Raw genomic sequence first — 72,089 nt, forward strand, 5'->3', positions numbered from 1 at the left:
GCCATCTCTGAGGTCTAGATCCCAGTCCCTGGTGAGGGACTCTTCCTTGGCACTAGAGCTGTATTTCAGCTCTAGGGCTAGTGGCTGCTCCCTGTATCTGCTCTTCCTGCATTGTTTAGACTCTCCAAATCTTATTGGCCAATTCCCCATTACGCCAATCTCCTATTAACAATTGTTTATGTTAATTTTTTAATTTAAATTGTTATGTGGTTTCTATGTCCTGATAGGACTCTGTGGGCAGAATTTTGAGCAGTACACTTGGTTGTCCACTAGTGTGAATGAGAGATGGTTGGAAGTATGGATCTACATAGATTTATGGGCAGTTACCAATGGTTTGGCTGGACGGTCAGGGAATTGGAAGAAATATGATTAGAAGATTAGTGACAAGCAAGTCTAGGGAAGAGGTATGTGGGTAGACTGCTCTCATCCACAGACGGACATAAACTGAAGATGTTTGTGTCCCCTGTGGCTGTCCAAAGGGAATCCACTGTGGAGGAGGTTAATCATCAGGTAGACAAAATGACGTGCTCTGGAGGCATTGGTCAGCCTCTTTCCCAGCCACCCCGGTGCTTGTTTAAGAGACCCATGAATAAAGGAGCCATGGTGGCAGGGATGGAGGCTATGCAAGGGCTTAGCATGAACTCCTCAACACAGTGACTGTCCTGGTTAATACTATGGTTGGATGCCTAGTCTGCCTAGAGCAGAGACCAACACTGAGCCCCTGATATGACACCATTCCCTGGAGTAATTAGCCAGCTGCCTGATTATATTGGACCTCTTCTATCACGAATGAGGCAGATATTTGTCATCCCTGGAATAGACACATTTTTCTAGGTATCGATTTGCTTTCTCTGCATGTAGTGCATCTACAGCACCATTATCCATAATTCACCACGGCATTCTCCATAGCATTGCTTCTAATCAAGTAACCCATTTCTCAGCAAAGAAGTACAGCAGTTGGCTAGTGCCCATCCCATGGAACTAACTGGTCTTACCATGTTCCCCACTAACTAGAAGTGACTGGGCAAATTGGGAGGTGCAATGACTAACTGAAGACTCAGTTGCAGTACCTTTTGTGAGACAACATTCTGAAAGAATGGGGTTCTGTCTTACAGGACATAGTGTACACTTTGAATCAAGAACCATAATACGGTACTGTCTTTCCATAGCCAAAATACACAGGTCTAGGAATCAAAGGGTATAAGTGGGAGTTGCCTCTCTTACTATTATGCCAAATAATCCATGCTCAGGAACCTTGCTTCCTGTTCAGGTATCCTGGATCTCTGCTGGCTGGTAGGTTTTACTCCCCCAGTGGGGAACACTTCAAGCAGGAGCTGCAACTGTGATTTCATTAAGTTGAAAGATGAGAACTTGCCACTTTGGATTTCTTATGCCACTGAATCAACAAAAAGGAGTTAACTCTACTCGCTGAATGATTGATCCTGATTACCAAAGGGTAATTGGGTTGTAACTACACATTGGAGGAAAGGAAGACTCTGGAACCCAAGGGATTCTCTGGGGTGCCTCTTAGTACTTCCATGTCCCGTAGTAGGTGTCAACCAAAAGCTACAGCAACCAAAGAAACAGGCAGGGTGAAGGAGGACTCAGGCTGTTTGGAAATCAAGGTTTCAGTCACTCCACTGGATAAAGAACCCCAGCCAGCTGAGGTCCTGACTGAGCATGGGGAAAGTACAGAATGCTTAGTGGAGGAAGAAGCCATATATATCGATTATGACCTCAAGACCAAGTATAGAAAACAAGACTGTAGTAGCTTTGCATGTTTTCTCTTGTTTATTTTACGTATATGTTTATTTGTAGCTGCTAACTAATTTCTTCTCTCTCCTTTCCATTTTTTCTTTCTATGCAAGTTGCTGGAGGTTAACTGTACAATTTAGTCTTTAGAGAATGGGTTATTCAGTGGGTTTGTGATGGATCCAGGAGTAATTAGTACAGCTACAGTGGTAGATGCAATGACTGTTAGGACACTGGATCTCTTCATTTTGGGATAGTACGAGAAATTCTTCACTTGAAATGAGGATAGTTGTATCTTATGAGGTAGAAATATAGCATTGCTTGTTTGTTACATAGAAGTTCAAATGTGTGCTGAAGTGTGCATGTGGAAACTGAGTAGCCAAAGGCATTGACTGTGCTAAGATCAAATCTCTTGCTCTCAGCTCTAAACTTGCCCTTCTTGGCCAGCTCTGTTGGAATGGAGGCAGGCTCTGTAAATGTTTCTTCTTTGCCAGCTGGCACAATATTAGGTCTGATCAAGTAGAGAACCCTGACAGGACATAGAGGAGGAAGATATTTCCTCTTTCTGATTCCAATGTTTCTCCCTTGCCAGGCTCTTGAAGAGTATGCTTTCTCCAGCACTCTACCTGCAGAGGTTGGCTTCTTGAGCTCCTGGTTCCTGTAAGCATGCTGTAGCCAGAAGTGCCTAGTGGCCAGGATCTTCTTCTGACATCTTCTCTGGCAGTGTCACCCTGGAATGCTACCAGCAAGGCACCTCTACATGAACAGTCTTCCTGACATCCTCCCAGTAACTCTGGAGCGAGTTCTGAGGTGTGGCACTTTCCTGTGGATGGCACTCAAGAGCAGATAAATTGAATACATTGGTACAAAGTCCCACCATTATGAGTGAAATGGAATAAAAAATTATAGGAATGAAGAGCTAGTGCAACTGTGGAAACTGGTGAAGTCAATGGAAAGCTGTTTTCTCTGCATCTCATGGTGGGCCTGAAGTTGCTGTAGGTCACAGAGCTGGTGGTCAGGAAGAAAAGCCAGACGTGAAGTGGGGGAATAAGGACAAATGAATCTACATGTGATGGTTAATTGTCTATGTCAGCTTGGCTATGCTACAGAAGCCAGTTATTTAATCAGACCGTAATCTAGATGTGGTTAGCATCTATAATCAGTTGACTAAGTAAAGGAGATTGCCCTCCATACTGTGGGTGGGCCCCATCTAATCAGCTTGAAGGCCATAAGAGCAAAAACTGAGGTTTCCCAGAAAAGAAGACGTTCTGCCTCAAGACAGCAGTATCCAATCCTGTCTGAGTTTCCACTTGACCCACATAGACTGCAAGAGCCCAGCCTACCCTGCTCCTGCATGTATTCCTGCAGCACTGAGCACAGGGCTTGGCCCAGAGTGTATGCTCGATAAATATTTCCTGTCTGGAAATGACAACCAGCTGTCGGAGTCGGTGTGAACAGAGCTCTGCCTGGGGGCAGGGGCGGAAGCTGAGGGACTGGGGAGGGCCTTTCCTGTCCTTAGATCCTATGACAGTGAGTGGGACGCTCTCCAGATTGAGAATAGGTTGTTGGGAGACAAAGTGGGAAGGGAATCTGAGATCTATAAAGTAGAAATGAAAATTTAGGAGGAGTGCTGAAAGAGATGCAGCTTGAGGGAGAGATTCTGAAACTTCAGCTTTGCTGGAGTGCTTGCTGCAGGTGAGGACTTAACGTTGGCTGTTCCGATGTGCTTCACATATATTAACTCGTATCACCCTCCCATCTGCCCCGTGAGACAAGTGTTATTATCATCCCGTCTCACAGATGGGAGAAGGGAGGAACAAAGAGGGCAAGTAGCTGGAAAAGGATACATTTCGCCTCGTGGGTCTTCCTTCTCCAAGCATGTCCCCTCAAGCAAAGGGAAGTGGCCCCTTTATCTATCATGTATAATTCCAGTCCAGAATCCCACTTGTATTTTTCGGAGTTTGCCAAGAAAATCCCATGAGGCTAACTGGGTTTCCTGTCATCTCCGGGACCCATGGTATGCCTCTGCCTCAGCCCCGGTGGTCCTCAGTGTGGGGACAGATATCTGTGCAAATCTTTTCACTCAGAGCTGCAGAAGGGGCTTTGTGGCCACATGTGTGATTCATAAAGTTTGCATTTTCCACAGACCTTGGTTTCCAGAGCATTTTGGCCTGAGCATTACAAGCTTTCAAGAATTTCAGCCGAGAAATGCTGAACTGAGATTGCTTAGCTCTATACAGCCTTCCCATGGCTGTGAAGTTTGGCACTGGTGTTCCGTTATTGCTCCGGGATTGGATTTGGAGTTTTATTTTATTAATATTCTTTTCTGCAAGGATTTAGAGGGGAGGGGACCTGGACCAACACGAGTTTCTTCAGGTTCATTGTTATTCCCCACTGACATCCACGTTTGGCCTCTCTCTCTGATTTCTGACCCCGTTCACCACGTTGACTCACATCTTCTGTGTCCTGCGTGCTGCTCTTTGTGCAGCGCATGGTAGTAAGATTGTGACTGTAGGTGAGGGAATGTGTTTATAGTCTATAAATTTTCAACCACCACATTATTTAGGTTTAAGAACTATGTTTACATTAATTTTTTTCTAAATCAAAATCATCTTGACTTCAAGGCCAGGCGTGGTGTTGTAGGATTTGATCGTGGTCCTTTGGGGCTCATGTCCTATCTGTCCTTACCTTGGGCTGTGAAAGCTCTCAGGGCCACATGGGCCAGTATCCTCAGGGAAGGTGTGCTTGTCCACAGCCTACACTGCCACCTTGTCCAAGTCCATGAGGTCCAGGGAGGGCAGCATTGCTACTTCTGTGCCCAGCATGGACACCAGATTGTTGCTAAGCCTGAGAGCACTGGGTCCTGGGTCTTGCCTCCCCACAAAACTGTTTCTATGGGAGGTCTGCTATCTTCACACCATGTTCCTAGCACATTCAACCTTGCTAGTCATGGAAGCCCTGGGCCACCATCTTCTTCTAGTCCTGATGACTAACCTGTTATGAGTTGTGTTGGGTCCCCTCCAAAATAGATATATTGAAATCCATTACCTCAGAATGTCATCTATTTTGGACATTGGGTCATTGCAAATGTAATTAGTTAAATTAAGATGAGGTTATACTGGGGTTGGGTGGACCCCAAATCATGACATCGTTATGAGAAGAGAAGAAGAGACACAGGGACACATGGGAGAAAGCCATGTGATGACAAAGACAGAGACAGAGATTGGACTTATGCAGCTGCAAGCCGAGGAACACCAAGGATTGCCATTACCAGCAAACCGCCAGAAGCTAGGAAGAGGCAAGGAGGATTCCCTACAGGTTTCAGAGGGAGCTTGGTCCTGCTGACAACTTGATTTCAGACTTCTAGCCTCCAGAACAGTGGGACAAGACATTTCTGTTGTTTCAGGACACCCAGTTTGTGGCACTTTGTTACAACAGCTCTGAGAAAGTAGTACACCCTCCATTTCAGGGTCAGCAACTTTCTTGTCCCTCAAACACGTGTCCACACTGCACCCTCCAGCATAGTCCAGCATAACCCCTCTTCAGTGGGTATGTGGACTCATTCTGGTGCTGGATGCCCTTTTCAGAGGGTGGGGGTTGCAAAGATGATGCTGAGACCAGTCACTTTTCTTCTGTTGATCAACCCTGTTATTTATATCACTGTTGAGTTCTAAGCAAAGTTGCATTGTATGGGCAGGTGATCAGGGTCGGTTAAATTTGGGGCCAACATCCATATACATGAATTTTCCTTTCAACTTATTCTTCCATTGTAGAGACCAAGCGGAGACCCAGGTTTAATCAAAGGTATTTCTCAGAATGCTAATGGAGCAGGGCTGTCTGTGAGAAATGTTAAGACTTGTAAAAGTCAAGTGTTTATGAAATGCAAACTCTTTCGTATTTTTATGGTGCATGGCTACCATAGTCAGGGCATGAGCTGTGAGATAAAGAAAACCACCAGTCTGCTTCCTTGTCCTTTGTGTATGGCAAGAAGGGTGTTGGGATGTTATTCCACCTAGCCTTGGGCTCTGTGGGTACTGGGTGTGTATCTCTGAGTTTTAGCCTTTCTCTCCTTGGAGCTCTTTCCAGAACGTCTCAGTCTTGCATTTCTCATCCATGATCACTCAACCACCCCTGGCCTTAGGGCTCCAGTCTGGTCACCCTTCTTGGTCTTCAGCAACTTGATTCTTACCCTGACCTTGGAGAGAGGCAGCTTTCCAACTGACTTCAGTTTATACGGACTTATGCCTGGGCTGCATGTCTGTCCCTGCTCTGTGAACTGGGGTGAACATGGGGAGGGCACAGGCTGAGAAGAGAGGGGATTCTAGGGCTCTGGAGAAAGAAGAATTTCTCCAGAATGGCCAATGGGTTGTTAAGTTATAGTTAAAGAGTGAAGCCACAAGCAAGAGAAGCAGGATTGAGCCTCAGCTCTTGAGCAGATGTGAACCAGGGGCCACGTACTAAGAATTGTAATAAACAAACCAGATGGAAAGCCCTGCCCTCCTGTGTTTACAGTCAAATGGATTGCAACAAGAGAATAAGCAGGGAGATGAGGTGAGAGGTCCTCTGCTGGGAGGATTAGAACCACACTGGGAAGTGGAGCACTTTGGGTCAGGACAAGTGACTCAGGACAGAGGCTGCACCATGCCTGATGCTGGTGGCATGTTTTCATGGAGGACTGGCATCAGGCCATTGGGGTGGAGTCTGTTTCCTCTGTTAAGACTAGATGGTGGGTGTGGTAGATCTCATTGGGAGCATATGGACCAGTCTTCTGGATATTTCCAGTGAAAGGGATGGGATTAATACACTCTGCAGCTAAATAGCCTCCTCCAATGAGATCTGAAGGAAAAGGAGACATATAAATAGAAAGAGAAGGGGCAGATAGAAGAAAGGCTGGCATTGGCCTTCTGGCTGCAATTCCACAAACACCACAGTCCCCCGCATGGCAGAGTAGTGCCTCCCCTGGGTGCCTAGGGGCACACAGGCCCGTCGAGTTGCCACCCAGCCTGAGAGCCATGTGGTGGCTTCCTGGGCCTCACATGTGGTTTCTGCACTGGGATGTCTGCTACAGTCCAGGTGCTGGCTTCTGGCAGTGGTCAGCATGGGAAACACACATCCCAGATGGTGTGCAAATTGACTGAGAGGTTTCAGTCCCCAGGTGGGCTCTCTCCATCCTCATCTTGCAGCCCAGCAGGCCCTACTGTGCTCTGAATGAAGAGCTGCCGGCTGTGTGTCTGGTCTGGACTCTCGGGAGGAGTGTCCGCAACACCTACCGGTCAGCTTCTGCCGTAAGCCGGCAGCCGCAGCCAACAGCCAGCTGCAGGAACACATTAGCCTGATGAACCAACCTCCGGGGAAGCCCTCTCTTCACTTGAGAACTATTTAGCCTTTTACAAGAACGCCTAATTCAAGTGACTGAACCAACCATTGGCTTCAATCAGAAGTAGGCGATATACAACACACATCACACACACACACACACGTGCTTCGGAGTTGACCATTGGCCTTTTTTTTTTCTTTTTTTGGCAGACTGTTAATTGCAGTATCTCTTTCTGCAATCTAAGACACTGTGTGAAGGGCAGGATTCTGCTCTGGCTCTTCACTCTTAAAAGTCAACTTGAGCCGAGAGGCTCTTCTCATCCTGCTGCAAGCTGGGAATGTTTCCCCCACTTCAGAGGCCTCATGTTTTGTTCTTTTGCATCAATACTGCTTTATGAGATTATTTCCTTCTAAATGACTCACAGACAGGCTGTGTTTGTGGGAGGCATGCACATGTGTATGTGTGTGTGTGTGTGTGTGTGTGTGTGTGTGTGTATGCTGTAGCTGGGATTCTGGAACTAAGGAGGATTGTGTGTTGAAATAAATGATTTTGGTATTTAGCTATACTTATATTGGTCACCTCTTCATACTCCCCAGGACTTTAATTGTGCATATTTTAATCAGAACACACTTCTGGTCCATATGCATAAAATGTAACTTTGGCTCATTCAGCTAGGTCATAAGCTTGAAAATTTTAGCTATAGAGAAGGCATTTTTTTTTCAATTAAAAACTTTTTGAGATTCACACACAGTTGTAAGAAATAATTCAGAGAGAGCCTCTGCATACTTAACCCAGTTTCCCCCAATGATAACATCTTGCAGACCATAGTAAAATATCACAACCAGGGTCCTGACAATGACATAATTGAGCTCTGGAACAGTTCCATCACCACAGCGGCTTCCACCCTCCACTCCCACCCGGCTCCATCCCTCGCCCCTGGCAACCACTGCTCTGGCTGCAATTTCCGTAACTATGAAAGATGTGGCTTTTTTTTTTTTCAGGTCAATCCAGTGAAGTTGACTTTATGCCCCACTAGCATCCTAAGCCCTCTGCCATTTGACTGGACAGAAATTTAAAGAGGCCTCTCCTCACGCTCTTTACACAATCAGCAGTGTGCTGTAGTGACTCGTAGTGTGGGCTCTACAGGTGGAATCAGACAGAAATCACTAGCCGAGTGACCTATGATGAGTTACTTAACCTTCATACGCAAAATGGGGATAATAATGACAGGACCAGGGAGTTGTTGAAGGATTAACTGAGTTAACAGATCCGAGTACTGAGGGCCGTGCTTCTCCAGCTTTAATGCCGCACCAGTCACTGGAGCCTGAGAGTCTGCATTCTAACAAGCTCCCGGGCAATGTTCCTGCTGCTGGTCCTCAGACCACTTTGTAGCTCGGACTCAGAAGAGTGCCTGATACAGAGTAAGCACTTAAGGGTCGTTGGCTATGTTTTTCCAGATGAGTCTGAAGCTATGTTGGAGAGAACCCAGAGCAGTGAGTCTGAGTTTCTAGGCTCAGAGCCTGGAATGCCCCTAGCTTTGCCAGTCTCAGGGCCAGGCTGAGTGACCCTCAAGAATGAGGCTGATGGCCAGCCTTAACAGAAATGGGTGAGAGAGTGTGGCTATGCCCCTGGCCTCGAATCCCTGTCTCCATACTGTTTCCTGTAGGAAGAGGCACGCCCCAGGTGTCACTTCTCTCTCTTACTTGCTTGCTCTGCCTCCAGAAACACAGCTCCTGCAGGCAGCGCCTTCTTCACCTGGGCTGGCAGATGTTGGGGGGAGGGTGGGGTGTGAGAGAAGCGAGACCACCTGTGCCCAGGTGGCTGCGATCAGCTCTTAGCTGCCAGAGGTTGGGAGCGGGAATGATAGCTATGCCCGGGAGAGGTCCTACAATGAATCCTCAGGTGGCCATGGTTACCAGCCCTTAGTTGGCAGCCTTGGGGAAGGCGAGCAGGCTGGGATTTTTCTGTCCAGGGCAAGATGGGATGCCATCTTCTTGGCATTAAATCACACAAGGGACACAGACTGGCTGTAGAAATACAAATAGCACATCAGTCCGTAAAGGTAAAAAGTGCCACTCTCCTTTCCTTCCCTACCTACATGCTCCTCTCAAGAAATAACCACTATCAACTGATTGGTGTGCGTCTTCTCAATGCTATTTCTATGGACACACAAATTTGGATTAACAGAGAAACAATAATGATCACACTACACACGTTGTCTCACAGCTTCATCTTGCTCTTTTCACTTCAGAATCAATCCTGGCCCTTTCTTCCATATTAACACGGAGACCTGCCTCATTCTTTACAGCTACAAGCAACAAGACGGATATGCCCCACTGATGAACATTTAGTGTCTCTCTACATTTTCACCTTCACAGGTGGCACTTCACAGGACAGATGCCTGAAAGTGGAGTTGCTAGAGCAAAGGGCTAGTGCCTTAAAATTTTTGGTATCTTTGCCCTCCCCAAAGATCGTGCCCTCCACTCTTTACTGTCTATTCACAGGGTGTGCGTGTCACAGGGTGTCACCCAGCTTCTTCTTGACTGTCAGTATGCTAGGGGAGAGAGAGAGTCTTGTGCTTGTTTTAAGTTGCATTTCTCTAATCACTAGAAAGGCTGAGCCTCACTTCTGATGTTTCTTTGCCTTCTGCAGCTCATGAAACCAGGTCTCCAGCAGCCCCCTGGCCGCGAGCTCGGCGCACCCCTGAGGAGACACCACCGAGGCTCAGCAGGAGGAGGTAAGTAGTATTTATTTGTTGAACAACGTAAAGACGCTGCTGCAGAAGCAGTCGCTGTGGCCCCCAGAGGGCCTGCAGCTCATGTTGGAAGAAAGAAGAAAGTTTCCATGTGACACCAGACTCTGCTCTGTTAACTGTTAATCATCATTCTGTGTCTGTGATGGTGCAGCTCCCGCCAGCCCGGCTGTGTCCAACCAGAGGCCCATCCACAGATCCACATGGTCCTGAGGCAGTGGGAAAAGCCCGAGGCCTGGGGCCAGCAGACCCAGATTCAGATCCCAGCTCCCCTTGTGGAGGGCACCGTTGATGTGCTCCCACTCTCCTCCTCTTTACCATCTTGCAGCTTTTGACCTACCTCAGCCCGTCCTTAGGCCTCACTGCATCCTTGGCCTCTGTGGCACTGTGTTTGCCAGCTCCTCTCCCAGTGCCTTGACCACTCTTCCCCTCTGCCCTTGAGGGATCCTGGTCTGGATGTCCTCCAAGTCCCTCTCTGCACATGCAGTTCCTCCCGATTGCACCCACTGGGCACCCTGCGTGTGTCTCCCCACAGCTGGCTCCCAGGCAGGCGCTCTCTCTGGGATGCCTGCTCACACCTCCTGCCTTTGCAGCAGAGCCACCCCATGCTCTGCTCCCGGGAACACTTGCTGCGTCCACGCCCGAATACATTTCTCCCTAAAGCGTCTGCTGCGAGCCATGTCTCAGTAAATGGTATTGACTAGTCACTCGAGCCAGACCTCACGAGTCTGCCCTTGGATCCTCCATCTCTGTCGCTAGAAACTTTTCCATTAGTCTCTACTGCCCAGTGAGTGAAATCCGGGCTCTCTGGATTTTCTTCTAACTTAACTTTTTGACTTTCCTCTATTGATTTCCCTGCATGTATCCTACATTCAGGTCAAATTGGGCTACTGACAATTACTCAAATAATCGTGTACTTTCTGGTCTCTGTACCTCGGGAATGGGGTTCTTCAGCCTTGGCACTACTGACATTTTGAGACAGGCAGTTCTTTGTGGTGAGAGGCTCCCCCGTGTATTGTAGGATGTTTATTTTAGCAGCATCTCTGGCCTCTACTCAATAGCATCACCTCCCCAGTCATGGCAATTAAAAATGTCTCTAGACATTGCCTACTGTTCCCCAGGAGACAAAATTGTCCCCTACTGAGAACCACTGATGGAGAGTTCATATTGTTCATGTGCACGGGCAGCTCTCTCCCATGATAACTTCAGAAAAAGCAAATTATAAAAAAATATAGATTACGACTGTTATAAGTACAAATGAGTGAGGACTGGCATAGGATACCCAAAGATGAACATAGTTTGATAACCTCCTGTCAAGGGTTAAAAATGTAGTGACTTTTTATAGAACCAAGCCGCATTTGGTTGTCTCTCACCTCCACCTGTTGTTGTAGGATTCTGGCCCCAGAAATCCCTAGGAGCACTTAAATTTCCTATGACTTCACAAAAGAATCCCATGCCAGACAAGTTACCTCTGCCATGGAACACCCCCAGCCTCAGATCCCTTTCATGGTGGGAGATGGCCATACATAAGGTTCCTGCCCAGCACTGAGGTCCTGCACCAGGCACACTGATCCTTGGGGCCTTGAAGTGGCCCTGCATCTGTGGGAACCTTCATGGCACCGCTGTCTCTTTGTGTTCCCTAGAGAACTATGGACATGGGATTTTGGTGAAACTGCTCTTTGCTGCATAGACAGGTATCCACGGAAGGCTAGGCTGGGCCTCAGTCCGAGGGACAAATTCTATGATAGACTCATTATTCTGACACCTCAGATTTGTTACTTATCCAGTGTGACATGCCTGATTCTCCCCAAGATGCCCACTGGAGTAGGATCCTGGTGGCTTACCCCCAGCCCTCCAGGCATGCCTGAACGTGTCTGAATCCCAGTGGCATCGACCCTAATCAATCTCAAGGCTGCAAAGAACAAACAGCTTTGTTGGGGTCTTAAGAATTGCAATTCAGGAGACACAGGTTTAGGTGAAACCAAGGGAGTGTTCCAGGGTTGGGGGCGGGGGAGAGTCAGAGGCTAATAAAGACAAAAAGCCACAAGGTTGTTCATGTTGCCTGGGAGGAATTGTGATTGACTCTGACACAAGTCAGGAAATACTTGTTCCTAAGGAATCATGAATTGTTAGGGTAGGAGTCTGATAAGTTTCTTGAGTGTCTGGCAGGTCTTCTGGATGTCTTCGTTAGGACAACAAGTGGCCAAAAGGTCAGGCTGCATCTGGGTTGAGACGTGTATTAATCACACTTCCTGGATGGCCTCCTGGATCCATTTTGGAGGGCTCTCTTAGCAATTCTGACTCTGTTTTGATTTCCTTCCACAGAGGTGTCAACTGAAAACACACACACACACAACATAAGAGCTGTGAATTGAGTTTTATGCAGCATCTTAACTGAGGACTAGATACCAGGAGACAGCCTCTCAGAGAGCTCTGAGGAACAGCTCTGAAGAGGTGGGGGGAGAGGCCAGTATGTATGTGATTTTGGCTAAGGGGTATGTGCCATCAAGCACACATCTGCTAGTCACAAGTGGCAGATATCTCAGCTAATGATTGTGGTGCTTTTTCTAAGTATAAGAAGACACCAGAATCTGGGTTCATAAAAATTCCTCCTGAAATATATCTGAGGGCCTGTTTGCCTGTTTCCTCAAGGCACAGAGTTCCTTATCCTGTTCTTGGTCCTGACTTCCTTTCAGAGTGTACTGTAGCTCAGGGATAGCAGTGACTGATGACTTAGTCCTTGGAGAATCAGGTGGCAGGTGATATTCCTTTTTTTTTTTTTTTAATAGGGGTGAGCATGGACTAATCTGAAATGGATATTCCATGCAATGGAAAGTAGGATTGTGAATGACTTTTTTGACATCAACTTTTCTTAAATACTCATTATTAATTTTTTAAAATCTGATCTATCCTCAAATCTTGCCTCCAGGATTTCTGAGCTTCCCTCCATTAGACCTCTCCAGTCCCAGTATGATGGAGTGTGGGCTCTCACTCTCCTACAAGATCCTACACTTTGACATGCTCATGGGACTTTAATAAGTTCTGCTACATAGTATAGCTCTGCTACATAGTATAGCTCTGCTACATAGTATCTGCTCTGATGTGTATACTCCTTGGAGAGCCCGTGTTCCTTGAACCCACTGTGGGTGCCGTCACTGTTTGGTGAAACTCCAGCTGTGTGACTGGACTCCATGGGTACATAATGTTCATCATATGCCATGAACTGGTGACAGAGGTGAACTGTAGGTGACATGAGGTCCTTCCATGGAACATCCAGGACATGAAGATCTTTGACCTGCTCTGCCATCATTCCACTGGGGCTCTGGCCACCTCTTATAACTCCTCCATCTCAGTGTCCCATCCATAAAATGGGGGAAACAGCTCTTACCCCAAGGATCTGGTGAGACTGCAGTTAAGTGCACTGAACCACTGAATCTGGTGAGACTGCAATTAAGTGCACTGAAGAAAACTTCTCCATGTATTCAAGGGCTATTTTCAGTAATCTGTGCATTTTAGACCAGGAAATAGTGGTGTGGTTTTCCAGCAAAATAGCCCAGTGATCGCCTGTCTTCAGATACCTTTCACATAAAGAGCTGATGTTCAGGAAGAACTCAGCAGGTTGGAAGTGAGGATTGAAAGCCAATTCCAATCACTCCAGGCCCAGATCCCTCTGCTCCTCAGATGTTTTCCTGTAGTCTTGGGAAACTCCTGGAAGCAGGGACAAACTTACAGCCATGGCCTGAAACCAGGGCCCTAACTCCAGGGCACCAGGGCTCTGGGAAGATTTGGGGAAAGCTTTGATTGCTAATAGAAGCCTGTTGTTTGGGAAAACAGAGAGGGAGCGCCTAGGAGCAGAATCGTCATTGTTAGGGAGTCCAGCTGAGAGTTGTGAGAGCCTGAGGGTTGTAGATGCTGCTGCTTAGGAAAAGGACAGGTGTTCCCCTCTCCCCACTTTGCTGATTTTGGAGGACTGGGGGTGCAGAGGGTGGTGACCACAGTGAAAGGGGGACAGAGTTTGCATGGGAGATATAGCTCTAACAGTGCCTTGCTCATCCAGAATTACGGGAATAAGGTTTATCATGAGCAGATTCCCCAGATAATAGAATGTCAGCCCTGTGAGCAGATTTTGAACAAGTGTTATCATCTGGGAAGAAATCTTTCTGATGGGTCTGGGAAGAAATCTTTCTGATGGGTGTTGTACCTTGTCTGGCTCCATAAAAGAAGCACGTGGAGCAGCATTTGCTTCTTCCGTGATTCAGCTTTATAGCCCATCACTTGCACCTGACTCTAGTCTCATCAGTTCTGAAACGTGTCCCACGCTTTTCCTTCTCTGAGCCTCAGTGTCCTTGTCTCCATATGTCTGCGTCCTGTGCATCCTCTGCTCTGTATTCTCTGGAAAGCACTTTGTTTGGCGTCTAGCACCCACAGTGAGTGCCAAATAAACATCTTTGAATGAACAACTCAGGGTCATAAAAAAAAAAAAAAAAACCTGCCATTTTAAGTTCTGTCCAGTTGGCAAAGCACTTCCATTGTCTTTTTTGAAACAGTGATGTCCTCAGGGGCTTCCCTGAGCAGGGGACTCCTGTTCATTGTTTCACTCACTCTACAAACATTTCATTACCTCCTCCTTTGTCCCAGCATGAGGCTAGGCATCAGAGGCATAAAGACAAATCATACCTACTTCCTTCCCTCAAGGAGCTCATGATCTAAAATTAATAAGAGGAAAGTGGACCCAATTCAATAGGGCAAGTGCCCTGCTGAGTTCTGTCCCACCTGGCCTGGTGCATAGAGAAGAGGGTGGTCCCCCTGTACCTAATGCCCTAAGACAAAGGTATTTTAAAAATTCTCTTTGACTTCCTTCATTCTCCTCTCTTTTCTTACTGTCGCTTCTTGTTATACCTGGTACACCTCCTTCTTACATTCTTCCTTTCCTTTTATAACTTTTTTTTTTTCTAATCTACCCATTTCTAGGAAATTGGTTGAATTTGTATCCTTTCTTTATAGCCATGGGTTTCAATTCAGCCAGGCTATACTTTACAGGCACCTGGGAATACACTTAATCCCCAAACTTTGTCCCGTGCTCAGAGATTCTGCTCTAATTATTCAGAATAGGTCCCAGACTCCCAGCTGGTGCTGGTATGCAGCCAAGGCTTAGAACCTTTGTACAGGTAATTCTAAATCTGTAGATTCTGACAAGGCTTGGGGATGGCCCTAGACTCTCCTGCAGAATTAAGTGCATTGGCTTTGTGACAGCTCTTTTCTAAGCACAGAATCTTTTTTTAAATCACTGGGGATGGGGGTGGAAACCTGGTCCTGGCCTCTCTGTAAGTTGTAGTAGCCAGTGGAAGAGTCGACCAGTAGAGTGGCCCAGGGCCAAGAAATGGCCCCATCCACACTCCAAGATGTCTTAACACCTCACAGGTAGTTGTGATGGTGGTTGAGGTAATTCCTAGTCAGCTGTCTGAAATGTCAGCTAATCAAGTTGGTGCTAACAAGGAGCCAGAGATTTTTATTATAAATGGTCAGATCATCAAAACTCAGGAGTCTATAAACAGAGAAGCTTCAAGATCTATGGCTTAAAAACTGAATATGAGCTATTTATACACCCAGAAAAGTCAAATGTAACCTGACATCTGTAAAATATAGCTAGGAGGGCAAAGTTACCAAAGTAGTGACAAACTGTCACCTAATTTTTGAAAGGTCTTCTCAAAAAAATCAGCCTAGTCAGGCTCTGGCTGCCTCCAGCCATCAGTGACGTGAGGCTGTGTAGCAGCCCCTGGTGCTGTTTGCCACACTCAAGAGTATTACAGTCAGTTGGAAAACACTTATTGAGCACCTCCTACGGGCCTAGCCTGGAGGAATAGGGAGGTAGATGAACACAGATGTGGTCCTGCAGGTACCTGCTGTGGCATCGGAGACAGAGTCTAACTTTCTAATGTATTAGAACCCAGAAGATAACTCATCGCTGCCTCCTCCAGCCTGTGGGCTCACACTGAGCAGCAAACAAGGGCTGAAGACGTCAATGGGGCAGGAAGGGCTTTAGGGCTCTGTTCCCGGAACCTGAAATGCACAGTGATTAGCACACCTCTCTTACTTTGGTCCAGAAATAAGTAATGCAAAGATTAAACAAAGTGATTTAATGCAATAGGGATGTAATGGGCATCAACTCTGTGAGGGAAGAGGCAGAGATGAAATACTCATTGTCTGTGACCTCAAGGAAGTCACAGCTCGGTGATGGAGAGAAGACAAGTTTTAGGTTATTCTAGTATAAAAGAAAATAATGGTAGTAATAATGATAATGGCAGCTGGGCCCCATGCTCCATTCTTGTCCTGCACACATGTCACACTCATTCTGCGATGTCCTTATTTGTAGGATGGAGATAAAAATACTCAATTCTCTTACTGTTGCTGTGAGAATTAGGTCAGATAGTGCATACACAGTGCTTTGCATGGTGGGGCACCTGGGAGTCCTGGCTACGAAAATTGTTAGCTTCTTCTTATCATCACTTTGCCCAGACCAGGATCCCACTTGGTGGGGGCAGGAGGGAGCACTCCAGTGCTTTGTGAGCCTGGAAGAAGTCCTGACGTCATGGGAGCAGATGCTCTTTGCCTATCTCCGTCTGTAATTGTGAGGCTTTGTTCTCTTCCACAATTAGACATATCAGGTTCAAAAGAGTCATTGTCTCACACTAATGAATAGATTAATAACCTCCCTCCCGAGATGTGGGAGACTCTATCAGCCTCTTGAAATGTTGATGATGTCTCTGAAAGGGAGCTTTAGGAAGACACCCCTAGATAAATCATTCATCCCGGCCATGCCTGAGCCCCACCCTTGGCTGAGAGGAGGGAGCCTGTGGCCATGACACAGTGCACTGGCTCGGGGTCAGTCAGGGGGCACATGCAGTGGGTGCCCACTGGCTAGCCCCTAATCAGCTGTGCGGGGAAAGATGAAAACCCGACTCTGGTATCAGAGGGCAGGATTAAGGCTGAAGGAGCTAGAGAAGGGAAAAAGAATGCCTTGCAAGCTTGGGATCAAGCTTGCAACTCAAAGGTGTGTTCAGGCAGGCAAGCCTAGCTCTGCAGGTGAGAGGCTAGTGGTCACCGTGCCCTCACCTCCTCTCTCTAGAAGGCCTGCTTGCCGACCGTGGTGCCCTTGGCTGAGTCTCTCCTGGCTTGGTGTCAGCCTTTAGGATTGAGCTTTATCAGCTCTGTTTCCCACTCTGATTTGGGGTGCAGACTGCTTAAGTCAATGTGCTATGTGTGAAGGGCTCCTCTTTTGTCTTCCTAAGGAAACTCAACCAATGTTCTGTGTCCTTTATCCCTGAATGCATATTCCAGCTGTCTGATGTGGGGGGGCAGACCCCTTTGCTGGCAGAGGCTCCCTGTTCCCATCTGGTGGGGATCCCAACCCTTCAGCATTTGATGAGATCTGACATTTCTCACTTTTTCTGCAGAAGTTCAGCAGCCTATGGAGGAAGCAGAACTTATTTAGAATGATGTTTCTCCAGAAGCTGAGAATAGTTTCAGAGTCTTTTAACAAACACAACTGGATTTCATATTTCTTCTTCTACATTCATAATAGAAGTTGATCTATCCTGAAATGAACAATATATTTCATAAATTATCTATCGGCTCACACACAGAGGCATTAGTTTTTTTTTTTTTTTTTCTCCCCAGAATTAACACTTTAACTTTAGAGACAGAGTTGAATGAATAACACTGAGGCCAAGGTATCTAACATTTCCAGAGAAAACAGTGAGGCTTTTAAAAATGGTGAAGTTCACCAAGCCAGGCTCCCCCATCCCTGGTTTGGCTAATTTGTAGGAACGGACCTTCTCAGAAGGATTGGAAGCCTGAGCAAAGCCAACCACTAGCTTCCAAATTGATTTTCAAACCAAAATTGGAACAGTTCTCAAATGCTCCCGGGATTTGGAGCTATTAATACCGAAGAACAATGAGAAGGAAAAAGTGAGTGTGTAAGAAGTGATTTATGACCGAAAGGAAGTTGCAAGCTCGGAAACTTGTATGCAACCCAATCACAGACCCCTCTGGAGATGTTCCAGGGAAGAGATGGAGAATGTAAAGGGAGAGCATTTCCGAGGGATATGAAAGCTTATAAAAGGAGGTAATGTGGGCTTTGGGCCTGAAACGAGCGAGCAAGGAGCTGGCCACGTTGAACTTCTCATAACCACAGCGGGTTTTTGTGCAGCTGTCGTCGGCGCCTGAGACACCCCGTGGGCCTTTCCTTGTATTTATTTCTTACCATTAGTCCGTCACCAAGCAGGTTAAATGGCAGGAAGAGAGTCTCCCCACCAGAGTGTGGGACTGTGACTGCTGCTCAAACCCATGGTCTCAGCTTAGGTGTCAGGTTCTCAGGTGTCAAGGCCACGGCCCCAGCTGCTAACCGGTTAAGACCGGCCACAGCCCAGTGGGAGTGGAGGCACACAGGACAGTGAGGCTGGGCAGGCAGAGCCTGGCCAGGTGTTCTGGGAATGGACATCTGACCTCACCCTTTCCTTTTTCATAATTCTGGCGAAAGTTATTTCTTATTATTTAAAGCTTTATTGAAGTAGAATTGATAGAAAATAAATGGCACATATTTAAAGTATGCAACTGACACACTTATATATATATATATATATATATATACATATATCTGTATAGACATACATGTATACATATGTGCCTTTACTTCAAGGACTGGAGAGAATCAGCAGATCAATGTTTTGTTTGTGTGCAGGGCATTATTGTGGGCTGTACATCAACCACATTCCTATAGGGTAACACAAAGGAGAGGAGGAAAGGCTACTGAAATGGGTTTCCAGCTATCAATCCTTGAGAGACAAGAGGTAGAACCAACTGCAAATATAACCAGAGTTCCCCCAAATGGCCAGGTAAATGTGTCTAAAAATGAGCAGCGGATAATTATCCAATCCAGGGGGTCTAAACAATGTCTTACACGGGTGTAGTCTTTTATAGTTTTTAAAATGTTATGCTACCATGATTTTATTAGGGAGGTACAACATATCTGGACTGGTTATTACTAATCATCATTTACTAAGTCTTCTCCTTAAAAGTCTTTTGACAGCTAAGTAGGAGAGGGTAGAAGGAATTCCTATCACTGGAGGGCTGTGACTGTTTCTAAGTTCTGAAGTCCTGCTGGGGAAGCCTCTGAAGGGTTGGCCGAGATGACTTGCCACTGATAGCACTGTATCCACTTCGGCATCAATCTCAACCCCCCACAGCCCAGACCATGCCTCCTGGTGATGTACATTGCTGCCAACAGAATGAAAATGGAGAAAATACTGTGTGTTTAATCAGTACTGGCCAAGGAATGGGTCAGGGAAGGGCAGGGGTATAGAAACATCTGGGAATGAGGAGAGATCTGGTAGGGAGAAGAATCAAGCCTCATAAAGGCATTTATGGTGTGGTTAGGACCCACATTGTTGGCATCGTATGTTTACTGGTCCCCCAGGATCTGCAAGAGCTGGGAAGTGCCTCCACTCCCAATCCCCACTTCTGCCAACTGGCTTTCTTGCTGACTTAGCAGTTCCTGAGAACTTCACCTCTGATCTTGCTTGAAATGTTTCAGTTCTGTATTCATAAATGGGATGAGGAAGAAATTTTTGAAAGCAAGGGCTTGGCTAGTTGTGGAGGCAGAAGTTCCATTTGGAAGGAGCATCTGGAAAAGCACACCCCTCATGTATGTGTCGAAGGGCTGGGTGGTCAGCGGCGCCAATGCAGGGTGCGGTCAGGCGTTCCATGTCTTCCCAGAAATGGGCCTGACAGGAAGGTCAGCCCAGTCATCATCAAACAGCTCCTGATCAGAGGACACCTATTACCCTGCACTTTCCAGTGCTCTGTAATGAGAATTCCGGATAGCCCTGAAGGCCCAAGTTTCCTCGGTGAGGCGGGTGCTTTGGAGTCAGCCCCATGGAGCACACAGTAGGAATGCCCTGCAGGAATCATCTTCCAGGCACAGCCCGGCTTGCGTCCAGGATGTCTCCAAGCATTCGTTTAGAAATAGAAAAGAAGTAACATCCTCCCTGAAATGTCAGCAGGCCAGAGGGAAACCTCTGGTTTCAATGAGGTGACCTAGGATGTCAGCCTGGCCGAGACTTCATGCTGAGTGCTGGCAATTATCTAAAGGCTGGAAGAGACCTGTTAGGTCTTCTTAAACATCCACATACCTTCACTTTTTAAAGGCATTGTTACTTTATTTATTTATTTGTTAATAGGTAACACATGCTCATAATACAAATTCCAAAAACCCTGAAAGGAAAAACCATGAAAAGTCTTCCTTCTTCTCCTCGTCCTCCACCATCTAGTTTTCCTCCTCAGAGAATCTGAAATATTAACCACTATTTTAGATTCTTGCACATCCTTCTAGAGGTATTTTTGCACAATTGAGCAAGTATGTAAATGGATGGTCCTTTTGTTACACACACACACCCCTACCCTCACTTTTTACTCCACAAGTGGTAGCAGTAGTAGGTTGGTTCTATGAAAACATGCTCTGAGATGGAGATTTGCAGGCCAGGAATTTTACTGGGGAGTGAGTGCAGAACCAACACCTGGAGGGAGAGAAGAAAGTAGGGTTGACCAGAGGGAGGAGTTCTAACTGCAATGCAGAGGCCTCAGCTAGCCCCTACAGGGAGCTCTGAGTTGGGATGGCTCTTCAGAGTTGTCCCAGTTTGGGGGAAGGGAAGTAGGCCTTTGATCAGTCACTGGACATGGTCATGATATTTGGTAAAGCAGCCTTCTTCAGTCCTGGGCAACCTCTGGAGACAGACTTGGCATCCCTCTAACACTGGCAGCAGCTGGGGAATCTGGGTGGGCCCAACCCTCTGTCCACTTCTGCAGCATATAATGTCCACTACTCTGCACATTGCTTTTTTTCACTTTACTGTAGATCTTGAAGATTGTTTCACACCGGTACATAAATAGCTTCCTTATTCCCTTTTTAATGATTGTAGACTGTTCTGTAGTGTGGGTATAGCATAATTTCTTAAGATTTCCATCGATGGATATTTATTTTGTTAGCAGTCTTTCGCAGTTACATCTGGTTTTGTGGCATAGATTTGTCTCTTCACTCACATGTGAGTATATCCCATTGTCAAATTGCAGGACCCAAGAATATGTGCACTTTTAATTCTGGGAGGTACTATCTAGTGCCATCCGAAGAGGCTGTATCAGTTTACACTTCCACCAGCCACGTATGAACTTGTCTGTTTCCCCCACTCTTAGCAACACGATGTTATTAAACTTTTTTTATTTTTCCCAATCTGAAAGGTTAAAAATGGTACCTCATGGTAGTCTCAGTTTGCATTTTTTCTTTTATGAGTGACATTAAATATCTTTTTGTTTGATTTAAAAGCAATTTGTGTCAACTTTTCTGCAAACTTTTTGATTATAGCCTTCACTGATTTAGTTGTTGGTCGTTTTCTAGTTGATTTGTGGAAATTATATACTATGCAAATTAGACCTTTGTAATATAAATTGACACTTCATCCTTTAACTTAGACACAGGAAGTGTCCTATATTTAGGGAGCTTTTAATTAGTAGCTTCTGTGGCATCTCAGTGTACAACCTATGTGTTTCCATCCACCATGGAATCCGCATGCTGGGGATGAAGCTGGTCCCAGCTCTTCTACCTTCAATGGTGAGTGCCCGACTCTGGCAATGCAGGAAGTCCTGTGGTTCCTCTGGAATTTTTTGCCTGAGCTCGGTCACTTATCTCCCATCTTTCTGTCTCTTAGGTGACTGCTGTAACGCATTCTGTGACTTGGTCCATATGAGGACAGAGTGAGATGAACTTGGGTGAAGCTTTCATGATGTGCTCCATATTTTCATGGGCATTGGAGTTGGCCAGACCTTGGTTCAAATTGTCACTTAACAATCATGTCATTTTGTCATTTCCTCTCTCAGGTTCAATCCCTTATCTGTACAGTGGGGAAAATAATAGGGATCTATAGTTTGCTGAGAGGATTAAATGAGATAATGTCTACCCTACTCAATATGGTACACAGCTGCCTCTCTTTACACCTCTAGCCTCCCCTCTCCTTAGTCCCTGCATTGCTGCTTGCACTCCAGCCACGCTAAACCTTTTTCTGTCTCTTGGAGAGCTATGTTTGGGCTAATGCCCACTTAGCCTGTAAACCTCTGAGTAGTCTTCTCAGAGAGGCCTTCTTCAGCTCCACAGATGGTTTAGTTGCCCCTTCCATGGTCAACCATGACTTGTTGTGATATAGCTCTTCTCATGCTTCTCATTTCCTGTCCACCTGTCTCCCTCATTAGATTGAGAGCACCATGTGGGCAGGGCCACTGTCTCTCTCCCCTGGGCTGACATATATCCAGCAGGCAGTCAGTAAAGTTTTATTGGAAGACAGACGGTTGGTTAGATGGACAGTAGAATAGAAGAATGGGTGGATGGATGGATGGATGGATAGGTAGATGGATGGGTGTGTAGATGGATAGGTGGATGTATGGGTGGATAGGTGGTTGGATAGATGGTGCATAAGCAGGTGGGAAGGTGGATGGATGGATGAATAGGTGGGTGAATGGATAAATGGATGAGTGGACGAGTGGTTGGATGGGTCGGTGGATGGATGGGTGGATGGGGAAAAGTGGGTTGGTGAAAGGATGGGTGAATAGGTGGATAGAGAGATGAACAGCCTGGGGTATCAACTTACAGTGACTTTCAAAAGAAGAGGAAGGGTTTTCACTGAGCAGCAGAAGCCTGACAAGAACAACCTCTTCTCAGCAAAACCAGGCCATGATACCTTTTAAAAAATCCACTAAGAAAGTGTGACTGATTGACTTTGCGCACCCAGGCTGTCCGCATCCAAAGCATGTGAAGCTGAGTCTCAGTGTTCTTACTCTGTCAGTAGAGAGCCCTCAGGGAACTAGGAAGAATGACTGACATTAAAGAACCTTATTTACTCTTCAAATTTTACCTCTAGATTGAGTGAGAAGGTGAGAACTTTACCACCTAAAGGTTTCAAAAATTGCTTGGTACATTTTTCTATAAAAGCCAGTCATAATCTATGAGAAGATTAATCTCCAAAGATTTTATGGTAGCACTCAGATTTGCACTATTATACACAGAAAGTGCTTCATTTATTGCCAACTTGAGGAACATGCTGTTCTGGATAAGTGAGGTGTCTATATAACTGAAGTTTGGTAATTAAATATGCACATGATTTTTCCAATTCTATTATTTCAAAATATTTTAAAAATCCTTTTGTAATTTCCTTCAAGTCAGTTTAGAATAAGTCTTACTTTTTTATGTCACTGTTTTTATAAAGATATGTTTCCTTCCCTTCATAGTAAACTCAGAGCACCTTAAACACAAGTTTACCAATTTCATTAAGACTCGGGGTAATTATTATAAACAGACATTATTTTCCTGGGTTCTTGGATTCAGTAAAGTTTTCAGGGGCTACTGTGGCATGCAGGGCTGCCTTGAACTGTTCTGCTTTTACTAATAGTACTTCTCTCCCATTTCATTATCTGCCTGCCTTGTGCCTCCCTTTGTCCTGAGTGTGTGTCTTGCTGTGCATGAGATTCCTGATAACCACTGGCTTCTCGGAGGCCTTTTTGATAGCTTTTGTGAACATAAGTGGAAGGTTGACCTTACTGGGGTCTGGTCTCTAGATAATAGAGATGTTCCTGTAGAAGATTATGACTTAGGAACCAAGGTGTTTGTTGTGTTTACTTCAGGCTGTGGGAATGTCTGTGAAGAGACTCAGCAACACCAAAGAAGCCTGCCAGGGAGCAGTGTGTTGCAGCTTACAAAATAATAACAGTGGAAAGAAATGCTCAAGAACTGATTCCGTGAGAGAGCATGGAGACTATTATCCAGGGAATATTGATTCTAAAATTCAGGTTTATTGTAAACAAGCTGGAAAAACAAAGGTTAAAATGCCAGCACCCTGCATGAAAAGCAAACACTTTATCCCATGCAATAGCTTTCACTGGGAAAGCAGTCTGTCCCTGTCGGTGGGTGAGCATAAGTTTATTGAGAAGCAATTGTGTCTGTCACTGGTGCAGGGAAGTGAGGGGTAGGTTGAACTATGGGAGCCGATGCGACCATGGCTACACATATGATCAGTTTATAATAATAGCCATCATTCTTTGGATGCTTACTGTGTTCCAACACTTTGCACACATTTCTCAGTGCATCCTTACAACAGTCTTATAAGATCTATTATTATCTGTACCTTACAGATGAGGAAACTGAGACTCAGAGGGATTAATACATAAGGTCAAGGTCACACAGCTAGTAAGTTTGTTCAACTTAGAGTCGTTTCACCTACCACTACACTTTGCTAGCTCTGATAAGTGGTCTGCATTAAGTCAATGGGATGAGCCAAATGCTAGTCCTCTGGCAGCAAGAAGCTGGGTGTCCCAGCACCTCCTAGACCTGCCATCAGTCCCCTCTTGCCCGACTCAAGTCTCAGGAGGAAATCTACAGGCATCTTCTTAGTCACAACCCCTGAAACCTAGGGTAACTAATGTGCATCCCTAGATAGACCCCTCCTCTGCTGTACATGGTTATGGAAGGGAATCAGAGAATTGCTCAAACAAGGTTTGTGCTCATATGGATTGCCCCAAGTGAGTCAGTACTGTCACCTGGTGACAGCGTACCTGCCTTGTTGACCAAGTGTCTAGACTAAAAGAAAGGGCCTTGACAGTTAAATAAAAGCATTTAAACCTTACGTAACAGAGTCCTCTGCTAACAGAAGTGTATTTTCAAAGTTCTGTTGTATGCTTTAGCATGTTTGGATCTGCACAGACCAAGAATGGTAGGTACCTCTTACTCGAAAACCTGAAGGTCCTAAGACACCATGTGGTGACTCATCAACTTACACCTGAGAACAGAGGAGAGCTGAGCTCCGAGGTGCCTGGTCTTTGTAATGCTGAATAGCGCAAGGCATCTCCTAAAATAGCTTGTCAAAGTAGCCCAGTTATGCCAGTAAAGGAAAACTGATGTTCCTGCATGGAAGCGGAGGCCTGATTTTATTCAAATTAGCCTTCCCAGTCCCACTCTATTCTGGGTTTTCTTAAACAACAAAAGTTTAAGTCCTGGACACTATCCTTGGGGAGTCTGTGTCTGTTGGGGACTTGGGGCTCTTGAAGATGGAGTAGGGAGAGGAGAGAGGGGCATTGGTTTGAGCCAGCCTGGAATTTGCATTCAAACTGCGTGACCAATTGTCTTTGTTTGCCTGGGAGTGAGGGGTTTCCCAGGAGTAGGGACATTCAGGGCTAAAACCAGTAAAGACCTGGACAAACCAGGATGATTGCTAAAATCTCCTTTTGCCTCAGTTTCCTTCTCTGCCAAATGGAGATGCTAACACCAAATCTCAAAGTTGATGTAAGAGAGAATTGATAAGATTTGTCAAGCTTGTGGCCCATGGGAGCATCCAAATATGAATGCTTCAAAACATCAGGGAGGAACAAGAACCCACACAACCTCCAGGAAGGGACAAAGCCAGCATGAACCAAAGTGAACTGGGGAACTCTGTGCAGACAAGTGTGCTCCAGAGGGACCTTAACAAACCAGTGAGACTTGGTCTGAAATTCTGCCCAGAGATTTGATTGTCTTGGAATTAAATATGAGTGATTCTAGAAATAACTCCTTCCTTGCTTCAAGCCACTTGTGTGTTTCAGGATTTAGCTACTGCTCTGCTATGATTCTCAACCCCTTCTGTCCCCTGCCCTCCACCTGTCCACTTTTCCTTGGGATTTGCTTTTGCCGTGCCATAGGCCTAATCCCCTCCTCCCTAAAACACCTGCTCATTAACTGGCCACTCACCCCCTCCCCATGAGAGGTGTCTGGTGAGCCAGGATTAGGGAAACTTAAGCTCAGAGAGGTTAAGTGACTTGCCAAGAATCACCCAGCAGATCAATTTTGAATCCAGAAACAGGAACCAGATGTCCACACCTTACTCTGTGCTTACTTTGGAAGGTGGAGTCGGAGGCCCGGGAGGCCCCAACAGAAAGACGAGCTCCTCTGGGAAAGACCAAGAGACCAAGAATTCCAAAGCCGTCCTGTAATTTATGATCAGGAGATCCCCCTAAGTGTGTCTTATGGGAAGGCATTATTATAAAAATTCAGCTTTGAGGATACTCCCTGAGTTTGGAAGTTTTGCATATGAAGGAATTTCTTACTATCATTTAGGAAAAGATGCCACAATGAATGAATTTAATGAATTGAGGACTTGGCACAAGCTGTATCAAGTATCAAGTAATGAGCTTTCCATTTCCAGTCACACATTTAGTGCTTCTCAATTCAGCCAGAATTGGCAAGAGTTAGGCTGGTTATTAAAGCAAAACCTGGAAAAGGCAATTAAGCACTCCCAGGGTTAAAAGGTTGACTCCAGTGGAAACACAAATCATAAATTTTACTCACAGATATTCCTGTTACTCGGAGGCTGTGGCTCTTTAAACAGCAGTGTGTGAGGAGGAGGGCTCTCACTCGGGCAGGGCGATAAAAGGCAGGGATGCCAGGGCGATAAAAGGCAGGGATGCCGGCCTGCCAGGTCTGGGGCTCTGTTCTGCTGCAGCAGGAGAGGGGAGTGGGAGCAAGCCAGTGGTGCTCCAGTAGCTTCCCTGGAGGTGGAAGGCACTGTTCCAGGCATCCAATATGTGCACTTTGGGCGTTAAGGAATAGGCTGACTAACCATCCTGGTTTGCCCACGGCTGAGAGGTGTTCTGGAGGTAGGGTTTTGGTTAGTGCTTTAGTGCTTTAGTTTTAACTGGAAAAATCCCAGGTAAACTTGGTGACTAAGTTGGTCACCCTGTAAATGACCCTGATCTTTTTGGAAGAGTCCTTATTTCCTGCCCAACAATTTTGCAAAGTGATGCAACCGAAGACATTGGACACAGACTTTGTGTTACTACCTCTAGAGCTCTCAAATGGGCATCACCGAATTCCCCTAGCCTGGGGTGGTGTGAGGGTTAGCTGAGAGTAGGCAGGTGAGTGTTGAGCAGAGGGCAGGGGCCTGGACAAGTTGCTGCCCAGCTGTGAGGCCTATTTGTTACCTGCCCTCTTGGTAAAGTAGCCAGGGGCTCAGATGTTTCCAAAGTCCTACCCAAGATCTACTCACATCATGTTATGCAAGCTAACATATCTTTGGAAAGAGGCAGACAGTAGCTCTTATTAGCTCTTTGTCTGATAGTGGGTCCCCTTTCAGAGCAGCCAGCAAAGAGAGCTCATGATCCTTGGAGAGTGAAACACTCTGCCCTGAGAATGTTTTTATTGGTTTTCTGATTAAATCTATTTTGAATAGTTTGTCAAGCCGGTGGAGAAATAGACAATCTCCGATGGATGTGTAAAGGAGGCTTTTTAGTGTTGTAGTGTCTATCCCACCTTGTCCTTTCAGAGGATTATTTGCATTAAAAAGTGCCCCAGAGGAGAAGCTCTGCAGGAAGAGCCACTGCCCATCCCTGCCGCCCCCTACCCCCGCCCCCACCCCCACCTCTGAAAGCGGAGAGGAGCCAGCCCTGTCTGCATGTTTAATTTCTTTGGAAAAAGTGACATAGCAGAGTATCTCGGTCCAAATTTACATGCAATGCAGTCATTCTTGGAGATGCTGTCTCTGCTAATAAGCTAGCAATTAAAATGAAATGTGAATGCTAATTAAACCTGCCACTCAACTCAGAGATGCGTGTTTGTTTTCAAATGGAGCTAGGTCTGATCTAGCCTGCCTTCAGGATTTGGATTGGAACAGAAGGCCCAAAGAAGAAAGTTCCTCTAAATATGTTTAAATTTCCTTCTTTGGAAAATGAACCTTAATACCAGCTAAGATCAAATTAAAAGCTCAAATCAAGTAAGTCATCTTAAAGCTTAGCGGTGTATGTCTTTGGCCTGGGTTTTCCTTGGTTCCTTTATTCAACATACTTTTTTCCCTCCTTTGATTTGTGAGTAGAATTTTAATCACTGAAAATGTTCATAGATTTTTAATACTAAACTTAAAAACATTTATATTGTATTAACACTCTTACCATTTAGCTTGGTATATTAGCAGGGATCTGAAGTCTATTTTGGAGAATGCCTGCCCCCAGGAGGATTCTGGGCTTGAAATCTGTCTTAGTTGCCATATAATTAGGGGATTTTAAGTCAAGTCAAGGAAAGAAATGGATCAGGCCTGAGTTGTGCTGTGCACTTGTCCTCTGTGAGGACTGTTCTGGGAGCCCCACATTGATCTGTGCTGATTGGGATGTTGGGACTACTCCCGCTGGGTGACGCAGCAGCTTCAAAATGCTCAGCTACTAAGAAGGGAGCCATGTAGCTGTATGCTAGGTCTTTTTCTGGCATCTCCAAACTTGCCAGCCTGTGATAGGATTGGCAAATAAAAGGCATATGTACCTCCACAACCTTCTCCTGTGCTCAGGGCTGACATCAATAACCTATCACTTCACTATATTCTCCTGAACCAAGGTGTGGTCTGAAGCCCTGTTAACACCATTCTCCAAGCAGCCACTGCCAATCAAGTGGAATGGAGACTCAGTGAGACATTGCCAGCATCTTGGCTATAGGACATCCTTCTGAGTACCTGCTGTGTGAGATAGGAGAGGGCTGAGAGAAAAGGAAGAGAGGCTGTCAGGGTGCAACTCCATTCACAGCCTGAGTGAGGCTGGCACTGTCTCCCCGCCCGAACCCTCCGTGCCTTACTCTAACTCAGCAAGTGCAGTGCATGTGGGGAGATGGGCCTCCCCAACTCCCAGGTGAGCCTCCTGGACCCTTTGTCCCACAGGCTTCCAGGGTCTGTGGGATGGAACATTCTGGAGAAAGCATTTTCTCACCAAATGCTTTAGGAGACACACTTGAAAGGCCACGAGGCGGGTGTGGCTGGCGAGCTCCAGGCCACCCGCTCACCTTGGCAGCTCTACAGGGTGTCCGTTCCCGGGCAGAGCAGCTCACAGGAAGCCAGGCAGCCACAACAGGGGGCAGGACCACGGTGGGCCTGCATGGAGACAGGAAGAGACTTTGAAGGAGACTTTTGGCTCCTGGATGAAATGCACTGGTCCCCTGGGCGGCTGGTGTGCTGCCTTCACTATTTTTTATTGAACCACTGGCTACACAGATGTGTCCTCCCACACAGGCTTTCAGAGGCCCAGTCCTAGCCTCGGGCCCAACGGAGGGAGGGCTGCAGAGGGTCAAACAAAATGAACAGCCTTCACCGTGAGGCATACGAGGATGAAACCAGCATTCCTGATAGACACTGCTTAGGTATTTTGGGATGTGAAATAGCTCTATGAAATGGCTGCAAATAATAATAGTTAAATGAGCATTCTATCAGCTCCCATCTCTGCTTTGACTTTTGCTGTCTAGAAATTCATTATCCACCTGGCAGCCAGAAGAGCTGACCGTTCAGCCCCACCACCTCCCACTCATCCTGCAGCCATCCACTTGCGTCCTCCTGCTTCTCACAAGCACCAGGCCTGCCCAGGCCTTGGGGCGGTTGTGCTAGCTGGTCCCTCTGCCTGCACCTGTCAGGGCTGGCTGCTTCTTGTCACTCCAGGGTCAACAAAATGGTCCCTCTGTAAAGAGACGTTCCCCGAGCACCCAGTCCACAAGGTAATCTTCCCTGCGCATGAAGTCACTCTCCAGAACATCACTCTGCTCTCTTTTCTTCCCAGCCCTCTTCACTCTTTGAAACTGTCATATTTAATGACTTGTTTTCTTGCTCATTGTCAGTCTCTCCTGCCAAGAAGACCTATGAGAGCAAGACCTGGTACCTAGCACAGAGTATGTTCTCAATAAGTATTTGACAATAAAAGGACCTTTGCAAGGTTTCCTAGGACCAGAGGATTATTTTTCCCCTGGGTTTTTCCAGCTGGCTTTGCAGGCTGGCCCTCCTGAAGCTGGTGTGCCAAAGAGATGCATGCACGGGCCTGGGAGACTTCCTTCCCTTCAGGCCCTGCTGGCTTCTGACAAAGAGCTGCCTTCCACCCACAGGGGGCCCTCTCTGACCCGCCCCCCACCTCAGGGCAGCTGTGCTGGCACCTTCTTCCTGCTGCCTGTGCTGGAGGCGGCTGAGTTTCCTCTTGGACCTCAGCTGCGGGACAGATGCTCCTGGGAGCGTCTCTCTGATGCAGGCCACATAGTTTTGCTCCTGCCCCAACCTTCATCCCAGGACACTGGCTCTTGGATTTAGAACTAAACCAGTTCCCAGCACCTCTAGGATGCAAGGGAGGTCAGCCTTAGTCTTTTGGAAAGAGAGAAAATGCTGTAGTCTCACCAAGAGCAGGATCTCTGTCTTATCTGTACTGAGACAGCCTGTCCTAATGTAAGAAGACACAAGTCATGGCTCTCTAATGTGCTGTGATTTAAGGTAAATACTGGGAATTGCTGCATGGATGAGAGCCCTGTGGCCTGCTGCAAGGCTGATCTTCTGAGCCTCAGTTTCAACACCAGAAAATGGGTATAGCAGTAATATGTACTCCCAAGGGCAATTTTGAAGGGCAAAGAATGCAACACATGCATAGAAAGTGCCTGGCACAAGCTCAGTGCGGAAATACCTAGGAATGCCTTGGAGTATTCAGGTAATGCAGAGCAACCAGGCCACTAGGCAGGGACCAGACTGACTTGGCTTGCAGGGGATGAGTCAAAGAGGGATGGGGCAGAGCCCTCCTTTCACTCCCAGCCGAGGACAAGGTGGGGCTGTGACTCATGCCAAACTTGATGGTGCTGTCAGGAAGTACAGGAGCTCTGAATGAGAAGGATCTGAGTCTCACTTTCTTGGATCCCCTGTGCCAAATTCTGTGCCAGGCATATAGCAGGTGTGAATGAAGAGAGAGATGCGCTTGGCAGTGAATTCCGGGAGCTCAGGGATGCTCAGTGAATGCTGATTGAATGAATGGAGAGTCATAGTCTCCCTAGTCCCCTGCACTGTTGCCGCTGGACCTGCCACCTTCATGCCAGTTCAAACCTGTGCCTCAGAACTGAGGCAGCCCTGGAGTACCTCTGGGAGCAGATTTTCACACAAAAGGGAACTTACCTGGGGAATGTTTGCCACACTGTCCCACTTGGGACCTATTGGGTTCGCAGCTCCTGCACACCTGTGGGAGGTCTCCTGGTTCACTCAAAGCTAGCCTGGGCCTTCCATACTGGGGAGCAGCTCCAGCCAACCCTTCCTAGCTCCACCCAGTCACTGTGCTGAGAGATGGGGAACTGGTTCCAGTTCAGGACCTCCCCTCGGAACCAGCATGGGAGAAGCAACCACAGCCTGAAAGAGCAGAGAGATGGGACTGGTCACCTGCCACCTGGGGACAAGGGACTGGACAATTAGAGTCTAATCTCCTAAAGTCTACCTCAGGGGGAAAAGAAAGGTAACAGAAGGATAATTTGAAGCCTTCTTTAATTTTTTTTTCCGAAAGGAGAAAGAAGCAGAATGCCTAAGCATGTAAAAAGCACTATTTAAATTTCTTGTCTGTAGCATGTACGTGAACCTATAATTACAGCTTTGAAAAAAAAAAGGATAATTATGAAAATTTCTGGGCTCATTAAAGACACACAATTGACATTCAGAATTTGAGTTAGAAATGATGCTGAAATGAGAGAGACCCAGAGGAAAAGAAGTTCAGTTTTTCAAAACTCTAAGTTCTGGATCAGCCCAGAGTATTACGGGTCACCTCAGGTAATGCCTCCCTTCTCGGGGAGGGCACCCCCTTTGCAGTGCCGGTTTGGCTTTGCCTCCAGCGGCCAGGCTTGTTGAGCTTGGTGGGTGGTGATTTTGCAGGGCTTCCCACAAACAGTGGTCACCAAGAGCCCTGCCAGGTGACCTGTGTTTGGCTGAGGTACCTGCCCTGCCCCAGGCTGCTCAGTAGACCAAAGAGCAATCAGAAACCACTGGTCTCCTCAGGATATGACATGACTCTGGAGTCAGACTGCCCAGACTCAAATCCCTGTGTCATCACTCACCAGCTGGGACCTGGGACATCCCTTCCTCTCTTTGGAGAAGCTGGACCAGTTGAGTGTGGGCAACTGGAAAGCCTTCTTTGCCAGAGGTTGGACCTTGTTCTTCCTTGAGTCCTAGCTGCACCCTCTCATCCTGTGTGTCAGCACCATGATAAGAACACCAGGTCTGACCTAATGGGAGGGTAGACCAGATGTGTGACAGCTGTGCCAGTAGGGGCAGCAGGGCGCTGAGATTGTGGTGAGGATCTCCAGGAGAGACAGAACCTCCCAGTAGCCTGCTCCCAGGGCCTGAGAGATCCCTCGTGTATCCTTGAAGTGCTAAGAACCCATCTCACAGGTCCACTGGCAGGGGAGCTTCCAGAAACAGGCTCTCGAAGGCTGGGCTGCAGGCATTTGTTCCTAAGATCACAACCTTTGAGGGCCTCTTCTCCTTGCTGCATGAAGAGCTCATCCCCTCATGACCTCCCACTGCCTCTGACCCAGGCTCCCATACTCTGCCCCGGGACCTGCTGCCCTAACTGTCCAGGCTGTCTCTGGGCCATGCGGAGGGCTCTGCTATCTGCTGCAAGTGGGTGGGCCTTGCTTCCTTCTGGACCGTCCCCATCCAGCCCTGAGGAACTGCCTCTATCTTGCTATCTCCCAAGTTGTCAGTGCAGAGAGGCCTCTGAGAACCAACTCAAGGGGGCAGGGCTCACCTGGCATCCTTAGTGCCATCTCCTGGTAGTAAGCCATCTCCTGGGTAAGCCATCTCCTGGTAGTCATACTAAGGGACTGGGCTGGGACCTGCTGTGGTTCCCAGGGCTACTGTAAGTTCATGCTGTGTCACCTGAGTCAGTCATTGGAAGCTCAGTGCCCCTTGAGTGGGCCTGGGGAGGTCAACACAGCTGTGTCTCTGGCTGATGGTTCTTAATCCAGCCATTCATGCCCTGTGGTCAGTGAGTGGTGACTCAGTGGTCAGTCAGCCATGACTCTAACAAATGCTTTTCCTTAGAACCAATGTTATCTCTTCAGCCCAAGGCTTAAGTGAAGTCTGATCTTCTCAAGAATCTGAATGTTTCCTTAGTGTTTATGGCTCTAATCAATACTACAATTTTAAAAACTAACTATTTGAGATGGATTACATGTAAAACCTAGACTCAAAAAGCTTCTAGAAAAAAAAATGGGGGAATATCTTCATAGCCTTAGGTTAAGCAAAGATTTCTTAGACAAGATACAAAAAGTACTAACCATAAAGGGAAAGAATAATGAATTAGTTGTCAAAACTTAAAGTTTCTGTTTTTCATCATCAAAATACAACAGTAAGAAAATGAATGGGTAAGCCTCAAAAGGGACAATGTATGAAATACACATGGCTGATAAAGGAATTATTTTCAGAATATGTGAAGAACTTCTACAGACCAAAACTAAAAGACACACAAGCCAACTTAAAAAATGATCTCACAAAATAAGATATATGAATGGCCAGTAAGCATGTGAAAGGATGCTCAACAGCATGTCATCAGGGACATGTAAATTAAAACCACACTGAGATATTATTTCTCACCCAACAGAGAAATAAAAATTTTAAAAGGGCCGATTATACCAAATACTAGTGAGGATATGAGGCAACTGGACCTCTCATACATTACTGGTGAGCATGCAAAGTGGGACAGCCACTTTGGGAAGTGGTTTAGCAGTTTCTTATAAATATGTATGTGTGACTGTGAGCATAACTGACACCATTTTGGGCCTGTTTGATTCCTCCTGTCCTTTCATTGACCCTACCCAGGGCTGTACTGTGTAGTAAATCTCATCCCTGTCATCAAGGGCTTTGTAGTTAATAAATACTGTTTAATGATCGTTAGGTCTAGGTGGCCTCTATGCTCTGTTAGTTTCCAAACAATGATGAAGACTTTACTTGACGTATTCCCAGTGCCCACAACACTTACCCATTTGTAAATCTTGACTTAGAAATGTACTTCCTGTTTCCGAGCACATATCCCAGACCCTAGGTTAGCTATAAAGTTGTCCCAGTGGCCCCTTGGCAATGCAGAGTGCAGCTGTGAATGCTTCTAAATCTTTGTCTGCCTGATTCCACCCTGTGGGCAAGTAACCCTCTAATAAACTGATACAGTGATTATATGGAGCTACCTGCCTTGTTTTTCAGTCTCAAGAGACCGTCTCAGTTCACTGGGCAAATTTCATTCCATCCACCCTCCAACAACATACCTATTCTGTGACCCAGTGATTCCCTTCCTGTTTACCCAAGAGCAAAGAAAATATATATTCAACACAGAGATTTGTTCAAGAATGTATATAATATACTTATTTATAATAGCCCCAAACTGGAAACCAACCAAATATTCTTCAACAGAAGAAAAGATTTTTTTAAAAAGTAATGTATTCATATGATGGAATACTATGTACAAGTAAAAACCAGCAAACTACTAACACCTCCAACAACAGTGGACGAACCTCAAAAACATTATACTGAGCAAAAAAGAGACAAACATAGAAGAATAGATCCAGGAAATACACTATATGATTCTGTTTATATGAAGTTCCAGAAGGAGCAAAGCTTATCTAAGAGAATGGAAATCAGAAAATAGTTGCCTCTGGGAACAGGGAGGCAGAGATTGACTGGAAAGGAGGATGAGGGAACTTTCAGGGCGACTGGAAATGTTTCACATCTATACCTTGTCTTAGATGACGGCTACACAGGTTAATATGGTTGCCAAAACTCATCAAATACAACACTTAAGGTCTGTGTGTTCTGTTTTATGTATTTTATTTCTCAATTTTTAAAATAGTATCAAGAGCCAGCATTTACTGAACACGTGCTCCGTGCAGCGTCGTGACAGGCTGCCTATCGATGGACTCAGCCACGCTCGTTACCACCTTGGAGGGGTAGGACCCACCATGACCACCCTTCTTATCTGTGGGGTTGCAGAGCACATTAAGTGGTGGAGGCAGAACCTAGATGCCCACAGCCTGAGAACTGATCCACTCTAGTCGTCTCTTATTTTGTCTCTGGGTCCCCATCAGCATTTATCACATGGCCTTGTAGGCACATAGAAAACAGTGTTGGACTGAGAATATGAATTTTAGGCAGTGTCAATTATTGAGTGAACGCATGCTAAGTAAACATCAGGCACTGTGCTGGGGTTGAGCAGAAGCAGTAAACAAGAGGGGCACCACCCCAGGAGCCATGGTCTAGAGAGGGCCGCGCAGGCGGATATCTGCTCTCCCTGGGTGTTTGCTGCCCTGGTACTCCTCCCTGATGGTTTCTGGGTCCAGCCTTAGGCTTTATTTTCTATTGTCTCCCAAGGCTCCACCCTGGTTCCAGAGGGGGCTCTGGTTGAAAATTCTTCCCTTGATGTGCGGGTGCCCTTTTATCTTCATAGGCACTGTTTCCAGAAGCAGGTCAGAGCACAGGCGCCCTGTCAGAGAGACAGAGTTCTCAAGTCCCCTCGGGCTCCAGGTGCACACCTGGGCCTCTGCGTGGGCTCCTCGTCTCGGGGGCTCTGGTGGACGCTCTGCCAGCAGCAACACAGTGGATGCTTGTGCACAGGCTCTGAGGCCTGGGGGGCCGGCCAGCCCTGCTTTCAGTTGCTAAACACAGGTTTGGTGCAGGTTGGGACATAATGGCCCCCATAAATCACAAGGATCCTGGGCCTTAGGGAGCTTGGTTTCCTGCCTTGGAATCAACAGGCAGCTCTGCTGGGTCTTGTCCTGCCTGCAGATCTGGTGATGGGCATCCTTCCCCATTGTCTGCACAGAGTCACCTGGAGACCCAGAGCTCTCCCCAGTGTGTTCCCGGCCACCAGCCCCAGCAGTGGTGAGCAGTGATGCCCACCTGCCTTGGAGTTGGGGCCAGCAGGCGCCTCATCAAGATCCCCAGTTGACCAATCCCCTGCTGCCTCCCCTGGTCCTCTTGGCCCAGGCTGTGCACCACCTTGCTTTCCCTGCACCATCTCTGGTCACTGGCAATCAAAGGCCTCAATATACACCTAAGGATGGGTTCAGCTGAGGTCACAGATTGAGGTTTAACACCTCCACATCTTAGAGGATTTTTTTTCTAATAATTACCTCTGTTCTCACCCACCTTGGGACCACAGTAAGCCAGAGGGCCTGAGGGGCGCACTTGGTGGTAACCCTATCACTACCACCAGCACACACACACATCTTGAATATTAAGTTGTGTGTTACAAAGTTCTTTGCTGCATTTTATCACTCAGTCCTCATGTCCCCCTTTAAGAGACACAGTGAGGGACTATCACTCTCACGTTTAAAGAAGAAAATGGGCCCCAAACTTTTGGCAGCTTGGCCCCTGTCCTATGGTGGTGTCTGAACTGACAGATAGTGGTTCAGACAGACAGTCCTGACTCCCTGTTCCCTGAGCAGAGCCTCCAGGGTCCAGACTGGGCATTCCTCACACACATGTATTATCATGACCAGATAGGCTGAACGGGGTGTTTCCTCGGACGCACCCAGGATGAGGTCCAGCATGATCAAGATGGAGTCTGGCCCCCGACAGCTCATCCTCCACACAGAAACCAGGGTGATTATTTTCTTCCAAAAAACTAGGCTGACCATGTCACTCTCCTGCTTTACTCCCTTATTGTGTACCAGGCACTGGGCTCCATGCTTTATATGTTTATTTCTTTAATCCTCACAATAGTCCTGTGACATAGGCATTAGGACTTTGACATACAGATGGGAAAGGTGAGCCTGGAGATACCGCGTTTGCTGACTTGCTTTGATTCTAGACCTGGCTACAAAGTCTGGACTGAGCCACCCTGTGCATTGCTTCGTTCTTTTTAAATATTTTTCTCTCTAATCCATCTGTAGTGAGTTAATTAGTACCTCCTCAAAAGATATGCCCAAATCCTAATCCCTGGTATCTGTGAATGTGGCCTTATTTGGAAATAGGGTCTTTGTAGATGTAACCAAGTTAAGATGAGGTCAAGTTGGATGAGGGTGGACCCTAAATCCCATAACTGGGGTCCTCCTAAGAAGTTCATGTGAAGACAGAGAGACAGGCAGGGAGAGTGCCATGTGACGACAGAGGCAGAGATGCGAGTGCTGTGTCTGTAAATCCAGGAGTGCCAAGGTGCTGGCAACCACTGGAAGCTAGGAGGAAGCTGGAGAGGATTCTCCTTCTGGAACCTTCAGAGGGAGCACAGCCCTGCCAACACCTTGATTTTGCACTTCTAACTTCCAGAACTGTGAGAGAACAAATTCCTGTTTTAAGCTACCCAGTTTGTAACCTTGTCATGCAGCCTTAGGAAACCAACCCAGCGTCTTATTCTTACAGTGGAGAGAGTCTGTGCCATGCCAGTAGGGGCTGTACTCTCCTCCTGGAGATTTGCAGCGCCCGTATGTGGACAAAAGGTGCTGAGAGGTCCCATAGCCAGGAAACCGTTCACCGTTTTTTAATCAAGTATTTTCCAAACAAACTTGACCTTGGGACCCTTTTCTCGCAGAACACTTTTTAGCATGGTGTGAAGCTGGGGCTCCAAGGAGCACACTTTGAGAAATGCTGTTAAATGTCAAATAGGCTTCTTTCCTGGCTACGTGCAGGGAAAAAAATGCCTTCTTGATTGGACCTGCCTGAGCTTTTTCATCACTTCTGACAGCCTGTCACCACTCTCATCAGCACTGGGGAAAAAAAAAAAAAGAAATTTAATTACTATAGAAATAGCTATGAAAATGCCATTCGCAGTGAGCAGTGAAAATGGTAATATTTAACATTAGACAGGAACCCCCAGGCAAAAATAGCAGAGGCAGATGTGCGGGCTTGTGTTGTTTTGTCCAAAGTGAAAAGAAGTCTGAGATCTGGAGCCGCCCTGTGGGAACCGCACATTAGCTTCTGCAGAGGAATTTCCCCACAGGCAAACCTGGAAACTTCAATCACGACTCAGAGATACTTTGCGTATCTCTGTCACCTAGCCGAGTGTCTTACTGATGACCACACCAGGTCTCCCTTTGGTTCAGACAAAGGGTAAGAACAGCAATTTCTTACCTTCTGCGGCTGCAGATACCAAGGCTGAGGTGGAACCACACACTTGCTTAGTCCGCAAGGAGCTATTTCCACCCCGACCCCACTGTGTTGTAATAGGGTGGATACTTTTAAAGTAAGGTCCACTAATGCACCTAACATCTGGCTCCCACAGTCTTCCCCACTACCCATCTCTGCCTGGCTAGCTTGCATTACTCTCCAGGTCCCTCTGCTCTACTGTCCTCAGGCACCCCGGACGTCCTCCGAGAGGCACTGACACCACACTGTGACGTGCTCAGTGACAGTCTCTGCCAGACTGGGCTCCACTCTGTGCCCTCAGCACCCAGCACAGTGTCTGGCTGAGGGGGCACCCAGAGCATAGCTGATGAGGAACACCTTGGTTATTCTCTGGGTGCCTCCTCAATCCGCACTGCCACGCCCATGAACATCCTTTCCCTGTATGCGAGTCCCTTCCAGATCTGAAGGGAGATGGCTGCAGAATTACCAGCACCCATGAGCGAGTGTCCTTCCAGTGACCCGTATGCAATGCCACGCTCAGTGTTGGTTTTTACAGCATCCTCAAGCTCTTGCAAATATTTCCATCCTGAGATCCGGCAAAGATCTGTGTCATTTGGCGTTGTTCAGTTAGCATTCCGGCTGTCATATCCATTTTGGACCTGGCTTGAAGTCATGAGGAAGGCCTAGGTTTAAGTGACAGGTCTGTGCACTGCTCCGGGGTGGAGAGCAGCCTCTGCTGCAGACACTGGGGTCCAGCTGGAGGTCTCCTTGCTATGGGGGTTTGCTGTGGAGCACATCCTCTATATATATCTATTGGTGGCAAATCAGGTGAAAAACAAGGCTTTTTGTTTCCTTAACCAGCTCAGCCTCCCAGTTACATCAGATCCCCAACCCCAGGCCGGCTCCTAACTAGAGCAGGTTGATTCTGGATTAGCTCTCTAGGGGACAAGAAAACTTAGCACTCATCTTCCCCCAGGCTTTGGGCTTTCCAAAGATCTTCCTCGTGCATCAGCAATGTAGATTCTTGTCAAATATTGAGTAGATCCCTATTTTAAAGAAGAGAAAACAGGCCCAGAGATGTGTGGTCATTTGGCTAAATTCACGGACTCGGACTTCTGACTTTCAGGTCAGTGCTATTTGGCCAGTTACTTTAGGGCACCATGTAAGCATCAAGTTGGATGAAAATTAGCAAGTTTTCTGTGTTCTAGAAATCTTGTAAAGAGCTTTGTGCATTGTCTCATGTAAACCCTCTCTTGGCTCTTTCAGGTATCATTATTATCCCATTTTATAGATACGGAAAAGGAGGGACTGAGAGGTCAAATAACCTGCCCAGCACAACACAGCTGATACATGGCAGGGCCAGGATTCAAACCCTGTAGCTTTGGTTGATACCAAAGCTACATTCTTGACTGAGTTTTCTGGAAGCTTCCAAATGTCTAGGTAGTCCCCCAGTGTCAGGGAGACTGCAGTATGCAGTCTGGGTGGATGATGCAAACCCATTAGTATCCTGGACTATCGTTTAGGTGTTAGGAGCTGGGAGGACGGCTGAGGGTAGCCTCTGATCTAGGTGGGCATGGCTGGGATGGCCAAAGGGGCACTGGGGGCTTCCAGGAGCACTCCTGGCCCAGTGAAGATGGCCTGGGCCTGGGAGGGGTTGGCCAGTGTTCCTTGGGCCCTCACTGACCCCCTGCCAGGCTCTTGAATCCCTTCCTGTTGTCATGACCACGGTCTTCTTGGGAGGCCTGTGTTCAGGCCCTTGGTCTGGACCCCCTGATTCCAAGCTCCCACAGCCAGTTTGGGGCCTACATTTTTAGATCTGACTCAGAGAGCAGCAACCTCTGCAGGATGAACAGCTGCCTTTGTGACGGTCCCAACTCTGCTGCTGCTGTCACTCAGTGAGAAGGCTGGCTCCACCAGCAGTAGGGATCTTGGGCATGTTCTGCAACTTCTCAGAGCTTTGGTTTCTTCATCCAAAAAGTGGGAATATTCACATTTATATCCTGAGTCATTGTGAGAAGTGAGTGAGGTAATAAGTGCAAGGTGATTAGCACATGATAGATATTTCCACACTTAACTTGCTTTGAAGACAATATGATGATGATGATGATAATGATGGTGGTGGTGGTGGCAACAATGACAAAGTATGGGAAGTGTACCCAGCAGGTCCCAATCCATGCTGGATAGACTGTCACTTAATGCTCAGAAGAACAGAGGACAAGACAAGAGCCTGGACATAATGTGGAGCCATCCCAAACTGGAGTGGGGCCCAGTTTGGATCTGGGCTCTGGCTCCTAAGAACTGAATTTGAGCAAGTAACCTAGCCTCTCTGAGCTGATCCACTCAGAAGGTTTACCCGCAGCACGAGCACTAGGCCTTCACTCCCGGGAGAGGGAGCTAGGCCTTCCCAGGGCACTGGGATGTCAGTAGCTCCTGATGGATGGCTGGTCCCCTGGCCGCGGGCAGGGCTGCAGAGGCTGCTGTCAAGGGTGCGCTGGCCTGGCTGGAGCACAGACAAGTTTGGGTGGCCACCTCCCCTCTTTGTTCTTAGGAGTCACTCACCCAGCAACCGCTTCTTTGAACTCAGCTGTCTCATTCCGGCTGCCCATCTGGCCATGAATCCAGCCCTTTCTTTTCAAAGAAAGCCTCCTGTCTGTGAGCAGGTGCCCAGCCCCTGAGGCCAGGACTCCCCCCACCCCCACCCCGCCCCACGCCTGTTACACCCGGCACCTGGGTAAATATGACCTGTCTGCTGGCCTGGCTCTGGGCTGGGCAGCCTGGAGGGAGATGTGTGTCCTGGGCCTCCTGGGCCCCTGGTGGTTTGTGCCAAGCCCTGGGGGGGTCCAAAGGTGATTCAGACCCTCTCTTCCCTGGGGTTGGGTGTGGGGAGTACATCAGAGCAAGGGCAGGACCTTTCAGACAAACCTCGATTAAAATCCTGGTTCTGCTACTTACTAGCGGATGAGGTCGGACAAGACATGTTCTCCTAGTCTCAGTTTCCCCTTCTGTAAGCTGGGTTAACAATATTACCCACTTCAAAGGATGGGTGGGAACATAAAACACACTTGGCACCTGGCCTAGTACATGATAAATACTCAGTGTTTACCAGCCACCATCAGTACGTTGCTCTTCTGGATGGAGAGGCTCCTGGTTTGCAAGGAGATGGAAAAGCACACACAATCCCAGGGCGGCTAGACCAGTGCTTTGGGGGCGCAAGTACTGGATGCAGTGAGAGCACGGGAGAAGGGGCCCCTGGAGCGGCATGGGCATCCAGAAGGTGCTGCCCAGGATGAGGCTTAAGGGAGGAAGAGCTCCAGGAGGGGGAGGGTGAAAGGGGCACAGTCCCGCTCGCAAGCTGCTGACGCGCGGCTGTGCCTCATCTCCCCACACAACAGGCCGTGACAAGTGTCCTGAAAGAGCTGAGGGGACACTGAGGGGCAGTGGTGGGCAAGGGCAGCAGCCCCTTTTGCTTCAGTGATCGGGAAGGGCTTCATGGGAGAAGGAAAATGTGTGATGGATTCTACAACAGCTACTTTTTGAACATGTAGACAGAGGAACACACAAAGAAGATGCAGAGAATGCTGGAGGTGTGGGTGGACGGTGGGTGGGCTCTGGGCTGGGGTCCCTCCAGTGAAGTGTGAGGGGCTAGGGCTGGGGAGGGGCAGGGGCCCCAGGGGCCCCTCGGAGCAGTGGGTGGAAGTCTGGCTCGAGAGGCTCCCTTTATTCATGTCCGGTCGGTCGGGCACAGCCCCTGTGTCAGAGACTCTGAGCCCACGGCTCAGGAGCGACTGAGGAGGAGCGGTCCTTGGGGACTGGCCCCATCTGATTGGCCAGCTCTGCAGCCCAAAGAGGAGGCCCTGTGGGGCTTGGCTCCTGCTGATCTCCCTTTCTGACATCCTGTCACATCCCCACTGCTCACTTTCTGGCCCCTTTCTCCCCAGTCACCAGGCCTCTGCTATCCCTTGGTAGTTCCTCACCCAGGTTTTCCCTTCTCACTGCTCAGCCTCTCTCATCACCCAGGTGCTCAGACCCCCAACTCCCCCAGTAGTTGTCCTCGATTCTGCTCTTTCCCTACCCCTCCACCCAACCCATCAGCAAAGCCTCTACCTCCAAAAACATCCCAAGTTTCACCTCCTCTCTCCCTCTCCTTTGCTGCCATGCTGGTCCAAGCCATCCTCACCTCCTGCCTCAAAAACTGCAGTGATTTCATCTGATCTCCTGGCCACCACTCTTACCCCCTAATGGGTCTTCTCCTCGCTGCAAACCAGAGTGTTCGTGACATCCCTCTTTCTCTACTCAGTAAAATCCAAGCTCCCTCTGGGGCCTGTGAGGGCCTACCTGACCTTCTCCGCCTGGCCCACTTCCCGGATAATCAGTTCCTACCCACTCTCCTGCATGTTGCACTTTAGCCACTTTGGCTTCCTTGTATTTCTTATATACTCCCAAGCACACTCCCGCCGCAGGGCCTTTGCACTTGCTGTTCCTGCTGCCTGAGGCATTTCCCTGAGATACTCTCGTGATTCCCTGCTTCTTATACTTGGATCCCTGCTCCCATGTCACCTCTTCAGAGAGGCCTCCCATGAGCCTCTTAGCCAAAGTGGCCTCCCATCCCTATCTTTCTGTCATCCTGTTTTATTGTCTTGTAGCTCTTATCTATCTGAAATGATCTCAAATGTTTGTTGATGTGTTTATTGTTTGTTTCCCTGCTAGCCTGTGAGGTCAGGAGGGAAGGGGCCAGGCCTGTCTTGTTGATTGCTGGACTTCAGCACTTGGCATGGAGCAGGCTTCATGATAGGAGGACAGTAAATATGTGCTGAGTGATGGATGGATGGGTGCAGACACTCGAGGCCTCGGTGCCTGGGGCTGAGCATGAGGAAAGATGGTGGGGCCTGGGCAGTTGGGACTTAGGCTGGAACATCCTTTTCCTGGTGGCTCCACACACTGGGACTTGGACCTTCCAGCCTCCCAGGCAGCAGGGACTGGGGAAAGAAGTATAGATTATATCCATAGGTCCCTTTTTGGTTTTTTAATTTTTTATTATAGAAACTTTAAAACATCTGCAAAAGTAGAGAGAATGGTATAATCCACACCTGTGTGCTCATCCCGCAGCTTCAACCGTGATCAACTCCTAGCCAATCTTTTTTCATCTATTCTGCACGCCCTCCCTCCCTCCCCAAGGGCCCTTCTTTTGTGTAAAGAGCTTAGCAATACTTCCTGGCCTGTGTTTTTGAGTCCTTGGCTGCTGTCTTCTTCCCAGTCAGAACTAGCTTTCCATGAGGGATTGGCTAAATGTATTCCCATGAAGGTGTCAGTGACTGAGATTTGCATGGTCCCTGGGATGGTACTTTCTATATTTTAAAGGTGGGGTCTGCCCCAGCCAGGCAGAGATGGTCAAGCTGTTCTTGGGCTACCCCTGACCACAGCTGGCTTGGAGCCTGTACCACTCCTCCCTCGTCGGCGCCCTGCAGGGAGTGGACTAAGGACAAGGGAAGGGGCATTCGCCGTGAGCCAGCCCAGACTTGAGCTGGGGATGGTTTGGGGAGAGCCCAGGTATCTCCAGATTCTTTCTTGATGACTTCTGATGGAAAAGTACATTTCAGAGAGAGAGAGAGAGAGAGAGAGAGAGGGAGAAGGGGAGGAAAAGGAAGGGAAGAGAGCAGCCTGTGAATCCCAGGTTGGTGGGGTCGGGCAAGCCCGGCTTTTGAGAAGTGGGCTGGCCCTGGTAATGGCAGTGGCTGGATGGGCCCGTGCACCCCCCACCCCCCTTTCCTTTCCCTTCTGGAAGATGACTCTAGCATTGCTTAAAGTTGGTAAAATTCCATTTCCCTGGAGAGTGCTTTCATTTAGGTTGCATGACTGTCCCACCAAGGTGATTTCATTATTACACAGCGTGGAAAACTCCATTTGGAGAAGACAGTAACTCACAGCAGATTTTGCTCCACATACCAAAAAGTTTTGTAAATTGAGATCTCAAACGACAACTCTTTGCATGACAGTAAAATAAAAATTCCTGCCAGTACTGTGTCAGGACATACCCTGGAATCTGCATTTTAATAAATCAGCCTAGTGCTTTCCAAGCAGGGGCCCTGGACCATATTCCAGAGGTACCGCTATGCTGAGAGGTACAGTGTTATGGCTAAAAGGCAGGGGTTTTTTTTGCTGGAGATCCTGAGTTTGAATCTTGGCCTAGTGACTATGTACTTAATCTTTTTGAACTTTAGTTTTCTTCTTTTTTAAATGGAGATCTAATACCTACATCCTATGGGTTATATAAGATAATACATAAGAGTTCAGCACAGTGCCAGGAACATTGATTGTAAGTGCTTTAGTTCATGTTGGCTGCTAATATTAATACTATTAATTCCCACGGTTCCTCAATGCACATCTGTTCGCTCCCCCAACATACCTCTTTCCCAAGAATACCATCAGCTGGATCTCTGGGTTAAAAAAAAAAAAAAAACCCGATTTGAAGCATTTACCAATTCCTGTGGTGTAAATACTCCCACCATGGCCAATTTAAAGTCCATAGTGTGACGATATTGGCCGTAGAGTTGGGAGGAGGCATGCACAATTGGCTGGTACGTGCTGGTGCACACTGGCTCGGTGCACCTCCCTTAGGTCCCTCTGCACCGTGGGATCCTGAGACCGCTGTCCTCACCTCAGATGGGGCTGGTAAGTGTGAAGGGCTGAGCAGAGTCTGATGTAATTGCTACCTCCTGCTGCAATGGGCAGCTGGGTTTTGCAGTTTCGCTCTGTGTGTGTACTCATAGCTAATGCAGGAAATGGGAATTGTGGCCTCAAATTACTGTCACTGGGAACCCAGAGCAGACATGATGTTCAAAGGGCAGAGATGGCTCCAGTGAACTAATATTTACCATTTGCCATGGACCGCATGAAAGGGTATGGGGCCTCTGAAGCCGCTGCTTTCTCCTTTGCTGGTTCTGGTTTCGTTTTGCTTTGTTTTGATCACTGAGAAAAGCAGGCTGATGTTATGAAACAAGCGTGGATCTTGGAGCCAGACTGTCTGGGATCAAATCTCAGTACTGCCATGTCACAGTTGTATGTGGCCAGTTAGCCAACCTCTGAGTGCTCAGTTTGCTCCTCTGTAAAGTGGGCGTATTCGTGACTGCATTGCAGAGTGTTGTGAGAAGTAGTTGTGACGTGTGTCTTGTGCCTAGGATAAGGCCTGGCAGAGAAAAGCAGCTCAGTGAATGGGAGCTAAGTTCCGGCTATTCCTGGGAGGAAGGTGCTGCCCAGCGGCCTTTCTGAAGCTATTCTTTATCTGAGAGTTTAGAAGCTGGCTGAGAATCCATTCTCATTTGTGTGGGGGAGAAGGGTAGACAGTTTTCTCAATGGCAAGCTTCAAACATTTCCTTTTTTCCTCAAAGTGATCTTTTCTGCACTAAGAAATATCAAGCTATTTCCTACTAACCCATCATGTGAAAGAAGCTGGGTGGAGTTTTTTCCGCCAAATTGGGAGGATATCTTTGTAATACTTACATAAAATACAAGGTAAATGGCTACACGCCACTTAGAGGCTTGGCCCTAAAATATGAAAGGCTCAAAGATGGTGGAGCCACAGAGTGGAAGGAGCCTGGATTCCTGAGTTTCAGCTTGAGGAGAGCAACACAGGGGAGCAGACCAACCAGGAGTATCCATTGTGGACTCTCAGTGAATGAGAAATCAGCCTTTTCTGTGTTAAGCCATTGAGAGTTGAGATATTTCTGTCACAGCAACTAGCATTAGCCAGCCCTGACTAATAGCAATCGTAGAAGCAAAACTTGCTCTGAGAAGCCTGGGAGGCACTCAAAGAGGTGGTCAGGTATAGTCCAAGTAGCTAAACTGAGAGACAAGACGAGATCCTACGTTACTCCATCATCTTAGACATACAGCAGCAGTAAGGAGACCTGAACAGAGAAGACAACTGGCAGATTCAAACAGGAGCCCCAAGGTGAAGGGCACAGACACGTGCTGTACATGGCAGATGGTTTCACGTGGACAACTCTGTGTGTCCACGTTCAGATTCATTTACTTGAATCCAGTGAATGTTTCCCCCAGGCTACACCAGGCAGACCAGCTAGGTCAGAATAAAGCACAAAGATCTCTTTGTCGTCCTCAGTCCTCTCCTACTCTTCAGTCCGGGGGGGACGAAAGTGGCTGACGTGAGGCTCACAGGCAGTGGATGATACTCAGCTCTGTGTGGATTCTGTGTGTCCCTAGCCGGTGGGAGAATCGCGACCCTCTCCAGGGTCAGCCGCACAGGTTCCTGCGGCCTCCTGTGTGGGTGTGAACCAACCGTGCAGGTGGGATTCTCAGGAACGCCTGTGACCTGCTTCTTCATGCTGTTTGGCAGGAGGGGAGGGATGCATCCGTGCTAAAGGCCCCTATAAAGAGTTTTCCTGAGGAGCCTGGGAGGCTTCCCAGCATCTCCTTTCTCTCACCAATCCTCCTCATTCACTTCAGCTCTCTCCCTTCCTATGGGCCCCAGAACATACAGGATCTGCTTAGACACAAAAAACAGAGGCCTACTTTCAAATTGCTACTGGCCCCACAAAACTCTTCCCAGCCTATTAGAATTGGTCCATCCTTTTGTGTCCTCTCCTCAGCGTCTGGACTGTAGTCTTCAGTTACCTGGAGTTGGTCAAGGGGTAGGTATAGCTCAGCGGTAGAGTGTGTGCTTAGCATGCACGGGGTCCTGGATTCATCCCCAGTAGTTCAATTGAAAAAAAAGAATGCAATTGTCTCCTGGATCCTTCTGCACAGTTTATTCAGTGCTAAGCCCTGGTTTGTCTCCTATAGCAGATTTCTGCATGGATCCCTCTGCCTAACTTCCATTCCTGCCAACTCCAGGGACCTCAAGCTTTCTCACCTGGACTGTTGCAGCCACCACCTCGTGGGCCCTCTGCTCCTAGTATCCCCCTCCCACCTCTTCCCACCCAGGCTTCCTGCAGGCTGTGCTCTTCATCGTCCCCCAGAAGCACTCTCTCAGCTTCTCACAAGTCTGCTGGAAAACTTTCCACAACTTTGTTGGCCGTGACCCTGAATTGTCGATGATTTTCTGACGGAATCAGAGCATCCTTTGTTCCAAAGTTTTCTCATTGTTTTCTTTCCATGGGATTGTAGAAAACATCTCCCGCCAGGCACACCCTACTGTTTTTGTGAAAATTATAGGCTGCAAATAACTGCTTAAGTCAACTACCAGACGAGGTACTCTCTTCAGAGGGAAAATTCCAGCTGTTGAACAAGTTTGTGGGCTTTATTTTTGGAGTAAAGAGTTCATCAAGTGAAGAAGAGAATTTTCCAGGTGCCCCAGCTCCATTCTTATTGTAAAGTGCACGTGTCTGATTGGGCTACTTCTTTCAAGGGCAAATTTATGACCCCGGTACATTTCAGCCACTCTTTCTGCTGACTTCCTTGGGCCCTTTCTGCAGCCTGACAGTGGACCCTGTCAAGAACACAGAGAGAGGAACAAAGATGAGAGAGGAGAGGGGCCTGAAGAAGGGCCACCCCTCCACTCCACTTGTCCTGAGTCTGATGAGTTCCCTGCCTCAGACCCCATGAGTTGCTGCTTTGCCCTGAGGATAATTTCTGGCTTAAGCCTGTTTGTTCTCTGAATCCAAACAGTCTCAACAGACCCCCACAAAGACCAGCTTCCTCCCGTGGACACTTGGAGGAGAAAAGGGTGCCCAGAAGAAGGTGCCCAAGATCTGTGTTCAGTCCATGCCAGCTTCATGCCCCTGGGGCTGCTGCCTTTCCTCAGAGCATTTGGGACACTGCTGAGGAGCCTAGGAAGCATATGCACCTGCCCCGTCCTCCAGACCTCACCTCCCTCAAGTGCCCCTGCCCCTCACTCTGTCCTGTAGATGCATCGCCCTCCTCAGGGGCCCCGAGTCAGGGAGGCCCCGTATTCTAGACCTTGGCCAGTGTCAGGCAGCCCCCTCAAAACTTATCCATCCTGTGTTCCTCTCCCCCAAATCTTGCAGTTAGCTGATTGGATAAACTGAGTTATATTTGGGGTTTAATGAACAGTAATCACTCAGCATTGCCTCATACCTTGCTTTTCAAAATGGGGCCACACACTGGCAGCAGGAGCTGCCCTCAAGAGCTTGTTAGAAATGCAGAATCTTAGGTTCACCCCAGGTCTCCTGAATCAGACTCTCCAGTTCAAGATCCCCAGGTGATTCTAATACACAGTAAACTCTGAGAAGCAGTGAGACTTAATAGACGTTTTGCGCCTTTCAGCAGGTTAATTTTAATGTGAGACACTGCATGTTAATGATGCCAGGGGCTTGGCGTTTTCACGCTTTTAACAAAGCTTTTTTTTACAAACATGAGCTTCTATGCTTCTCAGAGCAGTTAGACTAGGAGTTCCCGGAGGCACCAGGGGTCCCTGTGGATCTCTCTTGGCAGTCCCCCTCAGGCCTAGCATGTGACCCCAGTCTAAATGGTAGCTGAACAAATGAATAAATATAGAGGTCCCCGAGGGAGAGGACAGCAGACATTATCTCCATTTTGCATGTAAGGAAACTAAGGCTCAAACAGGTTGAGATTCACTCTAGTTCAGTTCGTAAGTGTCAGAACTGAAACTGCATCACTAACTTCTAACTTCCCATCTCCAAGTGATGGAGGCTTTTTGATGCTCTGTTTCTGTTGTGTGGTCCCCTGCTCCCCATCATAGCTGTGGAGTCTGTGTGGAATGGCCTTCCTGCTCTGAGGCTGGGTGGGCAGAGAACCCCATGGCACTCTGCAGAGCCCACCCAAGCATCCATCCTGGCTACCTGCCGAAGGCTGTGTCCATGGTGTGCGCCCTCAGCACCCAGGTGGCCAGCTGTGGGAGACCATAGTGGAAGCAGTTCCAGGAAGAGGAACTCCCTCGCTGTGCATCTCCCTTGCCCCTCCGGCAGGAGTACAAATGAGGCTTATTGAGAATATTTTCAGGGCTATAAAGCTGTTAAGTTGAAATCATCCACTGGGCACCCCTTGCCCGAGGGCACTGGGCTCTGGCCATCCATGTGGAGTGGGTTAGGTGTGGCCTGGTGCAGAGTGGTACATATTCACTTGCTTGCAGGCCATCTCGATGAGACCCTGGGGCACAGTGAATAGTCAGGCAGAAGTGGCGAAACCCCGGCCCACAGGCATGTACCAAGTTTCCCACGGGAACTATTGCAAAGGATAGAAGCAGAAGGTGGCTTTACTGTTCCATTGATTCCTCCAGCTGCTGTCCTACAAAAGGGGTTCATGGGCAAGGAAGGAGCCAGAGGGTAGATGTCCCTCTTTACCATTTCCCACGGTGACAGCCCATCACCTCATGCCTTCCTGCACTCAATTCTGCTTGTCCTCACAGTGGAAGTCTGCTCCCATCTCTGGCTTGCAATGCAGACCAACTGCAGTGGGGCTGGGTATCATCATCCCTTGTACGCTGTGGCTTAGGGGTCCTGGCTGCTCAAAGCACTGGGCAAAGATAATAACACTGGTGAGAGGTGGCACTCTTTGAGCACTTCCTACATCAGCACCTTCTAAACGCTTCACCTGCATCAAGTCGTCTGATCCCCAGCCTAGCCCAGAGATAGGAAGGCCATGTGATTATCCTCATTTTACAGATGGAAAAAAAGAAGCACAAATGGCAATGGGATTGCTCAAGGTCACACACTGGTGAGTCGAAGACCCCTTTTAATCACGTCTCAGGGTTAGCTAGGGGAAAGCAACATGGCTGGGAGGAAGGAGGGATCCCTGTAGCCCTGTCTGGTGCAGAGTGTCTGTGCCAAGGTGACATGCAAACCACACTCTGCCCAGTGCTCTGGGTTCTGGCCTGGGGTCTAGGGGGTGATGACCCTGGAGAGTTGATGCCAAGGGGCAGGCCAAGGAGTCTGAGCTTTCCCCACGACAAAGGGAGTCCCTGAAGGGGAGAAGGGATCTGACCCATGGTTCAGGAAGGTAAGGGGTGGCATCCCAGAGGCCTGACCAGAGAGGCAAAAGACGGGACGCCTGGAGCTCAGAGAAGAGTATTTCAGCAGTGCAGATAGGAGGAGGGGAAGGCTGAATTGGGACAGAGACGGTGGGGCTGAGCAGACAACCACATCTGAAAGAAATAGCAGGGGTGCAGTAACAGAATGTGGCCTCTGACGCGATGTTGGCAGTGATCCCCCTTCCAGGCCGGGATTTCAATCCAGAATGGGCACTTCTCTGTCTGTGTTGTCTCTCTGTGAACTTGGGGGTCACTACGGCAGGGATGAAGTGGATCGGGGCTGTGTTCAGGTTCCTAGAGTTTGTCCAGCTGTCCCCACCCCAGCCAGGGTGGCACAGCTCTTCCTGAAGCCTAATGGGGGTGTGTGTGTGACTGGGGATGGCTCCCATCGACTTTGGTGGCCTTTTCAACCCCACCTCCCCACTCCTCCCACCCTCCCCAACGTGGCCTGAGCACTGTCCCTTCCTGGGCTGATCCAGATGCTGCAGTGCAGCTCCTGGGTGGGCTGCTGCCCAGGAGTGCGTTGGGAGGCTGTGACTGGTGGAGCTGACCTCACCTCTTCAGGACTCTCTCTGAAGCCCCAGGAGATGGATGAAAGGTTTGGATACGAAAGAGTTGGCATTAAACTGTGCTTGTAGGAAAAAACAAATTCCTTAAATTACTAATCCATTCGTTCTGTGCTAATGCCTCCTGAAAGAAAACTTTCAACTTGGGTAACACAGCCTTTTCGCTCTTGGAATCACTTGTACCTATAATTAGGAAGCTGTGCCTCATTAAAGCCATTGCCCTGGATTAGAAAGCTGCAAGGCCTGGCTTGATCAGAATGTAGCTTTCTGGGGCTAAACTCAGGTTCATGTGCCCTTGCCCTCGTTCAGTCCTGTTTCCCTGGGCCTCGAGGCTCCCGCTTTGTATTTCCTGGCTTTTACTTGGATCAAGTTGATGCTTGTCGAGTTTTATTCTTTAATTCCTCGCACCATTAACTGTGTCTGTTCCCCCAGAAACACAGTTTCCAAGAGTCTGTTTTCCAAGCCTCTGTGGAGGTTGTAGCTTGGACCCCCTTAAACCTGGTGGTGTGTTTCCACCTTGAAACATAACTCTTAGTGTTGAGAAGACATTTCCGTGGAGTGTTCCTCCAGACCTCAAGATGGAGGCTGCTTCCTGTAGGGAAAACTGACCTCCAGTCTTGCCTAGCTCCCAGCTCCAGGATGTCCATTAGGGTCCTCATCAGATAGAGAAGCAGGACTGAGCACAATCACTGAGAAAACTGGGAGCAAGCTGCTCCCCACCAGGCCCCACCATGCACATGGGTGACATACTGGCTTAGGCAGCTAGGTTTTTGATGAGCACCTTTATATGGGCCTGCAGGTAGGTGGTGGTCTGGGTTTCAAGAAGAAGATGAGCTTATTCCTGACCTAAGCATCCCCAGAGTCCTCTGGACAGACACAGAGGGTAGATGGAATTCCCCAGAGGGACCATTCTCTGATCTCATTGGTCATCATTTCTTGACACCTTAGTCTGAACGGGCCTGCTACTTCCTGAGGAGTGCTGCATCATAGAGCTCTGTCATGTAGATGGTTGGCTTTGTTTCCTCTTCAAGAGGTTTCAGGCATCTGCAAGAGGAATCATGTCCTACAAGGAGTCCTTCCTGATACTGTGATAGAAAAGGAGTCCCTGATTGTGTCCGTGTAAAAGGTTAATAAGGGAGAGTACATAGGTCTGAAACCTTAAAAGCATGGGATTTAGGTTGTGGAAAGCTCTGGATTAGGAAGAAGGCCTTTGAGACCATTTGCCCTGAGCTCCTGCCAGCATAGCCATCCCACAGCAGCAGTGTTTCTCAGCCTGTTTAGACATTTTCTCCCTAATTGCTGCCTTCCGTGAAATTTCAATACCACAGGTATACCATATATCTGTTTGTGTACTATAGCCGTTCGGAGAGCCACAGCCATTATAATAGCTAAGACTTTTTGTCCCCCAAGAACCAATTTCTGTCCTGTTGATATGTATCACTCTCATTGAGAAGGTTTGCTCTGTAGCATATCCAGGAGCAGTAGCTATGCAGCGTCTGCTTGGGAGTCACAAGTATCGGGGAGCTCACTACCTGATTCCTTCTCAGGGTGGCCTTGGAATACGACTCAGGAAAAGGGAGAACCACTGATACACACAACTCTGGATGAATCTCCAGGGAATTATGCCACATGAAAAAAGTTTCAAAATTATATGATACCATTTATATTATGTTTTTGAAAGATAAAATGTTAAAAATGGAGACCTAAGATTAGCAGTTGCCAAGGGTGAGATGTGGTTTTAAAGGAGCAACAAGAGGGATCCTGTGGCTTTGGAAATGTTGTGTATCTTGGCTGTAGTGGTAGATAAAGTAATCTACACATGTGATAAAACTGCAGTGAGGTGAATACACACACACACACACACACAAGTACAAATTGAAGTAGGGAAATCTGATGACGATCAATGGATTGTATGAGTGTTGGTATCCTGGTTGTGATACTGTGCTATAGTTTTATAAGATGTTACCACTGAGGGAAAAGGGGTGAAGAGCACAGAGGATCTCTCTGTATTTCTGAAAACTGTATGTGAATCTACAATTATCTCAAACTACAACGTTTAATTTAAAAAATAGCTAACTTTGAAAATAGGAATTAAATAAATTAAAGAGCCTATGTTTTCATTTTATAAATCTAGGATTTGTTTTTCCCTTTGGGATTTTCTTAGGGCCCATATCTTATTGTCAGAGACAGTCAGATTGACTTAAAAGTTGTGTAAATGAGCCCCCTTGTGTACCACAGGCAGCAAGGGTGCGTGCCCAGTGTCCGGGTTGGGGAGGTGCTGGGACAGGGGGCTGTTCAGATGTGCAGGAGAAGCAGGATGAGTGGAAACCTGGCTTCCCTCCCTCCCCAAGGAGCCCCAGGGGAAGGGATGGGGAGAGGTAATGGAGGACAGAGAATGCTCCCATATTTCCCCTGGGGATTCTCCTTCAAAGGCACAGCAGGGCCAGGAAGGAAAAGCTGCTACATGAAGAAGGATCACGGCAGAGGCTGAGAGCACGCCGAACCTTCAGTCAGAAACTGCTAGACCTGCTCAGTAGTGTAGGAAGGGGCTTGGGCAGCCCAGAGCCAGTCTCTGTGGCTCGCACTTACCCTGCCCCTCCCCGTTCTCACATGGCAGAGACCAGCACCACTTCTGCACCAGCTCGGAGGTCAGGGGAGGCTCTTTCTAGCCTGGAGCAGAGCTTGGCTGTAGCCCATCCAGAAAGGATTTTTTTTTGGAACCAAAGTCTGAAGGGGCTCATAGATCAATTGGATCAGCAGCGCCCCCCAAATCATTTATTTTGAAAACTGCATGTAATTCATTTCATAATTTTAGCTGGCTGAGGCTGCACAATGCAGTAGCCCAGAGTCCACACACACATATACACCCTCCCCAGCTGCCCTACTCCAACAGTGGGTCCTCTGATCTCCTGCAGACAAGGCTCACAGAGATGAGAGAACTTGCCCAAGGTCCCAGCACTGGCTGTGCTGACACTGAAACCCAAGTGTGTCCAACTCCAGAGCCGAGCTCTACACAACATGGCCATCTACTTCCTATTCACAGGTCCCACTCTGCAGGGCCTCTTCACACCCCTCTCTGTACCCCCATGAAGTGAGGGAGGTGGGGATTACAATCTCCTCAATAGATGGGAGCCCAGATCCTGGAAGGTGACATGTTCAGAGACCCCCTGAAGTTGGCAGCAGAGCTATTCATCTGATGCCAACTTCAGTGTCTTTTCACCTAAAATGTGAGACCCCTTCCTTGTCTTGGACAAGGAACCCTTGTACAACTGAGGACCCCTTTACAGAGGAGGAAGGTGGCTCTTCATGGGAATTGATGTCCTTGTGACTCCAGTATTTGCTGTTGCTGGTCTAAATGATGAGAGTTTCCTCAGATGGTTTGAGGCCCAGAGAAAGTTTCATAATGCCTTTGGTACCAGTAGCTGTCTGCCCCTGCATAGCCCAGCCCTGGCACTGATTGCCCCCCATAGTCCATGGCACAGAGATGCTAGGGTCAGGCAAGAAGGGAAAAGAGAAACAATCCTCAAAACCACTGGACTCACACCAACAAAAATGGGGAGTGGAGCAGGAGGTGGTATAGGTAGGGATGGAACAAGATACTTTCTGGGGCTCTCCTGGCAGTGGGAGGGGTGGAGTCAGGTTCTGGCTCCACCTCTGACACTGATCCACACGTCCTCTGGGCATTTTGGGGTACATCAGGGTGCAAGTGCTACCCTGAGGCGTGCTCTCAGGGGCAGGTAGCAGAGGGGCACCTAGCCAAGGGCTCTGAGCTCCCGTGCCCATCTCAGTCAGCATCGTTTCACCTCTGTCTGATTACACGTGGGGCCCCACCTAAAATTACTGTCGAGAGGGTTCCACAGCTAAAGCTGGTTGAAAGCCACCCACTAGATGGTATGAGTGCTGCACAAGGGGGACAGATCCCTGCTCTCTAGAACTGAATGTAAGAGCCAGAAGAAATAAGTTAAGAAGTGGGGACTGTTCCTGCAGGAGGAAGAGACTTCTAAAGGGGGTGTGGGTCAGGGAAAGGGAAAGGAGGCAGCAGAGAACTACTGTGTGTCCACAGAGGCTGCTGACAGCCTTGCTCACTGACTGGGCTCATGCCAAAACTCTGGGAAGATGACCTGAACTTCCTCTTCGATTATTATAAGATGTGCTCTGGTGACAACGTGTTGCTGAAAACCAAGAATGACCAGCAGAGAGGGCCTGCAGCCCAGGTATGTGGGGCTTCTCCCAGCCCACTCCACGGCCACCTGGGCAAAGTTCAGTCTGCATTCTGCAGGGCTCCAGATGCCGTGTTGGAGGGAAATGGTCCAGTTTGGTTTTGCCTTTGTTGTGAACCATTGCAGGAGACCTAGAGCAGAGCAGAAGTTTGAAATCAGTTCTCTTCTGAAGCTCTGGGCAAGCATGTTAATTGAGCAGACAGGGATCAGGAATCCAGTTTTCTCTTTAAAATTTCTAACAGTTCTCATTCATGTTTACTTGACTTGAAAATAGCACCCTGTCAGGCTGGGTCTGTCTGTCTGTTGGCCGGTCCACCTGAAGTTCCATCCTGCCTGTCCCCAAGCTTCTCTTGCTATTAATAGCAGTTGGTACCCTCTGGGCAGTTTGACCGTGTAAACTGGCCATCTGAGGGATCTGTCGGTGGGTGTGTGAGCACAGAGGGAATTTTATTTCCTTCCTCTTTATGAGTACTTGGCTGTTCCTCCACATTTATCGGTAAGGCAGATAGTCAGGAAAACACAGTGTGGGTTTGAATCACACAGTCATTTACAAGAACATGTGGCCTTTGACCTCGGGGGAGTTACTTGGTTCTTTGGAGTCTGTTTCCTCACCTGGAAGTGTTAGGGTTTATGGACTGCCTGGGAGAGGCCGAAGGAGCTTAGAGCCTGAGCCCCATCACAGTTCAGTTAAAATATGGCCTGGCTGGGTCCCAGGGAGCAGAGCACAAGGCTGGCATCCCAGGGCACCTTCCGAGCTCCCTGACTGTCAGGACAATGATGGGGGTCAATGCTGTTGTTCAGGCACAAATGATTATTGCAGGCACTGCGTCTCTCTGCCCTGGCTGCCCACAGGGGTTCACCCCAGACAGGGCTGGAGCACAGGGACCTTAAATGACCCCTTTGCTCACTGCACAACATCTGCTTCTCTCTTGAGAGGGCTTCATGGCTGGGTGTCTTCTGGCTGGTGAAGTAGCTGGCCCTCATGGGCCTCTACCCTAGGGCTCAAGGTTTCTTGATTCACAGGCTCCTTGCAGGCATGTGTCTTCATGGTCTGGCTCCCCTCATGCTTTCCCTTTGCCCCTTATGTCTCTTTAAACTCCCCATGGTGCCAAATGGCTTGTCGATTAAGCCCAACAATGTTTTCTCATTGACCAGTCAATTGGCTATTCTTTCAGCTATTGTAAATTTGCAAAAATCCCTCTTCAACAGGTCCTATTGTGGCTGGAGCCATTTTGAATGGTAGCAAGTGGGAGAGATGGAGTATCAGAGAGAGAGAGAGAATAAAGGACGGGGACAGCTCCAAGGAGAGCGCCAGGGACCCCTGAAGTATACATATGCTCTTGGCGCGCTCTGTCTCTCTCTCTCTTACTCAAAAAATGGCACAAACCACAATGTAACAACCGTAACAGAAATGTTGCTTTAATCACTCCTAATCCCATCAGTCAAGCAAATCAACTGTTTTTAATTTTCTCTTCCAGTGCTTGTGCATAGCAGACATTTTTCTAAACAGCTCTAATCGGAAAACAATTTTGCATTCTGTGTTTCCCGTTCTCTGCTAAGCCTGGCCTCACATTGCTACACAGTCTTCACGGGTATCATTTTTAACAGCACACTAAATTGTGGCTTCTGGGATTTCCTTACCATCCCTGTAAATGGCCATCACATCATGACTGCTAAGAGCCAGAATAGCTGGGAAATAAGCATCTAGGTTATTCTATAATTTCTCAGTGTTTTTGAAGTCTAGAAATATCTGGTCTTAAATGCTTCTTTGGGAAGCACATTACTGTTTTATGCCTGGAGCTCTTCTCTATGCCTCATATGTAAATAAATTTTACATTTTCCAGAGCAGCTCAAGCCCAGACTCCTTGCACACACTCCTTTCTTCAAGAGCACAACTGTAGATCATCCTTTCACGGTGGTTTTTTTTCAGTGCAAATTCATCATCCTCACCGTCTCCTCCATCATCATCATCTTCTTCTCACCAAAAGCTGCCATTATTGAGCATTTACCGTGTGCCAGGCACTGTATGTTTGCATCCTTATTTGGTTTAATCCCATCAGCTGCTGCTGCTTTTATCTCAGTTACAGATGAGCACACTGAAGGTCAGGATGCTGATGCGGCTTGTCCAAAGTCTAATCGCTCTCAAGTGTCAGAGGCTTCGTCCAGCCCCACAGCCCCGGGGGGTCATCCCTCCAGGGTGAGTGGGACTTTGCACCAACCAGCTCTTCACATGAATGTCTTTCATCCAGGGCAGAGTTTGGTCTAGAGCTCCTAAGGTGGGCTGCTGGGCCCAGGGAACCTGCTGTCTTAGTCCATTCGGTCTACTATAACATAATACCACACACTTGTGGCTTCCAAACAACAGAAATTTATTTCTCACTTATGAAGGCTGAAAAGTCCACGATCATGGCATTGACAGATTCGATGTCTGATGAGGGTCGGTTTTGCTGTAACATCAGATGGCAGAAGGGCAAGGGAGCTCTCTAAGATCCCTTTTATAAGGGCACTAATCCCATCCTGAGGGCTCCACCCTCATGACCTCATCACCCCCAAAGATCCCACCTCCTGATACCATCATTTGGGGAACACCAATATTCAGTCCATAGCACTTACTACAGTGACCTTCTCTCTGGAGAGAAAAGGAGACCTTCCCCCACCCCACAGGAACCCTGGGCAGGGTGGAGTGCCTGGTTAAGATGGGAGCCGAGAGGCCATGTTTCCTTTACAGATATCAAGGCCCAGAGATGGGAAGGGCCTTGCCCAAGGTCAGGGAGTAAGTCATTGGCACAGCTGGTTCCCAGAGGAGCAGGAGCTCCTGACTTGTGTCTGGGGCTCTGATCCTCCTCAATGGAAAGTGATTTCAATAGACTACGTCTGAAACCAAAGGAGAGGCTTTAGAATTATCCAAACACTCTGTTCTTGGAACAGGTAGGTGCTGTCACTTAGACGGTGCAAGGCAGGAACAGGAGAGAAGGCAGTGCCTGGACCCAGCCTGGAAACAAATAGCATCAACTCAGATATGTCAGAAACACAATCCTGACTTGACTTGTCAGACTTAGCACAAAAGCTCCTACCAAAGGGATTGCCAAAAAGGTGGGGCTCTTTGCTCTTTTGAGTCTCCTGCAGGCAGCAACCCCCCGCTGAGAGGGACCTTTATTATGACCACAGCCTTTCCTGGGCAGAATTAAAGCTGCTACAGGAAAAGAGATGGCTTCATTCACTGATTCTTTCAAGAGATATTTATCAAACCTCTCTGTGCCAGGTCATGGGGATAACGAGGGAAGAAGAGAGTCCAACTCTCTGTCTTTATGGAACATCCTCTTTGCTGGGGATAATAAACTAGTAAACAAGATACTTCCTGAAAAAAAAGTGCTTCAGAGGTGAAGGGAGGTGTGCGGGGGACAGTGGGTAGAGGTGGGTCAGGAAACCTACTTGAAGGGAGATGTCAGGGATGGCCGGCCCTCCTGAGGAAGAGGCAGGTCTGCTGAGACCCAGCAGAATCGGCTCAGATCTAGAGAGCAGAGCACTCAGGCAGGGGAAACAGCCAGCACAAAGGCCCTAAGGTGGGAAACCCTGGGTGAGTTGGAGGAACAGAAAGAAGGCCAAGGGGGAGAGGTTATTTTAGGTTCGACATTAGTGCCAGGGTTCCTTGCACCACTCACGTCGCCTGCCTCCCCTCCCTCAGTCATCCCCCTAGGCTGTGTTCCTCCTTTGTCTCTAAGTCTCTTCTGTTGTCCCCTCCTGGGCTCTGTGTGCACACTGTGGGGAGCAGTGTGGCTGGGGCACTAGTGCAGACAGGAGCCCTTCTTGATGCAGTGCTCCCTTCTCGTTCTCAGTTCCCTTAACTTGATGCCTTGTGTCCAACTCTGATAGCTGCCTCCTCATTAGAGGCAGTGAACAGATCAAAGCAGCATTTCCTGGACTTTGTAAAGTAATAAGTCATACTATGTTTACCTATTGGTTACTAGGCGTAGTGCTAGGGTTTGCAGAAATTCTGCCTGGGGTTATTTAATTGGAGAAAGCTGCTCTTGGTAAGGACTCAGCTCAGCAGCCATCAGCTCCTGGAGAGATGGCCCTGAACAGTGCCTACTCATTTGTTGGTTCCTGATAGACACCAACTGACTCCCAAATCTTGCTCCCTGTAGACATGGCTGACACAGGTGTGCACTTCCCTGAGGCTCTGCTGCTGGGGTCTGGGCCTGTCTGGACAGTGGTGCCCGGCGGTCTCTGCTCCGTGGCTTAGCACTGACTGGGGAAAGCCCCTGTCATACAGTCTCCTCTCCTCCTAAGGCTGCAGACACAGCCCTGGGAGGGAATGCCCTTGGGGGCTCCTAGGAGACATGGCCCTGACTCTGTGGTGCCACCTCGACAATGAGGCACTCCCAGGCATACACAGTACCCCACGGGATGCAGGGTCTTTAATGAAGCCCACAGGTCACAGGCACATGTTTGCCAGTTTCTGGGGATAACCTCATCTCTGTCATTCTTATTCTAATAGAACTTTTTGTTTCAAGATCATTGTAGATCCACATGCAGTTGTGAGAAATAGTATAGGGAGATCCCACATACCCTTTATCCAGCTTCCTCCAATGGTAACGTCTTGCAAAACTCTAGTACAATATCACAACCAGAATAGTGACCTTGTTAGTCATATGATAGACATAGGGATCCCCGTGGTCCCCATAAGGATTCCTTATGTTGCCCCTTAACAGCCACACCCACTTCCCTGTGCCTTCACCCCGCTTTAACTATTTGCAACCATTAAACTGACCTCCATTTCTGTAATTTTGTCATTTCGAGAGTATTATATAAATGGACTCACACAGAATGTACCTTTTGGAATTGGCTTTCCCCACTCAGCGGATTCTCTGGAGAGTCATGGTTGTTGTGTGTATCAACAGTTCCTTTTTATTGTTGGCTAGTAGCCAAGGTATGGATGGGCCACTGGCTGCTTAACTTTTCACCCATTGGAGGACGTCTGGGTTGTTTCCAGTTTGGGGCTACTATGACTAAAGCTACTATATACATTCGTGTACAGATTTTGGTGTGAACCTGAGTCTTCATTTCTCTAGGATGAATGCCCAGGTGTGTGATTGCTGGATTCTATGGTAGTTAGTTGAATGTTTAGTTTTTTTAAGAAACTGTTTTCTCCAGTGACTGTCCTATTTTACATTCTCACCAGCGATGTATGAGTGATTGTTTCTGTATATTTTCTCCAGCATTTGATGTTGTCACTCATTTTTATTCAAGGCATTTCGATAGGTGCATAGTGATATCTCATTGTGGTTTTAATTTGTTTCCCTAATGGCTAGTGATGTTGAACATCTTTTCATGCGTGTATTGCCCATCTGTATTCCCTATTTGGTGAAGTGTCTTTTCTTGTCTTTTGTCCATATTCTAATTGGGTTGTTTGGGTTTTTCACTGTTCAGTTTTGCAGGTGATTTCCTTGTAAAGGAAACTAGTCCTTTGTCAGATATGTGGTTTGCAAATACTTTCTCCCACTCTAGCTTTTTAAAAAAATTCTCTTAGCAAGGAGCAAAAGTTTTTAATTTTGATGAAGTCCAGCTTATCAATTGTTCCTTTTATGGACTGTGCTTTTGATATTACACCTAAGAACTCTTTCCTGGCTCCGAAGACTTTCTCCAATTCTTTTTTTCTAACAGTTTTATAGTTTTACATTTACATTTGTGATACATTTTGAGTTAACTTTCATATAAGATGTGAGGCTTAGGTCCAGGTTCATTAATTTTTTGCACACAGATGTCCAGTTGCTCCAGCACCATTTGTTGAAAAGGCTATGCTGCATTGGTTTGCTTTTGCACTTTTGCCAAAAATCAGTTGGGTATATGTATGTGGGTCTATTTGTGGGGTCTCTTCTGTTTCATTGATCTATGTGTGTCTCCACCGATACCACATAGTCCTGATTGCTGTAGGTGCATAATAAGTCTTGAAATCAGGTAGAGCAGTTCTTCTCACTTGATTCTTTTTCAAAAGTTACTTAAACTATGTTAGTTCCTTTTTCTTTCCACATACATTTTAAAATAATCTTACCTATATCTACAAATTATCTTACTAGTGTTTGGATAGGGTGGGGTTCTGTCTCTTTTTTAATGTAACTTTTCTATAGCTAGCATATGTTTTGCTTATTATTTTTAATAAGATGACAGTTTCTAAATTAGCAAAAAGAGAAATGATATCTACAAGTCTACCAAAATATATACATCCTGCATAGACTGTTCCATAACCAGCTATTTTTCAGTTAATATAATTATTTTTCCATGATAATAAGCACATTTGTGTGTTATAATTTTAAGTTGTTTCATAATATTTACCTGTGTGGATACAGCACCATTTATCTAATCAATTCCCCATTGTTGGATACTGAAGAGATTTTTCTTTTTTTATTTTTTATTTACTTTTTCCTGTTATGAACAACACTGTAATAAGTATCTTAAAGCCACATCTCTGAAAATATCTTCAATTTATTTCTTTAGGAAAAACTTCTCTGAGTTAAATACCTGGTATCCTCTAGATGCTCCTGTTTTTCTGACCTTAGATGGAGACCCAGTTCTTGGAACTGAAGGTCATGTTTGGTTATTAGCTCAAAAAGGGACTAAGCATCAGACTGCTTTCTACCTCCAGCTTGCCTACCACCCCAGTTTCATCCTTTTGAAATGCCCCCACCCCCAACTAGACTCAATATTAGATGGGAGACGACCTCAGACAAGAGATCCAAGTTCTCCACAGCTCTCTGTTCTTAACATCTTTGAGGCTCTCCCTGTAATTCAGAGCACTGTGTCCTATTTCTAACCCCAGATGTAAAACAGATGGGAAATGGATCTCGTACTTTGTTCTTAGAAGATTTCCCCTGCACTGCCTGCATTTGCCCAGTGATTCTCTAAAGGTGCTTCTGTCTTTCTGGAAGAGGGTACTCAGGGACTCATAGGCCCTGCTTCCACCTCATTGTCACTTACAAGCCCCTCTCCTCAACCCTGAGTAGCATGTGACTATTAAGAAAATTCTTTCAGGGCTTCTAAGAGTAATAGGATAGTTTTCTGGAATGCTTGTTAAAATTCTTGAATATGTTTAAGGGATTTACATTTTCAAAGAGAGAATGTTTTCTGTTTGATGTTGAGAAATTTCTTTTTTCCCTGTGAATTTAAATAATTTGCTTGATTTGTTGTGGAAAGACCACAGTGTCCTTATGTCCTGGACTGGCATTTGTTAGAATACTTAATGACTGACTGCAGGGAGAACATGTGTGCAAATGGTTTTGAAGTGTTTTCAAACTAACAGCCCATCTGTAAATTGTCAGGTTTAAAGAAAACAGTGTCTTCCATGAATAGAGAAATTTCATTTCTTTGGAGGAACTAGTCACACACAAAAAAATCAGAAATAACACTTTTAAATGATCTTTAATGATGACCCAAAGGATGCCTTCCAGAAGAAATGGAATCAGTCTTCCCCCTTGTGGATAACTAGGAAAGTACCTATTTCCCCCACTAAAAGTTACAGGAAAGAGTTCTGAGGGAGCTATAGTGTATATGATTTTTTCCCTTCTCATTTAAAAGTAGTAAGTACATTTTATGTAAAATTTTTTGTTGAAGTAACAGAACACCTCTGTAATAGCTGATTGGCTTTATGACTGGTATTTTAATACACACACAAAGATAAGTGCAAGGGTTAATGTGAAATATATATATTTATTTATAAAATATCTCTTTCTGTCTGTCACTTTAGAGATCCCGGTCCCACATCCCCAGAGCAATGGCAGCCCTGTTGCCTAAGTCATCCTTGATGTCCCTGGCTAGGTCTTGTAAGCTGAGAGGTTCGGGACGCACCAAGAAGTTGTGGACAAGGAGCCTGGGGACTCACAGGAGGGGTCACAAAAATGATCACTGTCATTTGGTGGAGAGGTCACTCTATTCCAGGCACTATTCTTACCATTTCTGACTGTTCCCTAAATTAATTCTTGTAACAAGCTTATGCTGTTACTCTCCCCGTTGTACAGCTGAGGAATTTGAGACTCCGAGAGGACTTGAGGCAAAATCCCTGCAGGGGATGGGGGACAGGGAAAGCACCAGAGCAGCTGTGGGCATTCGAGGAAGTCTGAGGCCAGGTTCCTGCCTCTGTGAGAGCATGGCCATTCTCTCTGTAACACAGTCTGAGAAAGAGGGACGGAGGAGGTCTGAGGACCTGCTATGAACTGAATTATGTACCCTCGAATTCACATGTTGGACCCCTAAGCCCCAGTACTTCAAAACGCAATCTATTTGGAAATAAGGTCTTTAAAGAGATAATTAAGGCAAAATGAGGTCATTAGGAGGGGCCCTAATCTAATATGGCCAGTGTCCTTAGAAGAGGAGGAGATTAGAACATGGACACACACACAGAGAAACTCATATGAAAACACGGGGAGAAGGGACCCATGTATAAGCCAAGAAGGAGGGCCTCAAAAGAAACCAACCATGCCTTGATCTCAGGCTTGCAGCCTCCAGGACTGCGAGAAAATAAATTTGAGCACTGAAGTCACCCAGCGTGTGGGACTGCGTTACAGCAGCCCTGGCCAACTAAGCCAGCATCTGTGGCCACCGGCAGACTTCTTAGAGGAAGGCTGCCAGCTTGCTTTGTGGGGAGAGAAGGCATAGGGTGCAATGTGCCAGAACTTTTAGGGGCATAGCAAGTCCAGAGTGCCGAGAGGACACTTGCTTAGTGGAGAGAGGCAGCTAGATGGTGAAAGGCCTGGGATGCCAGACCAGAGTTTGGATTTGGTTTCCTAAGTAAGAGGGAGCCACCAAAGGTTTTTGAGCAAGGGAGTGATAGGATATGAATCTTAGAAAGAGAGGTCTGGGAGCTGGGGTTGGCCAGGGAGTGTCTGAGGGCAGGATCAGCTAAAAGAGGCTGCAGTTGTCTGGGCTGAGAGTTTTCTGGTTCTGAATGAGCACGTTGGGGAACAGGTCAGAAGCGGATCCCCGAGCAGAGACAGATCACAGGGCGGCGGGAGGAGGAAAATGCAAAGGGCCATTTTGACCACTAGACACACAAATGTTGTAGAGTTTTTGTTTTTGTTTTTGTTTTCTACCAAAGAAAATCAAGTTGGCAATTGAAATAGCCCACGCTGTAGTTGAGGTCCAGGTTTTGAGTTGACGTCTCCCTGAATGTGGAGTCCCCATGCAGCTCTCTGCACCCTGGGCCTTGACCTCGCTCTGTTCCCTTAGCTGCCTCTGCTTGGGAATTTGTCCCTCACGTGCATTCCCTGGAGGTGCAGGTTTGGTCTGGCTGCAGCTGGGCCCTTTTACCTCCCATCATCATCCTTCTCTGACCACTCTCGTCTTCTCGAATCTCTGCTTTCTCCAAGCCCCCACGTACTCAGCAGTGAAGGGACCACACGTCCCTGGAAATCTGATTTTCAAACCTCCTGCAGGATGGACAGATGGCCTTGTTACACAGATGAGGTGTGAGACACAGGGACGGCTGGTGTCCGTCCTCCTTGAGACTGTAGTCTGTCCAGGCAGAGAGCCCGCTCTCCCTGCAGAGCAGAGGCTAAAGGCATGGGCTCCACAGTCAAGGGCCACACTGATCTCGAGTGAGTATCTCCAGAATGGCATTCCCCATCCCTGCCCCTGGGATTGTGAGGGTTCTCAAGTGCTTCTTTGGCGCAGACTCCTAGCTCCACCCTGGATAAGTCAGTCCCCATCTCTGGGCCAGATCATGTCCTGCTGGCCATGAGTGTGAGGATCAATGAGGGTTCAGGGAGGCCAGGAAGGCCAGTGCCTTGTGAACTGGCAGCAGCCCCTGGAGGTTGGGCCTGGGGAGAGGGATTCTGCTGGACCAAACACTTGAGTTGCTCTGGCTTGCACGGTGAATTAGATGCATTTTCTCCACGGCTCTGTGCGGGCTGGGATAACTGAGGGCTTGCTCCCAAAACCCCAGAACTCTAGACTTGCACAGCGGCCATGAGGAAGTGGCTCTCTCCAAGTCACCTGAAACATCTTGCAGGTTAAAAAAAAGCTTCAGCCGCATAGAAAGGCCTAAGGGGTTGGCTTTAAACTCTATTTATGGTTTAGGGCAAAGTCTAGCACATGTTATAGAATGAAGAAAGCAACTTGTGATACATGATTCCCTTTACATAAAGTTAGTTGTCATCATCCACACCTACAGATACACACGGACACAGGGGCAGCCTGGAACCCCATTCACTGAACCAGAAGGGACGAAGTGTGGTGTCTGGTCCCACAGCACAAGTGTTCTCACATCTCCTGCATGTTCTTTCTGCATCCCATTACAACCTGTGATACAGATATTTAAGTAGACTCATTTTTCCATTTTTTTAAATTGAAGTATAGTCAGTTTACAATGTTGTGTCAATTTCTGATGTACAGCACAATGTTTCACACATATATTTGTTTTCATATTCTTTTTCATTATAGGTTGCTGCAAGATATTGAATATAGTTCCCTGTGCTATACAGTAGAAACTTGTTGTTTATCTATTTTATATATAATATTATCTGCGAATCTTGAACTCCCAATTTATCCCTTCCCATTCTCTTTCCCTTCTAGCAACCATTTGTTAGTTTTCTATGTCTGTGAGTCTGTTTTGTAAATAAGTTCATGTCTTTTTTTTTTAGATTCCACATATAAATAATATCTTATGGTATTTTTCTTTCTGTTTCTGACTTACTTCACTTAGAATGACATTCTCCAGGTCTATCCATGTTGCAGCAAATGGCATTATTTTATTCTTTTTTATGGATGAGTAGTATTCCATTGTATAAACATACCGTAACTTATTCATCCAGTCGTCTGTCGATGGACATTTAGGTTGTTTCCATATCTTGGCTATTTTAAGTAGTGCTGCTATGAACTTTGGGGTACATGTATATTTTCGAATTAGAGTTCATTCCTGATATATGCCTCGAGTGGGATTGCTGGATCATATGTTAAGTCTATTTTTAGTTTTTTAAAGAATCTCCATACTGTTTTCCGTAATGGCTGCACCAAACTTCATTCCCATCAACAGTGTAGGAGGGTTCCCTTTTCTCCATATCCTCTCTAGCATTTAAGTAGATTCATTTTTTATTGAAAAAAAAAATCTATTCTTCTCCCAAGCAGAAATATCTGTAAAATCATAGTTTTGATGTGATAGTTACAGTTTTCCTAATATACATTTAGTATATTTGCTATTAAAATAAAAACTGTTCCCCTGTGTGTCACCTAAAATCATTTTTCAGTAGCAAAGTGATTAAGCACTTCACCTTCAGAGTCTAGCTGCCTAGATTTGAATTCCAGCTCTGCCGTTTACCACTGGCCATTTATTACTCCATAAATTCTTAACCTCTTTAAACCTCATTTTCTTCTCTTTACATACCCCTGATAGGATTATTAAGTGGAAATAATCAATGAAAAATGAATTACATGGTTTCTGGCATAGAATAACCATGCAGATAAATGTGACTATTAAAAATTGGTTGTAGGGACTTCTGCTTCTAGTCAGTTGAAGTATAACTAGTACTAGATTTGCCCTCCCACTGTGAACAACTAGGAAACTGGATAAAATAGGAAACTATGATTTTAAGACAATGGAAAACAGAAAATGCAAGACAGTGTTTCAGGCGAGAAAGGGAACAAAGAAGATGAGCCCTAAGATCATCCCAGCTTTCTCCTTGAGGACATTTTTAAAATGCAGTAGGAAAGGGGACACTCATTCAGAGCACAGTGGTCTCTCTGAGTAGAGAAGTCAGAGATAGACATCCAAGAAGCATGGGATAACCATAACTTGTTATGATACCATTTGTGTGATTTTAGGGGGAAGGCAAAAACCACAGGGACAGATAACAGATCAGTGGTTAAGTGGGGGTGAGGAGAGGGTTCTCTACAAGAGGCACAGTGAGTGGTGTACTAGAGATACCCGCTCACAGGAACACAGTGTGCACCTCTCTTCCAAGTCCACGTTGAGCAGTGCCAGGTCAGCATCTTGGGGACCAGCCAGGTAGAAGTACTTACACCAGGGAAGTGAGCAAACTCTACCATCAGGGCTTGGTCATGTTATTGGTTTTTGAGACCTGATTTACCAGAACATCACAGGGCAGAAGGGATTTGAGGGGATAACTTTAATCAAAATATAGAATATTTCAGTTATGGTTACATGTTGTCATGTATTTGTCGAAATTCATAGATCTGTACACTCAAAAAGGAGAATTTTACTAACTAAAAAAGAGAGACATATAAAAAACTTGAAATATTTAGAGATTAACATAAATTTATATAAAAATGCAGAGGACCTAGGATACAGATTTGTTTTTATACTTAAAAAATATTTTTTCAAAACAATAAAATTGGCAGACTCCTGTAGTTGATTTTAAGGCATATAGTAAATTTACAGCAATAGTTCTCAACTGAAGGCAGTTTTTGCCTCCCGACCCCAGAGGACATTTGGCAATGTCTGGAGACATTCTTGGTTGTCACAACTCAGGGCATTTAGTGGAAGAAGGCCAGGGATGGTGCTAAACATCCTACAATGTGCAGAATAGCACCCCCAACAAAGAATCATCTGGCTCAAAATGTCAATAGTGCCAAGATTGAGAACTCCAATGACAGTAATCAAGGCAGTATGGTATGAGCCAATAAAACAGAACGCAGAGTCCAGGATGTATAGATCCACATGTATAGGACTGAGTTTTGACAAAGGTGCCAAAGAATTTCAACAGGGGAAAGGAAAGTCTTTTCAACCAACAGTGTTGGCATAATGGATATCCAAATGGAAAAATAAATCTTGGTCCTCACCTCCAGTCATCAGTTAACTCAAAGGAATCATAGACCTAAATATAAAAGCTAAAGCTATTGAACTTCCAGAAGAAAACAAAGAAAGAAATTGTCACAATCTTGGGACAGGCAAAGATTTCTTAGGCAGGATACCAAAAGCACAAACGAAAAAAAAATGGATTTCATCAAATTAAAAAACTTCTCTTCCCTAGAAAGACATTATTAAAAAAAATGAAAAGGCCAGGCACAGCTTGGTCAGAAATATTCACAATGCATATTTCTGACCAAAGACTTGTATCCAGCATGTATAAAAGCTCTTACAATATAACAAGACAACCTGACAGAAAATGTTTTGAAAAGGAGGTCCCTGTGCCAGCATGATAGCATAAGCTCACTTATATAGTTCATTCCTCCCATTGATTATAACTAAAAACTCTGAACAAAATACAAAAACCAACTAGCTGAAAACACAAAAAGTAGACAAAGCAGATTGTGGAGCAGAGTCAAAACGTGGGCGCGTGATTCATGTAGGGGTAGCACTACCAGGTTCATTTGTTTTCTCCCTCCTCCCCCACCCCTGCTTGGCCCAGCGGGCCAGCTCTGCTAGCACAATAGCAAAGCAGCAGTGGCAGAAGGGGGACCCCTCAAGGACAGAGAATGTGGGGCTAATCCAGGAGGAGACAGAGCCAGAAAAAAAGTTCATTAATTCTTTGAATCTGCAGACAAGTCTCAGCCTAACCCCTGAGTGACATATGAGTGGGACAGACCCAAACCAGCACAGCCACACTTTGAGAACCAACTCAGATTTAAACCATGTGCATAAATACTTTTTAAAGGAGTTTTGTGATTTGGGGCACCCATCTTTTTAGCTTAATCAGTAAACCCAAGCTCAGGACAGACTCAAACCACCAGCACAACACAGCAAAGTCTTAGAGAACTGAACTTAGATTTGACCCACTGCATACAGAAGGTAAGACAGAACTTGCAGTGAACCTAACCGAGTTGACTGCCTTCTAAAACAAAACATCAACTGCTCCCCGAGGATTATATACAGGACCCAAGTTTGTACAATGTAATATTCACAATGTCTGGGACAATTCAAAACTACCCAGCATACAAAGATCCAGAAAAATGTGCCCAGTTCTCAAGGGAAAAGACAATAGCTGGCGGCCCCAAGGTGACCATGTGCTGGAATTATCAAAGACTTCAAAGAGGCCGTTAACAAACCACATTCGGAATGAACAAAAGGACAGAGGTTCTCAACAGAGAAATAAAAACTATGAAAAAGAACCAGATGGAAATGTTAGAACTGAAAAATATATAATGTGAAATTACAAAGTTCACTGGATGATTTCAATAGCAGATTGGTGAAGATGAGAGAAAAAAACCTGCAAACTTGAAGAAATCAGTAAGAATTACACAATCTGAGGAACAGAAAAATAGGGAAAAAATATTTTTAAAAATTATCATGAGTCTTTGGAGTCCTAGACCATGAGGAGAAATAGGCTAGTAAAAAATATTTGAAGAAATAAAGACCTAAAGCTTCCCAAATGTGGTGAAAGACATAAACTGACATATCCAAGAGGCTCTGCAAACCCCTCAAAAGATAAGGATATGTACAGTAATCTATTGTGACAGAGAGCAGATCATAGATGCCTGGGGATGGATTTGGAGGGAGGGACAGATTACAAAAGTGCAGGAGGAAATTTGGGGTTTGATAGAAATATTTGTTAACCTGATTGTGGTGATGGCTTCTCAGGTGTGGACATAAGTGAAAACTTATCAAATTGTACACTTTGAATAGATGCAATTTTTAGTATATTCATGATAACAATAAAGTTGTTAAAATTGGCAGAAGATTCAGACACTTAAAAATGAAGACACATAAATTCACATCATGTGCCTGAAAAGATGTTAAATATCATTAGTAATTAATGCAAATTAAAATTTTAGTTATATACCACAATAGACCCACTTGAACAGTAGAAATTTTAAAATGATGACAAGAATGTGAAGCAGCTAAAACTTTCACACGTTGCTGCTGAGAATGTAAAAATGGTCCAATCACCTTGGAAACAGTTTGGCAATTTTTTATTTAGTTAAACATGCACTTACCATATGATCAAGCTATTGGAATTCGGAGTATTTACCTAAGAGAAATGATGGCTATGCCCACATAAAGCCTTGTACATAACTATTCACAGCAGCTTTAGTTATAATGGAAACAACAGAAATTTCTGTATGCAGGTGAGTGGATAAACACATTGTGTTACATACCATGTGATGTTACACTGCTCAACGACAAAAAGGAGCTAACAGTGTACCACAAACAAGGATGAGTCTAAAAACCAAAACACGAAAAGAATAGAAGCTACACGCCAAGGAACACACGTTGTGTGATTCCATTTATTCTAGAACCAGCAAAATGAATCTGTAGCATCAAAGAGCAAACCAAGGGGGAGGGCATAGCTCAGTGGCAGAGTGTGTGCTTAGCCTGCACAAGGTCCTGGGTTCAATCCCCGGTACCTCCATTAAAAATAAATAAAGAAAAATAAGTAAACCAAATTACCTCCCTGCTCCAAACAAAGCAGATCAGTTGTTGCTTGGGGTTGGGAAGCAGAGAGGATTACTTGGAAAGAGGCATTTCTATATATTAATTTTGGGATTGTTACATGAGTGTGTAGATTGGTGAACCATGTGCTTTATGGTGTAGGTAAATTAGACTTCAATAAATTTGACTTTTTTAAAGATGACTATATAACATAAATTAAAATTATGATAAAACTAAAGAGATCAAGACAATATGGTATTGGTACCAAGAGAGGCAAAGAGAGGGATAGAAAAATAAATTTGAGGAACTGACTTAAGTTTGAAATAGTTAAGAATTTAGAATGTGGTTATACTTTGGCGTTTCAAATCAGGTTGGGGAGAAATAAATTATTCATAAATGATGTTGAGTCAACTGACTAACCATTCAAAATATAAAATAAATTTAGAGCCTTATTTATTACCACTTACAAAAGATAAATTCCACATGAAATAAAGAGTTAAGGCTACTAAAAAAGAAAAGCAAGCTTAAATGGTCCAGAGTACATGGGCTCCAGGGCAGAGAGATGGGGGAGCCCTGCCTGGGCCCAGGGAGCCCGCTGGGCCACACTTTGGCTGGAACCCAGCACCAGGGAAACCTGTGGTTCTAGAGACCCCCAGGCCTTGAGCCCTAAGGCTGAAGACTAGCTCTGAAGCCCTCTTCTCCGGGCTGTCCTAGTGCTGAGACTCAGCTCTCCAACCTGTAATATGGCCTAACAGCGGTGCACTCCCTGACTTGAAAGTCTATAGTGACGGCCATGTGTGGGAATCACCTGGTGGGTATGACGCTAGGAGGTGACAACAGATGCTGGTCTCTTCCCTCTGAGCAGAAGCACCAGACCTGGGAGAGAAGCTTGGGATGCTGGATCCGCGGGAGAAAGTTCGGCACAGTCCGTCCTTGCACGGCTGTCTCACCCCATGCTCACTCCTGACTGGGAAGAACCACAGAGAAGGGGTCGCCGAGACGGAGGGCAGAGACCCGGGTCTCACCTGCAGCTCCGAGGGGACTGAGGCACCCAGGTAAGGAGAGGTCCGGACAGCCCCGGGCAGCAGAATGGATCCTTGGGAACCCTCCTCACCTTGCGCCGGAGGCTCTGGGGGGCTCCATGAGTCTCTGGGCACAAGTTCCTGAGTGAGCTTGCTGGCCCCGTCGTGGAGAACTGATCTGATTCCAGAAGATGTCAGCCTTCCCTTTGTCCACGATTCTCTGGGGGGATCTGGATTAAGCTGAATTAAGAGGCAGGTGATGATCACAGGTGTTGTGTGCTTGGGCAGAAGTCTCCATGGCAACGGAGCCATCTGGCTTTCTTGCCTGGCACCAGGCTTTGTGACTTCACGATGGAATCTACTCTGACAGGCAGAGGGGGATTTGCCAGGGGGAATAAGAGGCCAGGAGGAAGAGACCTGCCGAGCGAGGCTTTGTCTTTTCAGCAAGAGCTTGATGATTAGGGGCTGCTGCTGACTCTGGAATGGAAGCTGGAGGCGGTGTCCGAGAGGCAGCATAAGCGACACTGAGCCCCTCTGAGGAGTTAGTCACAGTGCACCTGGCCTCCTTCAATCCAGGACTTGCTGGGGAAGTGGAGCCAGGGCCCAGGCGGGAGAAGAGTGAGGTGCAGAAGAGTGGCTGGTCCACCACAGGTCCACCCAGGGCCAGTGCCACCACATGGCAGGAAGGGTAAGGCCTAGGTGAGCCCAGCCCATAGAGGGAACCCGAGGTCATGGCGATGGGCCTCTCCCCACAAGCTGCTCACCAGGGGGTGCTGGCAGAGCCCTGCAAGTCTTCATCTGTGTGCCAGGTGCCTTCATTCATGAACCAGCCATCCATCCACCACTATGGGCTCGTGTCCTCGGGCTGCCATAACAAGTCACCACACACTGGATGGCTTCATACAACACAGATTTATTCTTTCACAGTTCTGAAGGCCAGAAGCCAAAATCAAGGTGTGGGCAGGGTTCCTTTTTGGGGGCTCAAAGGGAGAATCTGTTCCTTGCCTCTCTCCTTCCTAGCTTCTGATGGTTGCTGGCATCCTTGGCATTTTTAGTTTGTGGCAGCATCACCCCAATCCTTGCCTCCCTTGTCACATGACATCCTCCCTGTGTCTGTTTCCAAATTTCCCTCATCTTATAAGGACACCAGTCATTGGATGTAGGGAACCTCATCTTAAATGGATTGCATCTGCAAAGAGTCTGTTCCCAAATAAGGCCTCATTCACAGGTACCAGGGGTTAGGACCTCATATCTCA

At 46.9% G+C, this 72,089-nt stretch overlaps 1 protein-coding gene across 1 annotated transcript in view; it reads left to right on the top strand.

Moving 5' to 3' along the window:
• Positions 1 to 71,564: 71,564 nt before the first annotated feature.
• LOC116660059 overlaps positions 71,565 to 72,089 on the top strand; it is a 4,899-nt gene continuing 4,374 nt past the window's right edge. Inside the window, 1 exon segment of the mRNA XM_032468662.1 lies at positions 71,565 to 71,642. Within this exon segment, the coding sequence (XP_032324553.1) occupies positions 71,565 to 71,642 (78 nt within the window).

This window comes from Camelus ferus, chromosome 3, assembly GCF_009834535.1.
Source record: "Camelus ferus isolate YT-003-E chromosome 3, BCGSAC_Cfer_1.0, whole genome shotgun sequence".
NCBI lineage: Eukaryota > Metazoa > Chordata > Mammalia > Artiodactyla > Camelidae > Camelus > Camelus ferus.